Source organism: Drosophila kikkawai, chromosome 2L, assembly GCF_030179895.1.
Source record: "Drosophila kikkawai strain 14028-0561.14 chromosome 2L, DkikHiC1v2, whole genome shotgun sequence".
NCBI classification, from domain to species: Eukaryota; Metazoa; Arthropoda; class Insecta; order Diptera; family Drosophilidae; genus Drosophila; species Drosophila kikkawai.
This window is the reverse complement of record NC_091728.1, coordinates 31649319-31721407: the sequence shown is the minus strand read 5'-3', so window position 1 is coordinate 31721407 and position 72089 is coordinate 31649319. Positions and strand designations below refer to the sequence as shown.

Here is a 72089-nt window from a genome sequence, read left to right as displayed (position 1 = left end):
GTTGTTGTTGTTTATGTTGCGACGTGGGTCGTCGCAATGCCCAAAATCATCATGACACATCTTAGCAATGCGCCACCTCACGGACTTTGGTACAACGAAGGCTATTCCTTTTTCGATATAGATGGTGATTTTTGATGACGTAATCAGCTTGAAGTTGTTTTAGCTGATTTCCGGTACGATGTTCCTTCAATACAGCAAATATTTGGACAAGGGCCTCATCCTGAAGCTGCATAGTTAGCAACCAGTCATCGACGTCCGTAATTATGGTGCGCACTACTTCCTGTAAGAATTTTTCAGGAGGTGAAACGGGAGCGCGGCTCATGGCATCCACATGGGCCATTTTACTACCATCACGATGAATGAATTCGCAGTCGTAGTCCAGTATTTTAATCCACCAACGTGCGACTTGAGGGATCAATTCTTTATTGCGTTTTACCTTGGCGATGGCGGAACAATCAGTGACGAGTCGGAAAGGTTTTCCTAGAATATACACCCTGAACCTTTGTAGTGTTTCTACGACGGCCAACGTTCCGAGCTCGTAGCTATGGTATCTACTTTCAGCGTCAGTACAGTGCCTACTGAAGTAACACACCGGTCGCCAATTCGTGTTGTCTTGAGATAGCAATAAGACTCCTACTAGTCCGATCGCACAAGCATCTGTGTGTACCTCATGATGTGCAGCAAAGTCGTACAGAACCAAAACTGGAACGCAGCATAATTTATCGATTAGCTCGTAAAAAGCCCGTTGCTTGTCATTTTCCCAATCAAAGCTGTTTTGCTCTACCTCACGCAACAGTCGTGTAAGGGGTTTTGTAATTAATTTTTTTTTTGGCATAACATTAAACAAAATTTTATTAACGTTGATCAACCAACCTAATGGCTATAAAACGTTGGTTATAAATATGAACAAAACAATAACATGGCACTTAACAGAAACGGAAACAAATTAACAAATTTTTAATGACAAGTGGAAAATGCTAGTTACTGCTTTAATACTCGCGAGATATGTCTTCCTCTTGTCCAGAGATCGGCGGGATGTCTACGTTTGAGCCTTCTTCTGACTGACGTGTTGGCCAATGAAGCCGCTAGGCGATTGGTGTGAGCCGTGAGACGTTCGTTATACCGACTTGAATGCCGGTTGATCTGCTCCCTGATAGAGGGAATGTGGAGGTCACTTGCCAAGGCTTTATTTCTAACGTACCAGGGGGCATTAGCAATCAAGCGCAGCGCCCGGTTTTGGACTCTTTGCACCTTCATGACGTTCGAGTCAGAAGCCATGCCCCACAATTGGATGCAGTAAGTCATCGAAGGCACAACAATTGACTTAAATAGCAACATTTTGTTGCCAAGGCTGAGCTTGCTTGTTGGTCTAAGCATCCAGTTGAGCTTTTTAAGTTTAGCACGACAGGAAGCTGCTACCTTCGTTGTGTGTTGCTTCCAGGTGAGCCGCTTGTCCAGGATCAGACCCAAGTACTGCGCCTGAGGTGCTTGTGGGATGGCGATGTGATGGAGATCAACCCTAGGGAGGATCTTTCCATTAAGGGTGAAGTTGCAGTGCTGCGACTTTCTATTATTTATAGAAATATTCCACCTGTTGGTCCACTTGCCGTATGAGTCCAGAAATTCCTGGGTGATCCTTGAAGCTTCGTTTCGACAAGGGGAGTTAACAAGGAACGCGGTGTCGTCAGCATAGGTGGCCAGAAGTGTGCCCGGTCCATTAGGGCTTGGTAGGTCTGAAGTGAACAGAGTGTACAGTACTGGGCCCAGGACACTTCCCTGCGGAACGCCAGCACGAACCATACGAATGCTTGTTCTTTCCCCTCTCACCTCAACCATAAAACTACGATCGTGCAGGTATGACTTTAAAAGCAGGAATTGGCCAGTCGGTAGTAGAGACTTCAACTTATAAAGTAAGCCATCATGCCACACGCGATCAAAAGCTTCCTTGACATCAAGAAAAATAGCAGAGCTGTATTGCTTGTTTTCAAAAGCATTTAAAATATGCTGGACGACTCGATGTGCTTGCTCTGGGGTCCCATGATGCTGCCTAAAACCAAACTGGTGGTCGGGAATGGCTTCCTGAACGCTTCTTACTCCCATTATTCTAGTAAGGAATATTCTCTCGAAAATCTTAGAGAAGGTGGGTAGTAAGCTTATCGGTCGGTATGACTCAACAAGGTTCTCCGGTTTACCAGGCTTTGGTATCATCGTTATCACAGCACACTTCCATTGAGAGGGGAAGTGGTGGATACGAAGCATGGAGTTAAAAAGGAGAACAAGGAACAAGATTCCCTTTTTAGGCAAAGCCTTGGCAATTCTGCTGTCAATGCCATCGAATCCCGGCGCTTTACTGGGATGTAACTTTCGAATATGAAGACAAACTTCTTCTGGGCTTACATGTTGGATCGGAACCGCTTCAGGGGAGGGGGCATTTATGAAGGCTAATGTTTCTTCAACATCCTCGGGGTTCGCGAGGTCGAAAGGCTGGAAGCGCTTCTCTAGTTCATCCGCAAAAGCTAGTGAAATCTCTGTATCAGACCTGCACCATGTATCGTCAGATTTCTTAATGGGGATCTTTCGGATGGGCTGTCGCTTAATATTTCGGGTACATTTCCAGAGGTTAAAGCCGTTCGATTTGGTTGGGTCAGCGTTGAGGAGCATCTCATCAAAATATTCACGCTTTGTCTCATACAGAAGCTTTTTGAGATCGTTTTCGGCGCGTCGATATGCAGCTTTGTCGAATGGGTCTTGGGATCTCATATATCTGCGCCGAAGGGATCTCTTCAACCTTACTAGATCCATAACCTCAGGTTTTAAAAGAGCCTGAGGTGGGTTAGATGAGTTCGGTACTTGTCCACAGGTTGAGGCCTCGGCAGCGGTATGAATATTTCGTATAAATATCTCGACAGCGTCGTCTATATCGTCCGGAGAGTTTAACACCATGTTGAGGTTAACAAGCCGGTTAACTGTAGCTTGGAAGCGTGGAAGGTTCGCATTTCGCGGCAGGATGCGAGGCCTATGGCAAATTTTCTGCGCAGCAACTCTTAATTTAATTATTAATGGGATGTGATCAGAGCTAAGCTCAAAATTTTCTGAGATGGTGAGGCACTCAGGTCGTATCCCACTGTAGACAGCAAAGTCAATAGCTGTTGGAGTTCTTTGGCTATGAGGATAGTGCGTAGGCCCTCCAGTTGCAAGGACCTGGACATTAGACCTTTGAACTATGCCGGCGAGTGCTCTTCCGCGGGTAGTTGAGTTTCGAGACCCCCAAAGGCGATGATGAGCATTCCAGTCACCTGCGACGATGAAGTTCCTTCCAAGATCGTCAAAAAGTTTTTCGAAGTCGTCAGCAGAACATTGAAAATTTGGTGGACAATAGATGGACGCAATAGCAGTTTCGCCATGATCAGTTTTAACTTTAACTGCTACACATTGTAAATTTGGACTTTGCATACTGTAGAACTGGTAATATTGAAGACAGGATTTTATAATAATTGCTGAGCCACTGCGTTTTCGATCGGCAGGATGAGTAGCTTGATGGATATCGTACCCGTGCAATTTGTAGAACGACCTTGAGCAAAAGTGTGTTTCACTGACCAGCATAATATCAATATTATGACCTTGCACAAATAGCTCCAGCTCAAGGGCTTTGTTGGCAAGTCCGTCGGCGTTCCACACACCAATGTTAAGGCCAATTTGACTCATTGTTGGACTATATTAGCAGGGAAAAATCCAGAAACTGCTTGTGCAGTTCCTGGAAAAGTTTGTGGTAGGAGTCTAGAGACAAGACCCATCATCGACACCATCATTTGGAATAATTTGTCAAACTGGGCGACAAGGACCGAAATTCTTTCGTTCGATTGCAAGAACATTTGCTCTTGGCGTTGCCACTGATGGTCGTTGAAAGATTGCTGCGAGCTGCGTCGCTCTTGTTGAGGGAAAGACTGCTGCTGTTGTTGTTGTTGTGAATGCTGCAGCTGGTGCTGTTGCTGCTGTTGGTGCTGTTGCTGCTGTTGGTGCTGCTGCTGTTGCTGCTGCTGCTGTTGGTGCTGCTGCTGCTGCTGCTGGTGCTGCTGCTGCTGGTGCTGCTGCTGCTGGTGCTGCTGCTGCTGGTGCTGCTGCTGCTGGTGGTGCTGCTGCTGGTGCTGCTGCTGGTGGTGCTGCTGCTGCTGACGAGGGGGTTCCTTTTGGTGGCGTAGCTGACTTTTCTTACTATTGTAGCTGCCCAATGGGGGAAATTGTTGACTCTGCAGGACATTCATAGAAGCATGGTGCTGGGGGCGACTAACTTGCCCACGAACTGCGTTAGCGTAGGAGCTTGAAGTTACAAGGTTAGACCGAACTAATGGATGAGCTGGCTGTTGGGGAACGGTGCTGCGATGAGTTGCGACACTTTTCCGTCGATTAGCAACTTGCTGATAAACGAGGCAGCCTTTATAGCTAGCTGTATGGTCTCCGCCACAGTTTACACACTTCACTGGGTGAAGATCCTTTAAGCAGGCCTCCACACCGTGTTGCAGACCGCATCTGACACAGTTGAAAAGCTTTTGGCAATGATTTTTTGTGTGTCCAAAAGCTTGACACCGGTGGCATTGAACAACATCATCCTTTTTGTAGGGGAGTTCAACTTGAACCCGTTGCCGACAAAGCGTTTTAATATCATGGATTTCTTTGTTATTTGTCGCTGGTTCCAGTTCAACAAAAACTAAGTTAACGAACTTGGTTTTGTCGAAGCGGCTTCTGGGCCTGTTAACAAATCGAACCGTGTGACCAGCCGATGTAAGGCTTTCCTTTATGTTTTCATCCGGGACAGAATGATGGACACCACGGATGACAACTCGATAAGACCTTTCTTCTTTCAACTGCCAAGAATGGAAAGGCACTTTTTTAAGAGTCAGGGATTTTGTTATAGCTCTGTATGTATCAGAATCAGCAGCTAAGATGGAAACAGAGTTGTTGGAATGACATTTTAGGGAGTATTTGGTCGGGTCAACGATTTTGTCTGTGGATCTGATAAGTCCGTTCAGATTCTCACAGTTATCAACCACAATCGGAGGTGGTTTGTGGGTGGATAAATGTTCCTGACTCCCAGGCCGGCTGAGATTGTTGTTGTTGCTTTCGGCATTGTTGGTAGAGCTGCTGGTAAGACTACTGCCGTTGTTAATAGTATTGCTACTGTTGGTGTTAACCTGCCTTAAGCCGGTTGAAGTACTAGCTATTGCTGGGTCTTCGGGGCTGACTGCTTGAGGACCTTCGATGTCTGTGTCCATTTCTGACAGTTTATCGAATTGGTTGGTAGAAGTATTAGGGCTATTGGAATTTTTCAGAATTTTGGTGGCTGAGCTCGGTGATCCGGAGACGAGACGGCGTTTGTTGTTCGCCGATCTAGGGGTCCACCAGTCTTCATCGTCGCCATTTATTATGCTAGCTCTGGTTCTACATCAATGTTTGATATTGGTGCGGTGTTGACGGAGGAGGAGGCTGCAAGTCGCCGGCTGAATTCGGCTAATGAGCAATTAAGTGCCTCACTCATTTGTCGTTGCTGCCGAGCCACGATCTCGCTGATGTTTAGATCTTCTTCGGTGTCCGAAAGATTAGACATTATGGACTGCTTTACTGACTTGTTGGATAAATTGGTCCTTTATCCGACCTCCAAAAAGAAGAGCGTAGCCAAGTGGATAAGACGCAAGCCCCGCAGTCGGGCGGCACCCAGAACAAATGCGACTGTCTTTTGGTTTCACTTGGATTTCGCGATTGGAACAAACAACGGAAAGTAAGGGCACTGACACCACGACCTTAGAGGTCGGATTTGGAAAAGCAATAGCTTTTGCCACAGAGGTGGACTTGTCCATAGATTCTTCACAATGAAGTTCGCAGCGAAGCAAAAATGCGTTTGCACTTCACGAAAACATGAGAAATTTATTTATTTTTTTTGTAATTTTCCCTTTTTCTTTTTTAATAGCCGAAAACACGCCCGATGCCTTTGACAGCTAACGCAAAGCCTTTTTGTAATTAAGGAGTAGTTTTCAACAAATTTTCGAAAGAATCCCGTTAGACCCAAAAATCGTCTGACGTCCTTTACGTTAGTGGGGATTTTGAAGTTCTTAATAGCGCTCACCTAGTTTTCGCCAGGAGTGATTCCCTCTTTGTTGACAATATGGCCCAAGAAAGTTATTTCGGATTGAAGAAATTTACATTTGTTGTAGCGAAGTGTTAAACCGCTCTCTTTAAGGATTCGGAAGAATTTTCCGAGTCGTTGGATACCCTTTTCAAATAATTTTCTGGGAATAATGGCGTCATCTAGATATGCGAGTACCTCACCTGGCTACATGCGTTTGACTATTTTGTTCATGACCGCTTAAAATACTGCTGGAGACCGAACGGCATCCTGTTATATTCGTAGTGGCCGTCTAAAGTTAGAAATGCGGTAAATTGTTTGGATTATTCGCAAACATCGACTTGATGTTATCCCATACGTAAGTCCAGTTGAGAAAAATAGGTATTTCCGGCTAATTGGGCAAATGGCTCCTCCAGATTTGGCATTGGAAATGGTATATAATAATATCACTATCGAGTAACTCATAGATAATATTACCGACGACAGGTCTAAGTGCAAAAGGAATACGGTAAGGCTTAGTGAAGCAGGGAACGTTTGATGTTAAAGTTATTTCCATTTTGGTTAGAAAACATTTACCGAGCTCGTTAGCTTTCTCCGCAAAGCAAGACGCGTTTTCCAATACCAATTTGTTTATGAGTTCGTTCTCAACTGAGGAATGCTCTTGGCTTGTTTGAATATTCTCTACATAACACTCATTACCGAGGATGATCAATTTGTTTCCATCGCGGCAAAGGATATCCTTACCCGAAAGTACATTTTCGGTTATTAGTATATCTTCTACGACCAAATTTTGAACTTCGTAATCCGAATCGTCAATTACAATTTTCGCGAAAAGTTTCTGTGTTCAAAGGAATTTCCCACCACCAAATCCATTCAGGGTAACATCACATCGTTGTAGAGCACCTACGCTTTCGGCGAATGACTTTCGAATTAGGGTTCGCGTAGTGCCTGGATCTACGAATGCGATGGTTTCATTGCCGTTTACCGAAATCGATTTGGAGATTTCTGAATCAGAATCAGGGTCAATTTTATTAATTTAACGCGGGGTTTATTCTTGTAGTGTTTTTCATGGTAAAAAAGTAAATTCGAAACTCCAAACTACGTACTGATAGTTAGGCCAAGCGCTACAGTGCGTATGACATACGGACACAAGTGCGTGAAACGTGTTTTTGAGCTGCACAGTTCATTTATATGGTGCCACGCGTAACAAGCTCAAAATAATGAGCAGCGATCAAAAGAATGAGCGTAGAAGCTCTGTAAACCAAAGAAACGGTTGTTTCTTTTATTTTTCAACTCGCGATATCGAAGCAGAAAAAACGTCTACCAAGCCCAACCCGGCTCTACTAACCGCCGATGGCAAGAGAGCGCACTCTTGCTCACCCGCCCTACTCATTCAAACACCTACATCTTGGAGCTACGAATGCCAAACCCCACCACCACCGGCTTCGATGGAAGACGCACCAACAACAAGCAGTGCTGCAATTCTTGCAAACGCAGCAAAAGCAACAAAAACAGCTTAATCAACGACCAATATTGCAAAATCGGTGCCAACGGCCGCAGCGCCAAATTCAATGGTAACAAAAATCATGAGCTCCGATAAGCAACAAGCGGTTGCGGATAGAGCCTGAACAGACTGGCATGGATCGCTACATCCAAATTAAGCGTAAGCTCAGCCCACATAACACGGTTGGTAACAAACCTAAGATCAACCGTGTCACCAAAAGCTACGAGCCAACCAACTCCAACAGATTTTCCCCGCTAGCAGCTGATGAGAATATCCTAGCAGAGCCGGAGCAGGAGACTCAAAAACAGTCAAGGCCCCCACCTATTTATATAAGGGAGAAGAGTTCAAACGCCCTGGTCAACAAAATTGTTGCGGTGGTCGGGGACGGAAATTTTCATGTTGTTCCGATTATTAAAGGGAACATTTGCGAAACCAAATTTCAAACCAAAACAGAAGAACACTTTCGAGCTGTGTCTAATTACTTGCAGGAATCAAAAAAGAGCTTTTACACCTACCAACTAAATAGCAGCAAGGGACTGCAAGTAGTGCTGAAAGGAATTAAACCAGAAGTCGCCCCCTCTGAGATACTAGAAGCCCTGAAAGGCAAGTGTTTCTTTGCCAAGAATTATTAATATACAACATTATCAACACAAACAAAAAGCCGCAACCTCTTTTCAAAGTCGAACTTGAAACAGACAGTAAAGCCCTAAAGAAGTATGAAGTTCACCCGACCTACAAGTTACAGTTCCCACTGCATCGAAGAATCACCGTGGAAGAACCGCACAAACGCAACGGTCCTGTGCAATGCACAAATTGCCAGGAGTATGGTCATACAAGGGAATACTGCACCCTTCGGTCAGTCTGCGTAGTCTGTGTAGTCTTCCACAAGTCCGCACACTGCCCTGTGAACAAAGAAGACCCCAACACAATAAAAAGTGGAAACTGTGGAGGAAACCATACAGCTAACTAAAGAGGCTGTGTGGTCTACAAGGAGCTGAAGAGTCGCATGCGAAGAGCGACAGCTACACACCAACTAAATACACAAAATGTGTATTATAATTCAAAAACTACTCCAGATGTATTTTTTGCCAAAGCAGCCAGATCTTCTTTTGGTCCGCTAAATGCCCCCACGGGCATCTCCTACGCCGAAGCTCTACGGACAGGTATGCAAAACCCACTCCCCTCAAACTCAGTAAATGCTCAGCAGGCCCCAGGGCAGCCACAAAACAACCTGGAATCCATGATGGTGACCATGCAACAAAGTATGATGGAACTCATGTCATTTATGAAAACGACCATGCAAACGCTTGTTCAGAATCAGAATATGGTGATACAGCTGCTTGTAGCACAATAGTCAAAATAATCAATGTCCAATCTACGTATATCCACGTGGAATGCCAACGGCGTCTCACGGCATACTCTTGAACTAACACAATTTCTAAACGAAAACCACATCGACGCCATGAAACGCACCTCACAAGCAGATACAACTTTCATATAAGAGGTTATACCTTCCACCGTACAGATCATCTAGATGGTAAAGCCCACGGCGGGACCGGCATCCTTATCAGAGAACGCATCAAACACCACTTTCACCAAAGGTTTCCAACAAATCCCGCCTCGTGACCCCCAAGGGAAGGCAACTGTATAACGCTCTCATCAATGTGAGAAATAAACTGGACTACGTTTCCCCTGGTAGCCCCACATATTGGCCATCAGACCCCAGAAAGATACCTGATCTAATTGACTTCGCGGTGACAAAAAACATCCCACGCAATTTAATAAACGCCGAGGCCCTTTCGGACCTTTCTTCAGATCACTCGCCGCTGTTGATAACCCTCCTTCAAAGCCCAGAAACTACGGATCGCCCCTATAGGCTGACGTCGCACAGAACAAATTGGATGAAATACAAAAAGTATGTGAGTTCCCACATTGAGCTAGCCCCCCAGCTCAATACTGAAGCCGACATCGACTCCTCCACCTCCGCTCTGGAAGAGGTACTTGTGACTGCAGCCAGGATCTCAACACCACAACAGAAGGATGTGCAAAAAATCAAATTCAAAACGAACCAGCAGATTGAACAGCTTATCCAAGAAAAAAAGGCCTCTGGGACGGGCGTGGCAAACCAATAGATCGCCATGCTCAAAGCGAAACGAAGCCACAAGCAAACTAAGCCGTGACCTGAAGCAAGATGCCGAAAATGCACAATTAAGATATATTGAGAAACTCTCGCCAACCAGCACAAAGCATTCCTTATGGAGGGCTCACCCAAATCTAAGCTCTCCGACTGAAACCGTTACCCCGATAAGAAAGTCATCTGTTTGCTGGGCACGCAGCGACAAAGACAGAGGCGAAAGTTTTGCCTTACATCTCCAGGGCGTCTTCCAGCCGAACCCTGCTGCAAATCCATTTGAACTACCGCTAATACAAATTGAAACGTAATCTACTCCAGCATCATTTCGCCCGAACGAGATCACGAAGGTCATCAGGGAACTGAAGCCGAAAAAAGCTCCCGGCGATGACCTAATAACTCAAAAAATGATATTTGAACTTCCGATTTGTGCTATTGAGGTCATCTGTAAAATCTTCAATGGGATCATAAGTCTAGGCCATTACCCAACAAAATGGAAAAAATCTATAATTATAATGAAACCGAATCCCGGAAAAGACCACACGATTCCATCATCTTACCGAGCAATAAGTTTACTATCATGCTTGTCAAAGTTATTCGAAAAATGCCTACTAAAGCGCATAATTCCTTATCTGGGAGCTCACAACATCATCCCAGCTTATCAATTTGGCTTCATAGAAAAGCATCGAACTATAGAGCAAGTTAACAGAATAACATCAGAAATTCGCACAGCCTTCGAGCATCGAGAATATTGCCCTATATACAGCGGATATCCCTACAAGCGACCAGCTAACACTATCCACTTTCGCTGACGACACTGAGATCCTCAGCCGTTCCAGATGCCCAGTCCGGGCAACAACCCAGCTCGACAACCACCTCAAGGTAGTCGAGATGTGGCTATCTGATTGGCGTATTAAAATAAATGAACAAAAGTGTAAGCACATAACGTTCACTCTAAACAGACAAACATGCCCTCCGCTCTACATGAACAGCACGCAGATCCCCGAAGTCAACGTGGTAACGTACCTGGGCGTCCACCTGGACAGACGCCTAACATGGCGAAGACACATTGAATGCAAGAAAATTCATCTAAAACTAAAAGCCAGCAGCCTCCACTGGCTCATAAACTCCCGATCGCCCCTGTGTCTGGACTACAAGGTCCTGCTCTACAACTCCACACTGAAGCCAATATGGACGTATGGCTCCCAGCTCTGGGGGAACGCGTGCAGCACCAATCTAGACATCATACAGCGCGCCCAATCAAAAATCCTGAGAACTATCACTGCGGCACCATGGTATATTCGCAATGAACACATCCACAGGGATCTCGGCATTCCTACAGTTAAGAACGAAATTGAAAAACAAAAAGCGTCGTACAAGGAAAAACTCTCCGCCCATCCAAATCCTCTAGCAAGGGACTTGATACGAGTTTCCAGAAGATGCCGTCTACTACGTAACGACCATCCACCCCAGCCATAATTAGGCAGGGCCATTTACTCTGTACCAGTCTCATGACTGCTAGTTAGGTAGTATTGTAAGATTTGATACACTTATTGTTAGTCTCATAAATGAGAAGATTCAAAAAAAAAATTGTATTAATTTTTAGACCTGTCTTTTGGTTATCGGGGCAGCTGGCAGAATCGTGTGTTGTGCGGTTGCAGTGCGTGCAACGAGGCTTGCGCTGGGGCTCAGTACATTTCGAAGAATGTCCAACTTTCTGACAATTGTAGCATTTAACCGATACTTCGACTTTATCGTTGAAAGGATGTTTTGTATTCAATGAAGAATTCGGCTTCTGAAGGCTGACGTTAAGATCCCGTTTGTTTGACATTTGAATGGCGTTATGCTTTATAATATTGTGAGCGGAGTATGCAAGAATATCGCGTAGAAGTTCGTTACAAGAAACATAACTGTTGGATATCTTTCTTATTAAATCGTAGTCGTTAATTCCATTGATAATGTGTGTGCAAATTGCTGAATCTGGTAACTCCCCCTTTTTACCCAAGGCGAGCATCTTGTAAAAATAATCTGACGGTGACTCGGTGGAATCTCTATTCGTTTTTGACAATTTAAGGTGAACGTCTGCCGGGTTACTGAGACATGGGAAGCCATTCAAAAATCGTTCAGTAAACTGGGGCCATGTTTGAAATATTTGATCCATAGAGTCTACCCAATAACAAGCAGCACCCAGCATCTTTTGTTGAACTGCAAATATTAGTTGACGATCATCCCAACGATAAGCGTTACGAAAGGAGTTGACATACGGAGTGAGCATACGGATACTCGTTATACGTCAATTGATGTCGTGGAAATGTATTGTATTGATTAAAATCGTTTCCCGAAGTTACAAAATTTTCAAAGTTTGAGTAAGTCACAGGGCTGTTTACGTTTGGCTGTGAGGTAGCACAGTCTGCGAATTTCTGTGACATAGAAAAGTGCACGTTGTGTAGTTGAGGTGGGTAGATTTCGTTCTGCTGTGACGTAGCAAGGTGCATGTTGTGTAGCTGAGGTGGGTAGATTTCGTTCTGCTGTGACGTAGCAAGGTGCATGTTGCGTAGTTGAGTTGGGTAGGTATCGTTTTGCTGTGACGTAGCAAGGTGCATGTTTTGTAGTTGAGGAGGGTAGATTTCGTTTAGCTGTGACTGAGACGTTGCCACATCTACATTTGGCAAATTCGCTACTTTCTGCACATGCATCTCGTTGGATCGTAGCACAGTAGCGCCTTTTCTCATTTAGCGTTGCAAAAATCATATCTTTTGAACCAAATAAGGTAATCGAATAATTTAAACGGCATTGGACAGGTAATTGTTGTAAAATATATATATGTACTGCATAAAGTACCACGCCCACAAATACGCCTTTTTAAAGGGTATCAAAGTGAAAAAATAATTTTTTTTCAATGAATACAATTTTTAAACAAAAATTTGTATTTAATTTTTTATGTTTATTTGTATGTATTTGCTCAAATAAAAATAATTTGAAAACTTAAAAAAAATTTTTTTTTTTTAATTCGAAGTGTTACCGCCACGCGCTACAGTTAGTATATTTCTTGATATGTATGAAATTGTGTCGGTATTTTGGTATATTTTACCCTGAGTTGTTTTGGTTTTTTGCGTTGCATTTCCGCAGACGCAGCTCGACACAGCCGATGAAAGTTAATTCTGGTCCAGGAAAGATCCACGTAACCTGTAGACATAGTGTAGTCAGTGGCTTTCATTGGCGTCAGAAGATATAGACTACTTTAGGCAGAAAAAGGTGAAAAAAATGGACACCTGACAGGTAGCGATTTACCTGTAGAAGCCCAAACCAAAGTGTCGTTTTTTTTAGGTTCTTTAATAGTTTATGAATGTATCTATCATTTAAAGTAAAAACCATGACCATTGGTTTTATGGTTTTTTTGTAATATTACCTGAAAGTCGACCAATTTACACATTTTTTTTTTTGTATGATGCAAAAAACGAAACAAAGTTCAACTTTAAATGCTCATAACTTCTACAAAAAAATCTTAAAATTGATTTTATTGCAGATTCTGAATCCTTGTTAAATTTCCTGTCGAATAAGTATGGTTAAAATCGTTTTTGCGAACATGACTTTTTTGATTTTTGCAACGCTAATTGTTCGAGAGGCGCTACTGTGCGTAGGTCGATTGGTTGTGGTTGCCGTTTTTCGTGAAGTTTATGACTCATTGTCTCCCTACCGTTGGCTGGCTGAACTTCGTTTACTGTTGCAGCTTTTTCGATTGATGATGAAATTACTGAAGGGTGAAAAGATCGCTCCTGAAGTTCTCGTACCGTTTTCTCCAGCTCGACAGCCTTCTTTTGAAGTGACTGGTTTTCTGCACTTATGTACTCATCGTCGCTGTTTTGAGAGTTCAATCTTTTAAGCATGTCCTCACGATGTCCCGATGTCGAGAGTCCCGCTTCTCTGCACTTATGTTGTAGGGCTTTCTTAGTTAAATAGTTCTTCCCCGGCATTGTGAATAACTTTCGTTTTACGTTGTGTCCATTTATTTTGGCTTGTTTATTGCGCACTATCCCACTTCTGAGAATGTCACACACATTCCAATACCTTGTCGTTGTGTAGGGAAATGTGTGAGTCGCTGTTGATATGTCAGGAATAAGGCGAATAGATAGCACGGCTTACGGTGAATAAAGACACTAACTCGTGGTATTAATTGTATTTTAATGATGAACAACTCGATTATAGAATATGAATCGATACAGACATATGTACGTTATTTTATTTTTACGTTGCGATATGTCGTTTTCGCGGAGCGCACGTTGCTCGTGTCGTTCTCGTTCTCCAATTATTCGCAAACTTCATTCGTAGTTGCCAGACCGTTGCTGTCTCCTGGTTCCCCATCGGAACTGGATCATGATATAACAATATCCGATTTATTCGATGTTTCAACCTTCTCAAATATATACTTTAGAGGACTGATCATTATATTAATAAAATACGCAATCATCGCCCAAAAACTGTAACCTATACCGTTCAAGAGCAAAAAACCAAGGTAATGGTAAACTCTTTATTAACAAAAATGTAGCAAAATGCAATAATGTCAAATACGAAATATATAATATAGAAAATAACAAGTAAATTGAATTCATAACCGATGGAGCCATTCTTGTCTCAGGGACCAATTATATTGACGAAGTATGGATCACAGCAACATACCTTGTAACTTTTAAAAATAATGTAATAATAAATAACAAAACATTTACCAACCAACATGAAAAAATAATTTCATATATAAGAAGAAAGGAAGCTAACTTCGCCTTGCCGAAGTTTCTATACCCTTGCAGATTGGTTTTGATATTTATATTATAAATTTAAATGCTAAAAACACACATAAAACAGAGTTTCATTACATTTTACCTATACTTACAGTTTGACAGTTACAGTTTTACATTCACCATTTTCTCTACATCCACCGATCGCTCCTATGGCAGCTATATGATATAGTTGTCCGATTTTTATGAAATTTATACCAAAATTCTAAAATAATAAAAAAGCTCATATCTCAGAGTAGATGCAAATACGTTGAAAAGCACCGAAGTTACAATTTTTTTCCCATTAATTTCCTGATCGTTCCTATGGCAGCTATAAGATAAAATTTTTACCGAAATTCTGGAATAATATAAAATGGCCATATCCCAAAAATGATGCCAAAATTTTGAAAAACAGTCAAGTTATATTTTTTTCTAAAAATGTATCGAACATTTGTATGGCAGCTATATGATATAGTCGTCCGATCCGGCCCGTTCCGACATATATAGCAATGATTCAGATTGCTTTAAAACTGAGGGACTAGTTTGCGTAGAAACGGACGGACGGACAGACGGACATGGCTAGGTCGACTCGGCTGTTGATGCTGATCAAGAATATATATACTTTATAGGGTCGGAAAGGCCTCCTTCACTGCGTTGCAAACTTCTGACTAAAATTATAATACCCTGCAAGGGTATAAAAATCCATACCATGTCTAACTATTTTGTCACAGAATATAAAAACTCCAATAGCTCTGAACTCCAAATAAAAAACACAGATATTCTAAGCACTATACAACTTAATCTAGAAGAACACCATGTAATCATAACATATATTTTAGCTATTGTCCTCGTATTTGTAATGCTCAAGCTTCTAAAATGCAACCCGTTTTTTTAAATTTATTCTGTCTTTAAATTTTGTCTGTTTCCCAGTAAATCGAATTCTCTACGTGTTGAAATCGAACTAAAAAGTCCAAATAAAACCTTACAATAGAGAAATTAAATTTTAGGAGATTTAAATAACCGCATTCAAACTCTGACAAAAACTCATCAAGAATCGGGACGATTCTCTTAAGAAAGATAGGGAGTTATCACCCTAGTTTCCCAATCAGAATCACACCATATCCAAAGCCCCAATTCCAATTGGGTTCCCAGTACGATTGAATTACTATAAACAATTGACCCTTTGATCGCAGCTTAGCGACACTAGACATATACAATTGTCCCTAACCACCCGAGCCACTTCCGTCGCTCGTATAAACAATTAGCCCCTTAGGAAAGTGTTGACAGTGCAATCCTTACGATCCCACGCTTGGATCGATCAAAGTCAGTTCGCTCAAAAGCTCAATCTCTCATAAGTTCAAAGTCCACTGTCTCAAGTCCTCTCTGTCACAAGCTCCCTCTCAGACAATAGAAAGCTTTTGCATTAACCGAGGTATTCTAAAAGACCCTATTGATAAGATAAGTCAGTTCTTAACTCACCCGAATCAAGACAATGGCTTCGGCCACAATTATAACTTTTTAACTAAAAGTTTAATCTTTTTCTTAATTTGCATGCATTAAAAATTGAGAGGGGAGGATCTATAATCTAATAATGAATTGTTTTTTATGCTAATTAGGATACTTCGTCAGAACCCAGTAGCCGTTTCCACAAGTATCTTCACGGCTTTTTGAGAATATAACAACTTCCGATGCTAATATTAAGCAAAGCCTGTCAGACCTTGCAAACCGAGGCATCTTGGTAAAGCCAGCAAAAGGCGCGCAGGAACGCAAAAGTAAATCGTCGAATTTAGAAATATCTTTAAATGAAAATTCACTACCACAATGGAGGGCAGTCGCTCCTGAGGGACCCTTTCAAAACCGCCAGTTAAGCTGGCAAACTGTCCCGACAAAGCCAAACACTCCCAGGTATGGGAAATACGCAAAAAAAGGGGAAGGCCTCTGAGAGTATCTCTCCCAATAAATATGCCTCCCTTGCCCCCGACCATGCCATGGACCTCGAAGAAGAAGATGACCTCAACAGCCTGGAGGACGACCTAGCCCCCAGCAAGCTACGCCCAAAAAAACACCAATACCACGCCCAATAACGGTACGGAGGCGACGCTTCTGAGAGAGCTACCCCCTGACGGATTTGAGTTCCGCACAGCCATTTCTGGAGACCTCAGAATTTATGCTAAGGACTCCGACACTCACCAGGCAATCCCCAGGCTGCTAAACAATCACCACATAGCATATACCCATTTCTGCCTGAAAGAAGTCAGAAGTTTTCGACTTGTCCTGAGAAATCTGGCTTCTTCAACCCCCCAAAACCAAATCATCTCTGAGTTTGAAAAACTGGGTCACACAGTGGTGAATCTATACAACCCACGTGTCCGTGGAAGCAGTAACACTGCCTAGCCAGACGTCGCAACGAAGCAGAACACTTGGTTTGTTGACCTCAAGCAATCTGCAAATAACGACGAAGATCTGAACATAAAAAGTATTGCTATGCAGAGGGTAACTGCTGAAAGGAAACGCGACTTAAACAGAGTTCGGCAATGTTTTAGTTGCTTCGAATTTAACCATACGAAAAACTACTGTATGAAGCAACCGACTTGTGGCAGATGTGCAGAAGCCCATTAGACTGGATCTTCAGCATACTCAGCTCAAACAGTTGCAGATCTATGCTGCTCTAACTGTGGCGAAAATCATGCAGGGTACGACAAGAAATTCCGTATATTTGCAAGCAAAATAAAAGGAGTTGCACCCAAAATACCTTTGAACTCCAATGGGAAAGGTCAAAAACGAACTACATCATCAATCCCGTCTGCCTTACTACGCCAAGGATTATCATACGCCCAAGCGTCTCGTGGCAATGAAAACCCGTCAGATTCCCTCGTACACAGAGACGACTTCCCGTTCCTAGGCTCGAATCGTCGCAATAATAATGTACAGAAAGAGAGAGGACAAAATTTGGTACCAAAATGTTTGTGGGGAAGACAACGAATATGCCACCCTTCAGTTTATAATAAAACGCACTATAGTATTTTAGTATAAGCCGTGTTTAATGTTTGTGTTTACACTTTGACAGTTACAGTTTTGCATTCCCAGCTTTACATTTTCTCTACATCTACCGATCGCTTCTATGGGAGATAGTTGTCCGATCTTTATGAAATTTATACCATAATTCTAAAATAATAAAAAATGCTCATATCTCAGAGTAGATGCAAATACGTTGAACAGCACCGAAGTTAAAATTTGTTTTCCTATTAATTTCCCGATCGTTCCTATGGCAGATATAAGATATAGTGGTCCGATTTTCATAAAATTTTTACCAAAATTCTGGAATAATAAAAAAAGGCTATATCACCAAAAATGGTGGAATAATATTGAAAAACAGCCAAGTTATAATTTTTTTTCTAAAAATTTATCCAACATTTGTATGGCAGCTATATGATATAGTTGTCCGATCCGGCCCGTTCCGACATATATAGCAGTGAGAGTATATAGAAGACTATATGCAAAGTTTCATTCAGATAGCTTTGAAACTGAGGGACTAGTTTGCGTAGAAACGGACAGACGGACGGAGATCGACTCGGACGGACGAGATCGACTCGGCTGTTGATCAAGAATATATATGTAGGTAGGTAGGTAAAGTGGTGAGGCAGCCCTGGCCGCCTCCAATTGGAGCAGAGCTCCGTTTTGATCCACACCCTCGATTTGCTGTTGTCTGCGCCCTTCTTAGTACCAACCCGTGTCATTCAGGTAAGCTAGGATGGCCGCTACTGGCTGCCTCCCAACTTCTCCTAGTGACTCGAGTTGGTGTGCTCCGAAGTGTCGGGCTCTTTGTCTGTTGAGTGCCGGGCAGTGGCACAACAGGTGCTCTGGTGTCTCCTGCTCGCTTGGTTCCTTGCAGCTTCTGCATTGTGGGTTGTAGGGTAGACCCATCTTGCAGGCTTGCGTGCCTATTGGCCAGTGGCCGGTGATGGTTGCCGCTATCCTCCTGATGTCCTTTTTGCTCTTGGAGATCAGTTCTGCGGTTCTCTTCCTATTGAATTCTGGCCAGCATAGTTTCGATCTTCTGTGCTCTGCCTTCGTCGACCATTCCTTGCTGGCTAGTTTTTTGAAATAGTCATGAATTTCCGTCTGGACTGAGTTCAGGGAGATCTGTATGTCTGTTGTTGATGAGTGTTCTTCTGACCCTTTTCTGGCCAGCTCGTCTGCTTTCTCGTTTCCGTCTATGTCATTGTGTCCGGGTACCCAGGCTATTTGTACCCTGTTGTCTTCTGCTAGTCTGTTTAGTGCCCCTTTACATTTGGCCACTAGTTTTGAATTCGTCCGTGCTTGTGCGAGGGATTTGATCGCCGCCTGGCTGTCTGAGTATATCCTCACCTTGGTATTCCGGAGGCCTCGGTCTAGCGAAAGTTCGGCAGCTTTCAGTATCGCGAGAACCTCCGCCTGGAAAACCGTCGTTGACTCTGGGAGGTGGAAGTATTCCTCCACCTTCCAGCTCTCGGCGTAGATTCCGGCCCCTACTCCGTCGCTCATCTTTGAGCCGTCGGTGTAGAGTGATACTTCGTCCGGTTCGGTTACTCTCCCTCTCTTCCAGTCTTCCCTTGTAGGGTATATAGTGGTGTATGTGTTACCGAATCGCAGTTCGGTTGTCATGTAGTCTGTGTCTACTGTCGTCCGATAGTTTATCTCGTTCAGAATCCTGCAGTGCCCGGTGTGGTAGTCTTTCCAGCTTTGGCTAGCCTTAAGTCGTACCGCACCTTGTGCTGCAGTGTTCCTGATGAAATGCTCTATCGGTATCATGTTCAGGATGGCGTTCAGCGCCGCCGCGGGGCATGATCTCAGTGCTCCTGTGGCTCCTGCGCATGCCGATCTCTGTATCCTTGTTAGTTTCTGTACGTTGTATGCCCTAGTTAATGCTGGCCACCATACTAGTGCTCCGTATGTGAGTATGGGTCTTACCACCGCTGTGTAAAGCCATATTATTATCCTGGGGTGGATGCCCCAGTTCTTTCCGAACATCTTCCTGCAGGAATAGAATGCTATGCTTGCTTTCTTGACTCTCTCGTTGATGTTTTGTTTCCATGACAGTTTCGCATCCAGTATCACTCCCAGATACTTTGCCTGCTGTGATATCTCTAGTTCTATGCCATCTATCTTTGGCTTTGTGAAGCTAGGGATCTTAGTTCTTCTAGTGAAGAGCATTAGTTCCGTTTTACTTGGATTTATGCCCAATCCGCAGGCTTTTGCCCATGCATTGAGTTTCGTGAGTGCCCTTGTCATTAGTTCGCTGATGACGTCGGGGAATGGTCCTGAAGTGAGTAGGACTACGTCGTCTGCGTATGCTACCACTTTTACTCCTTCGCTATTTAGTGTTCTTAGTACGTCGTCCATGTTTATCAGCCAGAGCAGTGGGGACAGGACTCCCCCCTGAGGTGTGCCCCTCTTCACAAATCTTGTGTGATGAGTGCCACTCAGTTCGGCTGTTATCCTCCTGCTCGTCAGCATTGCGCCAATCCATGCCCTGATGCCTCCCTCTACTCCTATACCGTTGAGGGAACTCAGGATGGAATCCGCATTGACGTTATTAAAGGCTCCTTCTATGTCCAGAAAGGTGGCCATGGCGTAGTTTTTGAAAAGTAGAGCCTTTTCTATGTATCGCACTACCTCGTGTAATGCTGTTTCCGTGGATCTGCCTTTCCTGTACGCATGTTGCGCATTGAAAAGGTTTTTCTCCGTTCTTTCTCTGATGTGGATATCAATGATCCGTTCCAGTGTTTTCATTAGGAAGGAGGTAAGGCTTATCGGCCTATAATCCTTGGCTTGGATGTGTCCCCTTCTTCCTGGTTTTGGTATGAAGACTACCCTCGCTTCCTTACATGGAAGTGGTATGTGTGCTGTTTTAATGCATGCCTGGAGGATTGCTTGCAGCCATTTTCCCGTGCTTGCTTTCGTTGTTTGTAGCATTGCCGGTATTACTCCGTCTGGACCCGGGCTTTTGTATTTGTCGAAGGAATCTATCGCCCAATGGATTCTTTCCATGGTGATGATCTCTTCTACTTGTAGCTGCTGGTCTGCCCCCTGGCTTTCCAGTATTCTAGGTTCTTCTTTTTGGTTTCCTGGGAAATGCGTATTCAGCAGTATTTCCAGTGACTCTTCAGCCGACGTACTTCCTGTCCCGTCGGGTTTATTTATGAGCGTGGGGCTTGTCTGTCCTCTCGATAGGATTTTACTTAGCCTCGCCGTATCTTTGACTCCTTCAAGCGATTCGCAGTAGCTGCTCCAAGATTCCTTCTTGGCTACGTAGATTGCCTTTTTGTATTCTTTGTGTATTGCTTTGTACGGCTGCCAGTCTTTGGTTCCGTAACTTGTGTTGAAGGCTTTTCGAACTTTCTTTCTGAGCTCGCTTAGCTCTTTGTTCCACCATGGTGGGTATGTCTTCTTTGAGTATGTTAGTCTGCATGACTCTTTGTAGGCTTTGTTCAGGATATTTGTGAAGTCCTCTACTTCCTTGTCTATTCTCTCCGGGGTGGATCTAGTCTTGATCCTTCTGTCTTTGACCTTTGACTGTACAATCTTTCCGTATTTGGCCCAGTCAGTGTTACGAGGGTTTCGCTTCGGCACCGTTTCGCATATCGGCATCACGAGTTCGAAGAATATGTATCTGTGGTCTGAAAACGAGTCTTGTGTAGAGACTCTCCAGTTTCTTACCTTATAATCGCTATGCTCCATTTGGAGGGTTATGTCTAGGACTTCTTCCCAGCCTTGAAATCCTTCCGTACTTGGAAAGATGAAGGTGGGCGTGTTTCCCTTGTTACAAATAGTGACGTCACGACATATAATACTATCGAAGAGAGACTCACCCCTTTCGTTTGTCTCCTTACTTCCCCACAGTGTGTGCCTTGCGTTGGCATCGCACCCGAGGATGAGCGTCGTCTTAGTCTCCTCGGCCCACTGCATCACCCTATTGAACGCTTCAGGTGGTGCAGGTTCGTCGTGGGCCATGTATCCGGAGGCTATTAGTATGGCTGTCCCATCCGCCGCCTTGAATCTTGCCACTGCTAGATCTAAGTTGCTGAGGTTGGGGTAAAGAAGAGCATTGGGATTGTTTTTAACGATTATACCCGCCCTCGGCCTACCTGTCGAGTTTGTGTATAGTGTTGTGTATCCCTTTATGGCCATGCCAGAGATTCGTCCGTCTCTAGTCCATGGCTCTTGTATAAGGCCGATGTCGATGTCCTTCTCCCGGAGAAGGACCCCCAGATTAGCTGAAGCGTGGGAGCTGCGCTTCAGGTTTATCTGAACGACCGTCGGCATTAGATTGGGGTGGTGTTGGGGGTGCTGTCGTCGATCGCCAAGTCGTCCAGCAGCTTGTTGGCGTCCTCGACTTCGTCTTCTAGTATATCGTCCGGTTCGTCCAGGAAGACCTTCACCTTGGCTTTTCTGATGCCGTACCGGACCTTGTTGTCGGCTGCCTTCAGCTGTTCTAGGCAGCGCTGATTGATGAGGAACAGATATGGCTGGCTGGTCTTCATCTCTCGTTCGGCTTTGAGAATGGCCCAGTCCTCCATGTCGACTCCCTTGTTCATTGCTCGCAGAGTCTTGATCACCCTTTCATGGCTAGACAGCCCCTTGGGTAACCAGATGCGAGCTCTGGGTCTCCTTGGGATGTCCCTGGCGGGGACCAGCTTAATGCTAATCCCCTTCCATGCCTTGCCTAGTCTGGCAACGCAATCCGCCAGGAAGTCCCTTGAGAACTCGTCGTCGCATCTGATCACCCGGTGCCCCCTAACCATGTCCGAGGAGTCAAAGGAGGGTGACTGGCCCGTTGGCTCGGACAGTAGTTTGTCAGTTACCATCTCTGCCAGCTGGGTCTCGACCTCCTCCCATTTCTCCATCAGAAGGCGTCCGTCGTCGTTGAGCTCATCAACAAGTGCCATCGCGAGGCTATCTCGGGCCACCTCGCTGAATTTCTTCGCCGTCTTGACAAAAGTTGTCGGTCTTGGGGCGCCCTTCGCGTCTTTGGCTCTCTTCGGAGCGCTCTCACTCACTTCTTGTGAGCGGTTGCGCTTCGTTTGGGGAGGCAAAAGCGTTTCTGGGTGCTCCTTTTCGAATCGCTCATATTCCTCGATCACTGCGAGGTACCTGGCTTTGTCTGCCAGGTCGCGCGGATCGGCTTTGCCCTCCTTTTCGTTCCTTGCTATTTTAGCGAGGATGAAATGGGCCTTGCTAGCTTGCGCCTTTCTTTGTTGGTGGGTCCACGGTTTTGACTTCCCGTGTTCGCCTGTCGCTTTGGCTTGGCTTGCCGCTGCTTTGCTTGTTGTTGGTTGTGCCGCTTGAGGTGTGCTTGTCTTAGCACTTCCCTCTGAAATGGACGGAGCCAGAGTCTCGTCATCCGAGCGCAGTAGCTCCTCCTCGTCCAATTCACTATCTGTTGCTGGTTTTTGGGGTTTTACCTCTCCCACGAGGTCCGAAGCGGATTTTTTTGTTGTGTCCATGTTCATAAACGCCCGCGTTGCTCGACAGGGCGAGCGCGGCGGGCCCGAGGGGTTTGGGGCATTGAAGTTAGGTCGACCGTGGCTTCGCCCCTAAGCCACGGCAAGGCTCGTTCCGACCTAGGGTTGCCCGGCCCTAGGAAGGCTCCGTTCTAACACAGCTGGTTTATCCCCTCAGCTGCGAACCTTATAGTCAGTGGGCACGGGTCGCTTTACACGCCTGACTTGAGGGGAGGCAGTTTCAAGACTTGCCCATGTCTTGGTAGGGATTGGGAGTCAGAGGATTATTGGGTGCGGGATTCACAGGAGGTGCCGCTCGCATTGGCCGTACCGTAGTACGTTTTCAGGAGGTACCACGCGGAGGACCTTCTCCGAAGAGAAGGTGGTGTCTATCAGACTGATATTCACCTGCGAGTCGACTTGGTGTTACATTTGAGCCAAGGAATATTCATCAACAGTTGCCCTGTTGACTTTGCCTTGGATTGTCGCACCCTTACCACCCAAGAATATATATACTTTATAGGGTCGAAAACGTCTCCTTCACCGCGTTGAAAACTTCTGACTGAAATTATAATACCCTGCAAGAATATAAAAATAAGTTATTTGTTAAATAAAAAATATAATAAAATTAAAAAAAGTTCAACGAAGTTCAAAGAAGTTATGTTCAAAATTTGAAACCGATTGGTTTAGTAGATTTTAAGTTATCGTGTACACCGATTTTCAAAATGGCATTTTTTAGGAGAGCGCTTTAAACTTTGTGATTCTCATGCATTGAACACTAACCGAACAAAAAATTAAATACCTTACCCCCCAGCCAAAAGAACGAGATTGGTCATGTCTGTGATAAGACTCAGCAGACCTACATTCGGGCAGCTGCAGTCCCGTAGCTTTCACTAAACACTAAAAAGACAGTTAAGATGAATTAGGAGAAAATAATACCCTATAACCCTAATGTACAAATTGTTAAATAATAATAGACATAAGTCAAATTGATTTCAGACAATTCAACCCAATAATAAAAAAAAGGACACCTGCACCCACCGTGCGCAGTCATGCATGACTAATAACACGCCCATCCCGAGTGCAGTCATGCGTAGCTATGCTAGGACCCGCATTAGCTATCTACTTTCGGTTCGACAAATAAGTATAAATTCACTTGATCAACGTGACCGGGAAACCCAAAAGACAAAGTTTTTCCAACTGTAACTGTTGATTCACCGAATCAAAGGCTTTGCTGAAATCTGTAAAGATAACATCGTATTGGGTGTTATTTTTATACGCGTTTCTAATGACAGCAACAAACTCAAGGAGATTTGTAGACGTTGATCTGCATTTCATAAAGCCGTGCTGTGAGGGGGACATTATTGAGCTACATTGGTGCTGAAGCTGAGTAGTAATTAAAAATTTGAATAATTTGGGAAACGCACTAAGTTTTGCTATACCTCTATAATGTTTAATATTAGATTAACTACCCTTTTTATGAAGAGGAATGATAAATAATTCTTTCTAAACTTCGGGGAAAAACAAATGCTGAATTGATAACTGAAAAAGTCTAGACAGTGGTCTACATAATGCGCTAGCACAATTTCTCAGAACACAGCTAGGTACAAGACCAGGAGCAGAGGAGAATGAAAGCTTGATTGTTCTGAGATTATAGAGAACATCATCTTCGCTGATTACAGGAATAAAAAGGCAATTGGAGTACGGAAGTGGAAAAGAATACTCTTATTATCAAAATTAATTTGTGACTATGTAGTCTGGAAGAATTTTGTGAAGAGGTTCGCGATATCAGGCTAATCAGAAGCGGAGGCATTATTAAAGTAAGGACATAATGAAAATAATGTAGATTTGCGTTTTTAATTTACGTACGCGTAAAATTTTTCAATTTTGCGCCGACCTTAATTATTTCTGGAGAATTCAGAATTGTGTGCTAAGAAATTTGAACGAGCAGTTATATATTTCGAATGGGCGACTTGGAGACCAGTTTTACTATACTTCTAAAAAAAGCTGGATTTCAAATTTTTTAGATAAGAAAGCCGACGAGAAAGCAAAGGGGGCTTATGCGAAACATCTGCTGATGCAAATGAAGGGATAGATTCGGGACTTAGGGTACCATAGAGCTATGTCGGCACTAAAGACTTGCTTTATATACATTGTTATTTATATTACTATAGGCCTGGCAAAAATCCTCCATCTGAAGGGTGCCGGCTGGGCAATGGGCACTATATTAGCCCGGACAGGGGTAATGCATTACTGCTTGCCCCGTCCGCGATAATACAGTGTCTACCAAAGGCCACGGCTCAACTCCTTCTGCCCTAAAAAGCCTAAGTAAGTGAGCCGTTAGCCATGGGTGGAGGTGCCTGGCGGAAGGCATAAAACGCAAGTGGGTGATACCCCTGAAAAACAAACCATTCTGGAGGGTTTAAAGGAAGAAACCAGGGCTGGGATGTCAGCCCAAACGTCGGTGGAAGGCGTGACCGCTACCACCGGCGGGCACGGGGGGGAGCAATCCTCTCTGCGTGTCGCCAGCGGTTACACCTCTGATGTGACGGGAGCAGGTCTTGTCAGTTGCAACGCTACTGCCGAAAAAACTACGCAGGGGAAGTTGAGCCGCTCACGTGCCATAGTCGATACAGACTCGGACCTTGAGAGCGTGCAGCTTCTCCACTCACCGAAACCAGGCACCAGCTCCCAGCGCAGGGACGGGCCAAAGCGGTCAAGCGAGGGAATGAAGGCCAAGGCGATGCACAAGGCTGCCCTCCGCATCCAGGATCGGCTCCAGAAAAAAGCCGCCCTATCCCCAGAGGAGAAGGCAAAGCTTACCTGGGCTGAGGAGAAAATCGCTGAGGGGAGGCTTCACTTCGCCAAACTCCCCCATATGAGTTAGACTGGCGGATTCGCCAACAAGGTGGAGGAGACGCTTGCCAACAAAAGGCAACGCTCAACCGAAAGCGCCTCTATGGACGCACCGGGGAGCAAGCGGCAACGCGGGCCTATGGAGGCAGGCCCTCCTCAAATGGCGAAAAAGCTCAAAAAAACCGCAAAAGTCAGTGAGGTGACCAAACGACACTTGATCGTGGCCCTCATTGACAGAAGCGATGAAGCCGGCAAAATGACCGGGGCGCAGTGGAAGATGGTGCATGCGCGGCTCGTTGAGTCATTGTACGCACGGATGGAGGATGATCCCGAAGCTCCCATGCCCACCTTCGATGGCGCTGGGTGGCTAAATGGGGTCAAAATCCTAAAGTGCATGGATGACCCGACGAGAAAGTGGCTGACGCAAGCGGTCTGCCAGTTGGAGGAGCTGTTGGAGAGAGCCAAGCTAGAGGTGGTGGACTGGGAGCTAATCCCATCCACTCCAAAAACGAAGGTACTCTTCGCCATCGCAATCCAAGCGGACCGGGCGCTGAAGCTGCTGCAGATCCCGGATATCCCCACCGCGGACTGGAAGGTTCTGCACGTTGCGGCCCCATCACCCAAAGAGGGGGGGGCAAAGTGCAGTCCTCCAGATAAACAAGGAGGCAGAGGACATCCTTTATCCCAGATACGGGAAGATGGCGTGGGGCATGGGTAGCGTATACCTGCGCCTCAAAAAGCGCCACCCCGGGGATAAGGCTGCTCACACCCTGAAGGCAGATGTGGTGGAGAAGGTCTGGAAACCATCGTGGATGCCGACCGGGAAATGACGCTGGATGAGTCCGACGAAGGAGAGGACGGTGACCTGACCGTAGTAGTCAACCCGTCGTATGGAGGTGAGGCCAGTACCCATGACACTCAGGGTGCTGTAGCTCAACCTCCATAACAGCAAGGTCGCTTCGGCGGAACTCCTCATAGCCATGGAGCAAGGATCCGCCGACATAGCTTTGGTCCAGGAGCCATGGATCGCCTCAGGCAATGCCATCGCCGGACTGAAGTCCGCAAATTACAATTTGCTCCATCCACCAACGGTAAGCAGGAATAGTACCGCCGTACTTGTACGGAAGGGTCTACACGCTAACCTTATGTCTCACTACAGCTCTGATGACCTGACCGTGGTGATGCTAGAGAGCGGGAAAATGCGCCTTTTGGTTGCTTCCTGCTACATGGCACACGACAGAACGGCCCCAGCAGAAGTACTCATGAGCTTGGTAGAAGCCAGCCCCAAGGACCAGCAACTGCTTGTTGGTGCAGACGCCAACGCGCACCACTGCGTATGTGGGAGCCCCGACATAAACGACATAGGTGAGTCCCTCTTAGACTTTATACTCTCAACCAACCTGAGTATAGCAAACGTGGGGGAGGAACACACCTATGTAGGTCCCACCTCCTCAAACGTGCTAGATCTTACTCTGGTAATGGGACAAGGTACTTTGGTATCAGAATGGAGAGTCCTTGAGAGACCATCCTTCTCAGATCATAAGTACATACGGTTCCAATACGCATTCGAACACTCTCCAAAACAATCAGTCTTCAGGAACCCCCGGAATACTAACTGGGGAAAGTTTAAAGAGACTATCGCGACACGGCTCGCGATCTCTCCGGGCATAGTAGAATCCGCGGAAGACATAGAAAAGTCCCTAGAGACCCTCTCCAAAGAACTGCTGGATGCGTACCACGCATTATGCCCTATATCGGACACGAGAAAGAGGACCAGGCCACCCTGGTGGAATGACCTTTCACTCCGACGCAACAAACTCAAAGAATTCTTCAAAATCGCCAAGCAGGCGAAAGATGATATCATCAATGAGGAATACAAAGTCCTACTTAGGGACTACAAGAAGGAGATACGCAAGGCGCAGAGAAACTCATGGAGAAACTTCTGCTCCAATATAGAGACTGCCCCGGAAACGGCTTGACTCCGGAAGTCCGGGGTCAGCTCAAAAGCGACGACGGACAGTGGACTGAGGGCAGCGAAGAGGCCCTAACAGCACTAATGCATGCGCATTTCCCAGGATGCACTGAGGTTCCCGATGCAAATAAGCACCAGGACCTAGCAACTGGAAAAAAGCATCTCCCAAAAGATTTAATATCCTCTGGTAGAATCAACTAGGCTATAGACTCCTTTGCGAGGGTAAAACACCAGGATTAGATGGAATATTCCCAGCCATGCTGCAGGCGACCAAGGAAGTGATCACCCCATGGCGCTACGCAATATACACAGCTTGTCTAAGTACGGGCTATATCCCTATCCAATGGAGGACCTCCCGGATTGTCTTCCTGCCCAAAGAAGGAAAGTGCAGCCACATGAGCCCCAAGGATTACAGACCGATAAGCCTCACCTCTTTCCTACTTAAAACTCTGGAAAAGCTGCTGGACCTATACATCAGGAACGATGTAGGAAGACAACTGTCGACCAACCAGCACGCCTACACGAAGGGGAAATCAGTGGAGACGGCACTGCATTCGTTGGTAGCCACCATTGAGAGAGCCCTAAACAATAAGGAGTATGCACTTGGAGTGTTCGTGGACATATCCGGGGCATTCAACAACGTTAGCACGGACACAATAATGGATCGCCTAGAAGCGACCAACTCGTCCCCCGCTATCAACTTGTGGTTAAAACATCTTCTAAGTTGCCGGCGAGTACAATCAGTTTGGGGCACCGCTTCCATGGTGAGAGGAGCGCACAGAGGCACATCGCAAGGTGGGGTTCTGTCGCCCCTCCTATGGAATCTGGTGGTAGACGACCTAATCAAGAGATTCGAGAGGAAAGCACTAAAGATAACAGCTTATGCGGATGACATAAGCATAATTATCACGAGAGTCTGTCCATCGACCCTCAGCTCGATCATGGAAACAACACTCAGGGAGATATGTGAGTGGGCGGAGAAGGTAGGACTCAATATCAATGCGGATAAGACGGACCTTATTCTCTTCACCAAGAGATACAAGGTACCGCAATGGATCCCCCCGAAAATTATCAAAACCAGGCTGGCCCCGAAAACACAAGTCAAATACCTCGGCATTGTACTTGACAGCAAGCTGACGTGGAAGGCCAATGTAGTAGAGAGGGTAATAAAGGCCACCATAGCGCTATATGCATCCAAGAAGATGCTTAGCAGCACATGGGGCCTCTCACCCGCTCTAATGCATTGGGTCAACATATCGGTGGTGCGTCCGACTCTGCTGTATGGAGTGTGGTGGCAAGCCACGGAGAAGAAAGGGTATAATAAGCTTATGGAGAGAACCCAGCGGCAAGCACTGCTCTGCATATCAGGAGGTCAACCCCCACCAAAGCACTCGAAACTATAATCGGTATATATCCCCTAGATATCCAAGCGCAACTGACAGCAGGAAAGGCGGCACAAAGTCTGGTTGCATCAGGAAACTGGTCGCTACAAGGTTTCGGGCACAGTTCAATTGGTCGAGACATGAGCAGTACATCTGACTACATGATACCCAGAACGTGCCCGGATGTAAGCACAACAGTATTCGTGGGACCAAATGACTGGAAGTCAGGCCAGGACCATGCTCAATACCTCAATGTATACAACGACGGCTCCAAGATGGAAGGAGGAGTTGGAGCGGGCATATACTGTGCAGACCCTGACATGAGGCTGACGTATAAGCTACCAAGCCACTGCAGTATATTCCAGGCGGAAGTATACGCCATCAGAAAAGCAGCTGAGCTTGCGCAGAGCATAAACCGTCCACATGAGGCGGTCAATTTGTTCGTAGACAGTCAAGCGGCGATAAGATCCATGCAATCATCAGCGGTCAGTTCCAAAAATGTACTGGCAAGCAGGGAGTCACTAGATAGCCTAAGCACGACTAAGTCAGTGAGTATCTACTGGGTTCCCAGCCACCAAGGCATAGACGGTAACGAAACCGCGGACGAACTTGCAAAGGAAGGCGTTGGACTGGCGAGTGAAAGAACAGAAAACGTCCCTATCTCCCTAAGAACGCTCCAAAGCGAGCTAGAGAGACGGGCTGACGCAAGCGCAAAAATCAGGTGGAGGAGTAATTCCGCAACCTGCAGAATATCAAAAATCATGTGCAAAGAGCACAACGAGAAAATCACCCACTACGTGCTGCATCTTCCGCGGAAGGACGGCAGAATGTTAGTGGGTATTCTTACAGGTCACTGCCTGTCTGCTGCACATGCAGTCAAGCTGGGTATTACCGACAACGCCAAATGCCGGAAATGTGATGAATCCGAGGCAATCGAAACCTTGGAGCATCTCATTTGCAAATGTCCGGCCCTAACGAGGGCAAGAATGAGATACCTAGGCTCTCCAGTTCTGGCATCGCTAGAAGATGCCTCCAGGAGATAGCCAGGCGAACTCCTTGCCTTTGCGAAAAACACCTTGATATTCAAGGATCTCGAAACCCGCATAAATAGTCTATAGGTCCATCTAGGAGTTGCCCCGGATAGCTAGGGGCCATATTGGCCTATGTGTGGCCCCTCGAGGGCCGTCGGGTTTAACCTAACCTAACCTAATTATTATACTGACTGAGTCACTAGGCCAGCGGTATCGAAGGAGAGTCATCCTTCCACCGTAATCTCCCTATCTCAACATAGGAGCAGTACGACCACCCCTTGGGATCTACAGCGACGAGGGCCACCAGCGGCAGCAACCTTCCGCCGACCCCCCGCCACGGATATCCAACCAGCAGTAACCTACTGCCGGCCCAGACAATCAATTAAGGAAGGAGGTCGAAGCGACCACCCGACTCTCCAGTGGCTGCCAACCTTGGTGGTCACCACTACCCAACCAGCCGGCTCTACCCCTGCCACGGAGGCATAGCCAGCCGGCCCTGACATATAAACACAATTTACACAAATTGGAATATTACTTATTTTAATTGTCGCCCAACTAGCGGAAGTTGAAAAGTGACAGCGGCGCGGGAAAAGCGCAACCGTTCAGAGATATAAACACACAATTACAGACCAAACTTTTTATGTCTTCGACAAAAAATGCTATAGTTCGGACCAGGGCACAAATAAACAAGTCTAAAGTGATTAAAAAAAAAAGAATCTCGATATTAAATGTTACGACTTTAATAGTGTTGTGAGGAGTCGTTTGACTCCCCACAAATACTGGCAGCCAACAACAACGTCAACAACGCCAGCAGCCGCGTCATCAGCAACAACAACATTGACGACAGCCACAACAACGGCCGCCCGCGCCGTCAACAACGCCAGTAGCCGCGTCATCAGCAACAACAACAGTGACGACGGCCACAACACCGGCAAACAGCTCGGCAGCCCGCCGCCGGCAGCAACAACAAGCGCAGCCAGCGGCAATAACGACAGCGGCCAGTAGCCGGCAGCAACAACAACAACAGCCAGCGGCAATAACAACAGCCGCCCACGCTCATGGAGAGCTACAACAAAGGCAACAACAACAGCCGCCAACGCTCATGGAGAGCCGCAACAGCAGCTAGCAGCGAAAACAAAACCAAAACAAACCGGCGTCGGAGCAAAACAAAACGCCCGCGAATCATTTCTAAATTTGTAAAATAAACTTTGTATATTTCTAGTTTACGATTTGTATTATATCTAATTAATAATTGTATAAATTTAGGCTTAAACGATAATCTGTTGTTACCCTGCAGTACCACATTTCATCAATAGGCCTTTTCATCAACAATTCATCAACGCGCCGACTGCGACGTCGACAGAATCGACGCTCTGCCGACTGCTACTTGAACCCGAACTCCCTTCGGATACCCGAACTCCCTTCGAGTCCGCATTGTTGGTGCATGTCCAAAAAAAATAAAAACAATTTGCATGGGCTTCGTTTATTGAAGTCCGAAACAAACTAAGAAACGAAACTGTCCCGAAAACTATCGAAAATTACAAAAAAATAAATAAATTTCTCATGTTTTCGTGAAGTGCAAACGCATTTTTTCTTCGCTGCGAACTTCATTGTGAAGAATCTATGGACAAGTCCACCTCTGTGGCAAAAGCTATTGCTTTTCCAAATCCGACCTCTAAGGTCGTGGTGTCAGTGCCCTTACTTTCCGTTGTTTGTTCCAATCGCGAAAACCAAGTGAAACCAAAAGACAGTCGCATTTGTTCTGGGTGCCGCCCGACTGCGGGGCTTGCGTCTTATCCACTTGGCTACGCTCTTCTTTTTGGAGGTCGGATAAAGGACCAATTTATACAACAAGTCAGTAAAGCAGTGCATAATGTCTAATCTTTCGGACACTGAAGAAGATCTAAACATCTGCGAGATCGTGGCTCGGCAGCAACGACAAATGAGTGAGGCACTTAATTGCTCATTAGCCGAATTCAGCCGGCGACTTGCCGCCTCCTCCTCCGTCAACACCGCACCAATATCAAACATTGATGTAGAACCAGACCTAGCAGTCATAAATGGCGACGATGAAGACTGGTGGACTGGATCGGCGAACAACAAACGCCGTCTCGTCTCCGGATCACCGAGCTCAGCCACCAAAATTCTGAAAAATTCCAATAGCCCTAATACTTCTACCAACCAATTCGATGAACTGTCAGACATGGACACAGACATCGAAGGTCCTCAAGCAGTCAGCCCCGAAGACCCAGCAATAGCTAGTACTTCAACCGTTTTTTTTTTTTTTTTTTTTTTTTTTTTTTTTTTTAGGTTTTGCTTTTATTTATTGAATCTTCTCATTTATGAGACTAACAATAAGTGTATCAAATCTTACAATACTACCTAACTAGCAGTCATGAGACTGGTACAGAGTAAATGGCCCTGAATAATTATGGCTGGGTTGGATGGTCGTTACGTAGTAGGCGGCTTCTTCTGGAAACTTTTATCAAGTCCCTTGCTAAAGGATTTGGATGGGTGGAGAGTTTTTCCTTGTAGGACGCTTTTTGTTTTTCTATTTCGTTCTTAACTGCAGGAATGCCGAGATCCCTGTGGATGTTTTCGTTGCGAATATACCATGGTGCCCCAGTGATAGTTCTCAGGATTTTTGATTGGGCGCGCTGTATGATGTCTAGATTGGTACTGCACGCGTTCCCCCAGAGCTGGGAGCCATACGTCCATATTGGCTTTAGTGTGGAGTTGTAGAGCAGGACCTTGTAGTCCAGACACAGGGGCGATCGGGAGTTTATGAGCCAGTGGAGGCTGCTGGCTTTTAGTTTTAGATGAAGTTTCTTGCATTCAATATGTCTTCGCCATGTTAGGCGTCTGTCCAGGTGGACGCCCAGGTACGTTACCACGTTGACTTCGGGGATCAGTGTGCTGTTCAGGTAGAGCGGGGGGCATGTTTGTCTGTTGAGGGTGAACGTTATGTGCTTACGCTTTTGTTCATTTATTTTAATACGCCAATCAGATAGCCACTTCTCGACTACCTTGAGGTGGTTGGCGAGCTGGGCTGTTGCACGGACTGGGCATCTGGAACGGCTGAGGATCGCAGTGTCATCAGCGAAAGTGGATAATGTTAGCTGGTCGCTTGTGGGGATATCCGCTGTGTATAGAACAAATAGGGTAGGCCCAAGTGCACTTCCTTGTGGGACTCCAGCTTCGATTGAATAGGTGCCGGATGTTGTTGCGTTGCACCTCACTGCGAAGACTCTGTTGTAGAGATACGACTCAAGTAATTTGTGTGTGTATACCGGCAAGAGTGTTTTTATTTTGTGCATGAGGCCGTTGAGCCAGACGCGGTCGAATGCTTGAGAAACGTCGAGAAATATCGCGCTGCAATATTCTCGATGCTCGAAGGCTGTGCGAATTTCTGATGTTATTCTGTTAACTTGCTCGATAGTTCCATGTTTTTCTCTGAAGCCAAATTGATGAGCTGGGATAATGTTGTGAGCTCCCAGATAAGGGATTATGCGCTTTAGTAGGCATTTTTCAAATAATTTGGACAAGCATGATAGTAGACTTATTGGTCGGTAAGATGACGGAATCGTGTGGTCTTTTCCGGGCTTCGGTATCATTATAATTATAGATTTTTTCCATTTTGTTGGGTAATGGCCGAGACTTATGATCCCATTGAAGATTTTACAGATGACCTCAATAGCACAATTCGGAAGTTCAATTATCATTTTTTGAGTTATTAGGTCAACGCCGGGAGCCTTTTTCGGCTTCAGTTCCCTGATGACCTTCGTTATCTCGTTCGGACGAAATGATGCTGGAGTAGATTCCGTTTCAGTGTGGATTTGCGGTAGATCAAATGGATTTGCAGCAGGGTTCGGCTGGAAAACGCCCTGGAGATGTGAGGCAAAAGTTTCGGCTCTGTCTTTGTCGCTGCGGGCCCAGCAACCAGATGACATTCTTATCGGGGTGATGGTTTCAGCCGGTGAGCTTAAATTTGGGTGAGCTCTCCATAAGGGATGCTTTGTGCTGGTTGGCGAGAGTTTTTCAATATATCTTAATTGTGCTTTTTCGGCATCTTGCTTCAGGGCCCGGCTTAGTTTGCGTGTGGCTTCATTTAGACGTTGCTTTGTGCATGGCGATCTATTGGTTTGCCACGCCCGTCGCAGACGCCTCTTTTCTTGGATAAGCTGTTCAATTTGCTGGTTCGTTTTGAATTTGATCTTTTGCACATCCGTCTGTTGTGGTGTTGAGATTCTGGCTGCAGTCACAAGTACCTCTTCCAGTGCGGAGGTGGAGGAGTCGATGTCGGTTTCAGTATTGAGCTGGGGGGCTAGCCCAATGTGGGAACTCACATACTTTTTGTATTTCATCCAATTGGTTCTGTGCGACGTCAGCCTATAGGGGCGATCCGTAGTTTCTGGGCTTTGAAGGAGGGTTATCAACAGCGGCGAGTGATCTGAAGAAAGGTCTGGAAGGGCCTTGGCGTTTATTAAATTTCGTGGGATGTTTTTTGTCACCGCGAAGTCAATTAGGTCGGGTATCTTTCTGGGGTCTGCTGGCCAATATGTGGGGCTACCAGGGGAAACGTAGTCCAGCTTATTTCTCACATTGATGAGAGCGTTGTACAGTTGTCTTCCCTTGGGGGTCACGAGGCGGGATCCCCAATGCGTATGCTTGGCGTTGTAATCTCCTGCAGCTATAAATCGATCTCCAAGTGAGTTGTAAAAATCCATGAATTGACCTTCAGAGATTGCAAAGCGAGGTGGGCAGTAGACGGCAGCAATGCAAAGGTTGCCGTTACCTGACTGCACTTTTATGGACGTAGCTTGCAGGTAATTTGTTGCAAACCTTTGGTGGAAGTGGTGTTTGATGCGTTCTCTGATAAGGATGCCGGTCCCGCCGTGGGCTTTACCATCTGGATGATCTGTGCGGTAGAAGGTATAACCTCTTATATGAAAGTTGTATCTGCTTGTGAGGTGCGTTTCAACCAGTAGCATGGCGTCGATGTGGTTTTCGTTTAGAAATTGTGTTAGTTCAAGAGTATGCCGTAAGACGCCATTGGCATTCCACGTGGATATACGTAGATTGGACATTGATTATTTTGACTGTTGTGCTACGAGCAGCTGTATCACCATATTCTGATTCTGGACGAGCGTTTGCATGGTCGTTTTCATAAATGACATGAGTTCCATCATGCTTTGTTGCATGGTCACCATCATGGATTCCATGTTGTTTCGTGGCTGCCCTGGGGCCTGCTGAGCATTTACTGAGTTTGAGGGGAGTGGGTTTTGCATACCTGTCCGTAGAGCTTCGGCGTAGGAGATGCCCGTGGGGGCATTTAGCGGACCAAAAGAAGATCTGGCTGCTTTGGCAAAAAATACATCTGGAGTAGTTTTTGAATTAAAATACACATTTTGTGTATTTTGTTGGCGTGTAGCTGTCGCCCTTCGCATGCGACTCTTCAGCTCCTTGTAGACCTCACAGCCTCTGTAGTTAGCTGTATGGTTTCCTCCGCAGTTTCCACATTTTTTCGTGTTGGGGTCTTCTTTGTTCGCAGGGCATTGTGCGGAGTTGTGGAAGTCTCCACAGACTACGCAGACTGACCGAAGGGTGCAGTATGTCCTTGTATGACCATACTCCTGGCAATTTGTGCATTGCACAGGACCGTTGCGTTTGTGAGGTTCTTCCACGGTGATTCTTCGATGCAGTAGGAACTGCAACTTGTAGATCGGGTGAACTTCATTCTTCTTTAGGGCTTTACTGTCTGGCTCAAGTTCGACTTTGAAAAGAGGTTGCGGCTTTTTGTTTTTGTTGATAATGTTGCTAACATTCTTGGCAAAGAAACCCTTGCCTTTCAGGGCTTCTAGTATCTCGGTGGGGGCGACATCTGGTTCAATTCCTTTCAGCACTACTTGCAGTCCCTTGCTGCTTTTTAGTTGGTAGGTGTAAAAGCTCTTTTTTGCTTCCTGCAGGTAATTAGACACAGCTCGAAAGTGTTCTTCTGTTTTGGTTTGAACTTTGGTTTCGCAGATGTTCCCTTTAATAATTGGAACAACATGAAAGTTTCCGTCCCCGACCACCGCAACAATTTTGTTGACCAGGGCGTTTGAACTTTTCTCCCTTATATATATAGGTGGGGGCTTTGGCTGTTTTTGAGTCTCCTGCTCCAGCTCTGCTTCATTATTCTCACCAGCTGCTAGCGGAGAAAATTTGTTGGTGTTGTTTGGGTCGTAGCTTTTGGTGACACGGTTGATCTTAGGCTTGTTACCAACCGTGTTATGGGGGCTAAGCTTACGCTTAATTTGGATGTAGCGATCCATGCCAGTCTGTATGGCCGGAACCGCTTGTTGCTTATCGGAGCTCACGGTTTTTGTTACCATTGTATTTTGTGCTGCGGCCGTTGGCACCGATTTCGCAATATTAGTATTTGGTTTAGTTGTTGCTGTTGCTTTTGATGCGTTTGCAGAAATTGCAGCTCTGCTTGTTGTTGGTGCGTCTTCCATCGAAGCCGCTGGTGGTGGGGTTTGGCATTGGGAGCTCCAAGATGTAGGCTTAAGGCAGGTTAACACCAACAGTAGCAATACTATTAACAACGGCAGTAGTCTTACCAGCAGCTCTACCAACAATGCCGGAAGCAACAACAACAATCTCAGCCGGCCTGGGAGTCAGGAACATTTATCCACCCACAAACCATCTCCGATTGTGGTTGATAACTGTGAGAATCTGAACGGACTTATCAGATCCACAGACAAAATCGTTGACCCGACCAAATACTCCCTAAAATGTCATTCCAACAACTCTATTTCCATCTTAGCTGCTGATTCTGATACATACAGAGCTATAACAAAATCCCTGACTTTTAAAAAAGTTCCTTTCCATTCTTGGCAGTTGAAAGAAGAAAGGTCTTATCGAGTTGTCATCCGTGGTGTCCATCATTCTGTCCCGGATGAAAACATAAAGGAAAGCCTTACATCGGCTGGTCACTCGGTTCGATTTGTTAACAGGTCCAGAAGCCGCTTCGACAAAACCAAGTTCGTTAACTTAGTTTTTGTTGAACTGGAACCAGCGACAAATAACAAAGAAATCCATGATATTAAAACGCTTTGTAGGCAACGGGTTCAAGTTGAACTCCCTTACAAAAAGGATGATGTTGTTCAATGCCACCGGTGTCAAGCTTTTGGACATACAAAAAATCATTGCCAAAAGTTTTTCAACTGCGTCAGATGCTGCCTGCAACACGGTGTGGAGGCCTGCTTAAAGGATCTTCACCCAGTGAAGTGTGTTAGCTGTGGCGGTCTTGTCTCTAGACTCCTACCACAAACTTCTCCAGGAACTGCACAAGCAGTTTCTGGATTTTTCCCAGCTAATATAGTCCAACAATGAGTCAAATTGGCCTTAACATTGGTGTGTGGAACGCCGACGGACTTGCTAACAAAGCCCTTGAGCTGGAGCTATTTGTGCAAGGTCATAATATTGATGTTATGCTGGTCAGTGAAACACACTTTTGCTCAAGGTCGTTCTACAAATTGCACGGGTACGATATCCATCAAGCTACTCATCCTGCCGATCGAAAACGCAGTGGCTCAGCAATAATTATAAAATCCTGTCTTCAATATTACCAGTTCTACAGTATGCAAAGTCCAAATTTACAATGTGTAGCAGTTAAAGTTAAAACTGATCATGGCGAAACTGCTATTGCGTCCATCTATTGTCCACCAAATTTTCAATGTTCTGCTGACGACTTCGAAAAACTTTTTGACGATCTTGGAAGGAGCTTCACCGTTGCAGGTGACTGGAATGCTCATCATCGCCTTTGGGGGTCTCGAAACTCAACTACCCGCGGAAGAGCACTCGCCGGCATAGTTCAAAGGTCTAATGTCCAGGTCCTTGCAACTGGAGGGCCTACCCACTATCCTCATAGCCAAAGAACTCCAACAGCTATTGACTTTGCTGTCTACAGTGGGATACGACCTGAGTGCCTCACCATCTCAGAAAGTTTTGAGCTTAGCTCTGATCACATCCCATTGATAATTAAATTAAGAGTTGCTGCACAGAAAATTTGCCATAGGCCTCGCATCCTGCCTCGAAATGCGAACCTTCCACGCTTCCAAGCTACAGTTAACCGGCTTGTTAACCTCAACATGGTGTTAAACTCTCCGGACGATAAAGACGACGCTGTCGAGATATTTATACGAAATATTCATACCGCTGCTGAGGCCTCAACCTGTGTACAAGTACCGAACTCATCTAGCCCACCTCAGGCTCTTTTAAAACCTGAGGTTATGGATCTAGTAAGGTTGAAGAGATCCCTTCGGCGCAGATATATGAGATCCCAAGACCCATTCGACAAAGCTGCATATCGACGCGCCGAAAACGATCTCAAAAAGCTTCTGTATGAGACAAAGCGTGAATATTTTGATGAGATGCTCCTCAACGCTGACCCCACCAAATCGAACGGCTTTAACCTCTGGAAATCGCCTACTAGATCTGTGTTTCGTCTCTGATCCTGTAGGTGTAAACTTAACAAGAGTCGATCCATTGACGCTTCCCGAAGACCCTTACCATCCTAATTTCGAAGTGATTTGGGGACTGTCGTAAAGACCAAATCTGATTCGAGTTGCTCAGCGACTAAAGTTCGCTGCTTTCGTAAAGCAAATTTTCAAAGGCTATATATCTTGATTTCTCAATTTAATTGGTCTGAACTTTACAGATGTACTGACATGGCGTCCGCCCTGGATATTTTTTACAGTGCCATGAATTCGTTCTTTGGATTATGTGTTCCTTTAGCCTATCCGTCGGTTTCTAGTAAACCACCTTGGTTCACCAAAGAGCTGACACGCCTAAAAAACGTTAAGTCTAGGCTTTATAATCGCTATAAACGCATCGGATCTCTTACTGTTCATTCAAGATATCTTAGTGCTCGGTCGAATTTCACCGTGCTTAACGCGCAATGTTTTTTTTTTTTTTTTTTTTTTTCGCGCGGGGTCCCGCTTCCACCTCCCGCCCAACCGACCGAGGGGCGCAGCCGTGTGACGTACGGCACGAATCGCGAACAAGATAGACGCGGTGAATGAAGGAAGAAAAGAACGAGGAAACGTTACAAGAGAACAAAATTTAATAAGGGGAACACAAATATAATATAATAAAAAAATAATATAATAAAAATAGTAATAATTAAGTAAAAACGCATGCAAAATAAATATAAAAAATATAAAATAATGTAACTAAATAATAACTACGATAAATAAATAAAAACACATGCAAAGTAAATATAAAAAAAATAATGTAATGTAACTAAATAATAACTACGATAAATATATAAGAACGCATGCAACATTAGACTACGGTGATACACTACGAGCTAACTCAACAAGTATTAAAGTTTTTAGTACAGAAGGGCTATCGCTACGAATTATAATGTCAGAGAGGCGGTTGTAATCCGTACATAAAACCCTAAAGGGTTCATGCACTTCAAACTCCCGCCTACAGTGATTTACTACTAAAGGGATAAGGGTTCTAGATGTTAGTCGGGGAACGTGGAAATTGAGCTGCCCTAAGAGAAAGGGGCTCTCAACATCACCGTTTATTAGGTTATTTAGGAATACGACACCAAGCATCGTTCTACGGTTAGCTAGGGAGGGTAAGTTAATTAATAGGAGTCTACTTGAATACGACGGTAGCCTCTCATCAGCATCCCAAGGTAGGCCACGGAGGGCGAAAAGTAAAAAGTTCTTTTGTACAGATTCAATACGGTTAATATGGATTCCGAATTGAGGACTCCAGACGCATGAACCATACTCCAATATAGGGCGAACTAACGAAGTAAAAAGGGTCTTCGTTATATAAGGGGAATCGAATTCCTTCGACCACCTCTTAATAAAACCGAGCATGCCTTTGGCTTTATTAACCATGCACGAAATATGTTCAGAGAACGAAAGTTTAGGGTCTAAGCGAACGCCTAAATCATCACCAAGAGATATTCTTTCAAGAGCGCAATCATTTAGCGTATAAGTGGCAAACTGGGGAGTGACACGTGAAAATGTCATCAGCTTGCATTTAGAGCTATTGAGATGTAATAAATTAGCACGACACCATGCTTGAAAGTTATTAAGATCCGATTGCAGGTCTGACTGGCAAGAGCTGTCCTTATACTGCAAGCATAGCTTAACGTCATCAGCGTACATAAGTACTCTAGAATTCGTTAGAACCAGCGGGAGGTCATTGATAAACAATGTAAATAGCAGCGGGCCGAGGTGGCCACCCTGTGGGACGCCAGAAGTGACGCTGAGGAATTTGGATAGAGCATTTTTAAACAGAACCTTTTGAGTTCTGTTACTCAAATAGCTCAAAATCCATTTAAGAAGATCGACAGGAAACCCGATTAAGTCAAGCTTCCTTACAAGAAGAGAGTGATTAACCGAGTCAAAAGCTTTACTGAAGTCTGTGTAAATCACGTCGGTTTGAAAGTTACGTTGGAAACCTCTAATAACGAAGGAGGTGAGTTCCAGGAGATTTATACAATTTCAGAAGGGGATTGCATAGAGCTCCGGCACAATACCTGAGCACACAGCCTGGTATTCCATCGGGACCCGGTGAGTAAACTGGTTTTACACGATGAAGATCCGAACTAAGGGAGCTTTCGGTTAAAATAGGACTGAAAATTAGGTTCGACTTGGGCAAATCAAAAGAGTAAGTCTGATCTAAGCTATTTGAGGAACAATACGTAGTTTTGAAAAACTCGCTAAAGAGATCGGCGATGGCCTGATCAGAGTTTGCTGTAGCGTTCTTGAATGAAAGCGATGAAGGATGTAAATTGGGTTTTCGCTTAGTGTTAACAAAGTTATAAAACTGTTTCGGGTCCTGCGTGAACTGAACCCTACAACGAGTTAAATAACTTTTATAACATTGCGCGTTAAGCACGGTGAAATTCGACCGAGCACTAAGATATCTTGAATGAACAGTAGGAGATCCGGTGCGTTTATAGCGATTATAAAGCCTAGACTTAACGTTTTTTAGGCGTGTCAGCTCTTTGGTGAACCAAGGTGGTTTACTAGAAACCGACGGATAGGCTAAAGGAACACATAATGCAAAGAACGAATTCATGGCACTGTAAAAAATATCCAGGGCGGACGCCATGTTAGTACATCTGTAAAGTTCAGACCAATTAAATTGGGAAATCAAGATATCTAGCCTTTGAAAATTTGCTTTACGAAAGCAGCGAACTTTAGTCGCTGAGCAACTCAAATCAGGTTTGGTCTTTACGACAGTCCCCAAATCGATGGTCACTTCGAAAGTAGGATGGTAAGGGTCTTCGGGAAGCGTCAATGGATCGACTCTTGTTAAGCTTACACCTACAGGATCAGAGACGAAACACAGATCTAGTAGGCGATTTAAAGAATTTACGACATGGTTAACTTGGGACAACGAAATGTCAAGCAAACCATCTATGAGGTCATGCTGTACCGCAGTTTGGAGGACATTGGACGTACCATCTGATGACCAACGAGCTCCAGGTATATTGAAGTCTCCTAGAGTTATTAGTTGGTCTCTATCTGAAAGCCTGTTGGAAACAGCCTGAATTGCCGAAAGGTGTTTCCAATAAATGGGCTCTTCAGCAGATGGAGGAACGTAAGAACAGGTTATATAGATAAAACTACCTGGAAATGATAGTTTTACACAGATAAATTCAATACCTGTGAGATCGTCAATTTGAACCAGTTCGGAACTAAGGGTAGAGTCAACGGCGATTAAAACTCCACCTCCTCGCTGGGAAAGACGGTCTAATCTATAAGTTGTGTACTTACCTGGGAAAATTTCGGAGCTGAAAATCTCTGGCTTTAACCAGGTTTCGGTAAACACAATCACCTGGGATGCATACGAAAAACTATCAGAATACAATTTAGAGAGCTTGCTGCGTAAGCCTCTAGTATTCTGATAGGAAAGTAGGAGGGATGTATTTAGTTTTTTGGCACTGCCGTGACGCCCGCGGTCGCTGTGGTTTGTGCCGGCCGTGAAGGCCGTTTTTTCTTTATTTTTACCTCGTACTCCTTGACTACAGCGTGCTCAGGCCAGAAGTCACCCGAACAAATTGTGTCAAAAAGATCGAGGGAGACACTTATCTTGAAAGATGAGATATCTCGGGGGTATGAAAAGTTGAATTTTTCTATTTTCACATTATTGGCTTGTATTTTGCTCTGTATATGAGCTTGTACATCTTCAGATGCGAGGTCAGGGGCAAGCCGAGAAACAAATATTGTTTTTAATGGTGGAATAGCGGTGAGGGTTTTTGGTAAAGCAACATTACCGACTTCAGCCATTGGAACGGCCCTTTTTTTTTTTTTAAATCGAAAAAATTTTTTTTTGCTTAAAAAATACTTTAGGGTCTTAAAAATAACATATCAAAAGATAGAGTCCGGCAAAAGTTTCTAAGTGTCGAAATTTTCCATTCTGCGGCGATGCCTCACATGTAATCATATACGATTTTAAAACTTTAAACGCGTTTTTCTCAAAACCACTTTTTTTGAGTTGGCCGAAAACATAACTCGAACAAATCTTAACCGATCGATCTGAAATACTTATGGCTATCGACGTACGTAGGATTTTTTTTTTTTTTGCTTACTTTTTTTTTATCAACAATTTTGTGACTTTTTTTTTTCATGAAAATTGAACATTTTATTTAATCACTCACCATTTTGCAAAAAATCAAAATATCAAAAAAAATCCTACGTACGTCGATAGCGGTTGAGATATAGAAACTAACAAAATTTGATTTTTTGTTCTAGATCAAAAACTAAGGACGTTAGGTTTTCGGCCATGGACCCCTTTCAAAAAAATAGGGCCTACGAAGACATGCTGCACAGCCGCCATTTTGTTTTCGAATTATTAAAAAAAAAATTTATTTTGTAGTTCACATCTAACATTATCAAACCTACTTTAAAATTTTTCGATTGGCTTTTTCATTTGGCCAAAAAAAATTCTAGAAAATGGGCTTTTTTTTGCCAGTTACTCAGATGTCCCCCCTTAAGTCGAGACACTTAGCGTGTACGACCGCATCGCAAAGCCAGCAATAAAGGCTGGGCTGTTCTGCCAAAACTTCTTTTTGGCAGCCTTTAATAGCGCAAACAGTATTCGACACCATTTTACACAACCTACAACCACGGTGCACCGATAAGCAGAGCCGAAACGAAAAAAAAAACAAGAGAGCGGGAGCGTAAGCGTGGGTGAGCAGAGACAACAACGAAAGCTTGGAGCCGCCTAAGTGCAGCTAAAGGCAAATAAACGGGACAACACAAAGAGGAGACAGGAAAACGCAAAAACTAAAAGTGATTAAATTAGATATATGTATATATTAAATAAACACTTAAAGACACATGCACATGCACTCGCGTAGCAAAACGGCAAAGTTATATATTGTATTTTAACAAGTTAAAATCTGGACCCCGGTGGTTTTAAATGCAAAACAACACAAAAGTTCGGAGCGCAAAACAAAAACACGACCGTTCGCTATGAAAGTTCAAGTTATCAGTATTGATAATATAAAAGTTATTTAACTCGTTGTAGGGTTCAGGTCACGCAGGACCCGAAACAGTTTTATAACTTTGTTAACACTAAGCGAAAACCCAATTTACATCCTTCATCGCTTTCGTCCAAGAACGCTACAGCAAACTCTGATCAGGCCATCGCCGATCTCTTTGCCGAGTTTTTCAAAACTACGTATTGTTCCTCAAATAGCTTAGATCAGACTTACTCTTTTTATTTGCCCAAGTCGAACCTAATTTTCAGTCCTATTTTAACCGAAAGCTCCCTTAGTTCCGATCTTCATCGTGTAAAACCAGTTTACTCACCGGGTCCCGATGGAATACCAGGCTGTGTGCTCAGGTATTGTGCCGGAGCTCTGTGCAATCCCCTTCTGAAATTGTTTACCTTATCTTTAGAAACCTCAGAATTTCCCCTTATTTGGAAGGAATCATTTATCATTCCTCTCCACAAAAAAGGTAGAAAATCGGACGCCAGCAACTATAGAGGAATCTCTAAGTTGTCGGCAATTCCAAAACTTTTCGAGAATGTAATTACTCCCCACTTTCAGCATTTATGCAGATCCGTAATTTCACCATGTCTGCATGGTTTTATGAGGCGAAGATCGACCACTACAAATCTCCTGGAACTCACCTCCTTCGTTATTAGAGGTTTCCAACGTAACTTTCAAACCGACGTGATTTACACAGACTTCAGTAAAGCTTTTGACTCGGTTAATCACTCTCTTCTTGTAAGGAAGCTTGACTTAATCGGGTTTCCTGTCGATCTTCTTAAATGGATTTTGAGCTATTTGAGTAACAGAACTCAAAAGGTTCTGTTTAAAAATGCTCTATCCAAATTCCTCAGCGTCACTTCTGGCGTCCCACAGGGTGGCCACCTCGGCCCGCTGCTATTTACATTGTTTATCAATGACCTCCCGCTGGTTCTAACGAATTCTAGAGTACTTATGTACGCTGATGACGTTAAGCTATGCTTGCAGTATAAGGACAGCTCTTGCGAGTCAGACCTGCAATCGGATCTTAATAACTTTCAAGCATGGTGTCGTGCTAATTTATTACATCTCAATAGTTCTAAATGCAAGCTGATGACATTTTCACGTGTCACTCCCCAGTCTGCCACTTATACGCTAAATGATTGCGCTCTTGAAAGAATATCTCTTGGTGATGATTTAGGCGTTCGCTTAGACCCTAAACTTTCGTTCTCTGAACATATTTCGTGCATGGTTAATAAAGCCAAAGGCATGCTCGGTTTTATTAAGAGGTGGTCGAAGGAATTCGATTCCCCTTATATAACGAAGACCCTTTTTACTTCGTTAGTTCGCCCTATATTGGAGTATGGTTCATGCGTCTGGAGTCCTCAATTCGGAATCCATATTAACCGTATTGAATCTGTACAAAAGAACTTTTTACTTTTCGCCCTCCGTGGCCTACCTTGGGATGCTGATGAGAGGTTACCGTCGTATTCAAGTAGACTCCTATTAATTAACTTACCCTCCCTAGCTAACCGTAGAACGATGCTTGGTGTCGTATTCCTTCATAACCTCATAAACGGTGATGTTGAGAGCCCCTTTCTTTTAGGGCAGCTTAACTTCCACGTTCCCCGACTAACATCTAGAACCCTTATCCCTTTAGTAGTAAATCACTGTAGGCGGGAGTTTGAAGTACATGAACCCTTTAGGGTTTTATGTACGGATTACAACCGCCTCTCTGATATTATAATTCGTAGCGATAGCCCGTCTGTACTAAAAACTTTAATACTTGTTGAGTTAGCTCGTAGTGTATCACCGTAGGCTAATTTTGCATGCGTTCTTATTTATTTATCGTAGTTATTATTTAGTTACATTATATTATTTTTTTATATTTATTTTGCATGCGTTTTTATTTATTTATCGTAGTTATTATTTAGTTACATTATATTATATTTTTTTTTTATATTTATTTTGCATGCGTTTTTACTTATTTATTATTATTTTTATTATATTATATTTTTTTTCTCCTCATTAAATTTTATTTTTGTTCTCTTGTAACGTTTCCTCGTTCTTTTCTTTCTTCATTCACCGCGTCTATCTAGTTCGCGATTCGTGCCGTACGTCACACGGCTGCGCCCCTCGGTCGGTTGGGCGGGTGGTGAAAGCGGGACCCCGCGCAAAAAAAAAAAAAAAAAAAAAAAAAATGTACCCGGAATATTAAGCGACAGCCCATCCGAAAGATTCCCATTAAGAAATCTGACGATACATGGTGCAGGTCTGATACAGAGATTTCACTAGCTTTTGCGGATGAACTAGAGAAGCGCTTCCAGCCTTTCGACCTCGCGAACCCCGAGGATGTTGAAGAAACATTAGCCTTCATAAATGCCCCCTCCCCTGAAGCGGTTCCGATCCAACATGTAAGCCCAGAAGAAGTTTGTCTTCATATTCGAACTCTACTTCCCAGTAAAGCGCCGGGATTCGATGGCATTGACAGCAGAATTGCCAAGGCTTTGCCTAAAAAGGGAATCTTGTTCCTTGTTCTCCTTTTTAACTCCATGCTTCGTATCCACCACTTCCCCTCTCAATGGAAGTGTGCTGTGATAACGATGATACCAAAGCCTGGTAAACCGGAGAACCTTGTTGAATCATACCGACAGATAAGCTTACTACCCACCTTCTCTAAGATTTTCGAGAGAATAAAGTAAGAAGCGTTCAGGAAGCCATTCCCGACCACCAGTTTGGTTTTAGGCAGCATCATGGGACCCCAGAGCAAGCACATCGAGTCGTCCAGCACATTTTAAATGCTTTTGAAAACAAGCAATACAGCTCTGCTATTTTTCTTGATGTCAAGGAAGCTTTTGATCGCGTGTGGCATGATGGCTTACTTTATAAGTTGAAGTCTCTACTACCGACTGGCCAATTCCAGCTTTTAAAGTCATACCTGCACGATCGTAGTTTTATGGTTGAGGTGAGAGTGGAAAGAGCAAGCATTCGTATGGTTCGTGCTGGCGTTCCGCAGGGAAGTGTCCTGGGCCCAGTACTGTACACTCTGTTCACTTCAGACCTACCAAGCCCTAATGGACCGGGCACACTTCTGGCCACCTATGCTGACGACACCGCGTTCCTTGTTAACTCCCCTTGTCGAAACGAAGCTTCAAGGATCACCCAGGAATTTCTGGACTCATACGGCAAGTGGACCAACAGGTGGAATATTTCTATAAATAATAGAAAGTCGCAGCACTGCAACTTCACTCTTAATGGAAAGATCCTCCCTAGGGTTGATCTCCATCACATCGCCATCCCACAAGCACCTCAGGCGCAGTACTTGGGTCTGATCCTGGACAAGCGGCTCACCTGGAAGCAACACACAACGAAGGTAGCAGCTTCCTGTCGTGCTAAACTTAAAAAGCTCAACTGGATGCTTAGACCAACAAGCAAGCTCAGCCTTGGCAACAAAATGTTGCTATTTAAGTCAATTGTTGTGCCTTCGATGACTTACTGCATCCAATTGTGGGGCATGGCTTCTGACTCGAACGTCATGAAGGTGCAAAGAGTCCAAAACCGAGCGCTGCGCTTGATTGCCAATGCCCCCTGGTACGTAAGAAGCAAAGCCTTGGCAAGTGACCTCCACATTCCCTCTATCAGGGAGCAGATCAACCGGCATTCAAGTCGGTATAACGAACGTCTCACGGCTCACACCAATCGCCTAGCGGCTTCATTGGCCAACACGTCAGTCAGAAGCAGGCTCAAACGTAGACATCCCGCCGATCTCTGGACAAGAGGAAGACATATCTCGCGAGTCTTAAAGCAGTAACTAGCATTTTCCACTCGTCATTAAAAATTTGTTAATTTGTTTCCGTTTCTGTTAAGTGCCATGTTATTTTTGTTCATATTTATAACCAACGTTTTATAGCCATTAGGTTGGTTGATCAACGTTAATAAAATTTTTCTTAATGTTATGCCAAAAAAAAAAAACCCGAAAATTAGAGAGAGATGGTGATAGAGCGAAAGAAGGGGGAAAGAAATGTTCGGTCTTCGGTTTTCGGTTTCGTCTTGCTTCTTCTTTTTCCCTTTGCATTACAAGTTGAAGTGTTCTCCACTGCAGAAGTGTCGTGTGTTAAAAATATTAAGAAATCAAATAATTCAATTATTACGTTCCGGGCCATATTGGAATATAAAAAAAGGTGAGTAAAAAGATTGTTCTTAATTAAATAGAAGCCTAATATATTATATTTATATATGTATGTATGTATTTTCATTTCAGACTGCAGTAATGGCCAATATATTGAAACGAGGCTCTTTTGGGTAATTTTTATTTAATTAAATTATATTTTCCCTTGATTAATTATAATTTTTTCTGTAGATGCAATTTCCCAAGTGACTAAAACTGAGCCTCCAGAGAAGATACTGCGCAATAAATTTGGTCTTCATGAATAAAAAGCGGAACACCAAGAATCAAAACGACCTTAAGGCCTTTTAATATATGGATGTTTAATCTTAATTTTTTATATTTGTGTTTTAGTTTGGGTATAGAATTAGTAAGAATAAATAATATTTGTTGGGTCAAAACCCAAATAGTACATTTGATTATAGTCAAATTCCGCGCCTTCTGACTGTTAGGTAACATTACATCTGTTATACGGATGCTGCCAACTCATATGAACGAATGGGTGGCAGAGAGAAGAAGAAATAGAGAAGAAAGAACTAGAAGTTGTACGCCATTAGCATTGTTGGAAAAAAGTTGAAGTTGAAGAGAACTGAATTAAAAATTATCAATAGAATTATACAATTAAACTAGCACCTCCGACTAATTATTTTACACTCAAGAATAAAGCTCTTGTTTTAACATTTTGGCGACCGTGACAGGACTAGTGCTAGTTTATTTTGTCTAATTTTGTGGTGATTTGTGGTTGAGTTTTCCGCCATCTTCTACTTGACCAAGTTTCGCACGCGCTATTACGAATTTGCCCTGCCAAAGTTTCGTACATTCGCGCATCGCGTTCGCTGCCGGTTTACCCAGCGTCCGCCTCACCTTGTCGCTCGCACGTCTGCACACCCACTTGGTGCAGCCTTTGTGCATCCACCGGAGCCTCTGCCGGCCACATAACTCCCGCTGCAGCAGTCCCTGCCACTGTTCACGGTCGTTGTGGATCAACATATAGTCTGGACATCGTTGGAGTGGACACGCCATCCTCCAAGCCTCACAGTCAAAGTTGAAGTCGACGTCTCGGTCCTTCATCTATACATCTCCCCAGCGGAGCACCCTCAGTACATAACCTCAATCGTCCCCAGCACATTTTTGCACTGTCCTCTTTGGCCATCGTTTTGCACCGCTGCTCGGTGAGCAAAACTTTCCACTACATCTCGTCGTCTCGCTCGCTCTCACATACCTTGTCAAGCAAGGCATTGCCAACCCGAAATTTAATAAAGTAAACAACCACAATGTCTTCGCTGGAGCAACTTAAGTCTCAGCGAACGAGTGCTCGAAAGAACCTTACGCGCATGAGCAAATCAGTGGAACCTGACTTGAATCTATCTCCGTTGGAACTCGCTTGCCGTTTGTCGATTTTGGAATCGTATTTTAAACTCGCTTTATCCACACAGGAGGCCATAGAGCAGTTGGATCCAGCTGAGCTACACCGCAGCACTCGTTTCGAGTTAGAGGAGTTATTCATCCAAGCCAAGGTTTGCGTTCAAGAACAGCTTGGACCAGAAGCAAACAGCACAGGCATAAACGAATCTACGGTTAATTTTGGGCATACGACTGCAGTCAAGCTTCCTCGCTTAGCGTTGCCAACATTCGACGGCAAGTACTGCGAGTACCAAAACTTCATCACGTCGTTCAATCAGGTCGTAGGCCACCAGCCATCAATGTCTAAGATCGAGAAGTTCAACCAGTTGCTAAACTGTCTTCGAGGACCCGCCCTAGAAACGGTACGAGCATTCCAGGTGACCGTAGACAACTACACGAAGGCTCTGGATCGCTTAAAGCAGCGCTACGACAACCCAACTCTCGTCTTCTTGGACAACATATCGTCGCTCTTCGCTTTGCCAACCGCTGCCAAAGCAAATGGTCAGCAGTTGCGCAGTCTAATCGACAATGCGTCCGCATTGTACAACTCGTTGCGTTCGTTGGGCAACGAGACACAGATCTGTCAGGCCATGCTCATCTCTATAGTCATGGGAAAGGTGGACCAGGAGACCAAGAGGAAATGGAATGAGTCATTGGATTATACCGTCTTGCCTTCTTGGGATAACTGTGTTCAAGTCGTCGAACGTCATTGCCAATATTTGGAATCGGATAAGAAGCCTGCTGCTGAAGCCTCTATGGTCCAACCAGGCGGCCATAGATCGCGCTCGCAAAGGAACCAGGCAAGTCTGTCCTTCAATTGTACAACGCAAACTTGTAACATCTGTTCAAATACAGATCACAAGACCTTTAGATGCCCAGAACTAATTAATCTCGCCCTAGAAAATCGTCTCAATGCAGTAAAACGCTACAAGCTATGCATTAATTGTCTCGGCAAGAATCATCTTGTCGCCAACTGCCCGTCTACACAGAGATGCCGCACCTGTGCGTTAGCGCATCATACTCTGCTTCATCGGCCCTCACCTGGGTCGACCGCAACTCCCTTGCCACAACCTCAAGCGGAGTCTGCACAAGTTTCGGACGCAGTCACACATACTCACACGGAACCGCGTTCCGATTGCGTCATCCTGGCCACAGCGCTGGTCCTGGTCAAGGATGCGTCCGGATGCTACAAAATAGGAAGAGCGCTTTTGGATTCATGCTCTCAGGTGAATTTCATATCCGAGGAGTTCGCCCAAAGTCTCCGACTGCCGCGGAGCAAACGCAACCTAGAGATTCGTAGCATTGGAGAGACACAAACGCAAATCAAACACCATACAACCACCAATATCAAGTCGAGGCACAACCATTTCGAGCTACTCCTTGATTTTTGCGTGACATCACACATCGCCTATCACCCAGATTCGGAAATTGACATTTCCTCATGGAATCTTCCGCAGCATTCATCGCTAGCCGACGAACACTTCAACAAGTCTCGTCGCATCGATTTGCTTTTAGGCACGGAAACCTTCTTCGATATCTTGGCAGTCGGCCAAGTTAAATTAGGAAAGGATCTGCCCGTACTCCAGAAAACGCTACTTGGATGGATAGTGTCTGGTCGATGCAGAGCTCATCCCAGAACCCTCCATCAGTACTCAGCTATCGTACTAGATAAAATTGACGAAAATCTGGAACGTCTATGGCGCATCGATCATGTAGTGACTCCCGAGAATACACTTACGCCGGAGCAGCGAAATTGTGAGGAGTTCTACACAACCACGGTACGACGCAACTCTGATGGTCGAGTGGAAGTACGACTCCCATTTAAGGATGCACCTACCGCTCTCGGAGCCTCTTTCGACATCGCGAGGAGGAGATTTTTATCGCTCGAACGCAACCTAGGCAAACGGCCTGAGGTATGGGCCAAATATGTACAATTCATGCAGGAGTTCCAAGACCTGGGACACATGAGTCTCGTGAGTCACCCGCAGTTAAACGCTCCGCATTATTATATTCCGCACCACTGCGTGCTCAAGCCAAATAGCACATCAACGAAGCTCAGAGTGGTTTTCGACGCATCTTGCAAGACAACGTCCCAGAAATCGCTCAACGATCTTTTAATGGTCGGGCCGACCATTCAGCCAGACCTTTATACATTGCTTCTTCGTTTTCATATACACCGCTATGCAATCACTGCGGATGTAGTAAAGATGTTCCGTCAAGTCAACGTGTCTGCCCAAGATCGCAGATTTCAATACATCCTTTGGAGAGCTTCGCCATCGCAACCCTTAAGCACCTTCGAATTGAATACCGTAACGTATGGTACGGCGGCTGCACCGTATCTGGCCATACGCAGCATGTCCTATCTAGCCGACCACTTCATGAACAAATTGAGAATTGGGGCTGAAGCCATCAAATCGTCGTTCTATGTGGATGACTTCCTGGGTGGATCGGACACGGTAGAGGAGCTACATCAAATCAAGAGGGAAGTTACAACGATTCTACAGGATGGCCAATTGGAACTCGCAAAATGGCATTCAAACCACTGTAAGTTCGTCGATGACAATACAATAAAACACTTGCAGCTGGACGACGAGATGCTAACTAGCACGCTTGGCCTAAAATGGGACCAAGTACGGGACACCTTCATGTTTTCGTTTTCGCCAAGAGTAGAGTCAGACCACGTTACCAAACGCACTATCTTGTCAGTTGCATCGTCACTATTCGATCCGTTGGGATTAGTTACTCCCATCATCATCGTGGCAAAAATCATCCTGCAGGAGCTGTGGCTACTAAAGCTACACTGGGATGAGTCAGTACCCCAAGGAATCCATACAGCTTGGATGTCCCTTCTTTCGTCACTTACGTCGTTGGAGTCTATAGCAATACCACGATATTGCCTCCAACCGGCTATACAATCTCTTCAGATACATGGCTTCTGTGACGCCTCCATTAGAGCGTACGGATGCTGCATCTACGCTCGCACACTCGGATCAGATGGGATAATCAAGGTACAGCTAATCACATCCAAGTCCAGAGTTGCTCCCACCAAGAAGCTATCTCTACCCAAATTAGAACTGTGCGGAGCACATCTGCTAGCACAACTCCATCAGAAAATCATTCGAATCTTCGCAGACAGAGAGCCAACCTCGTACTTATGGTGCGACTCTCAAATCGTTCTACATTGGAATCGCCAGCACTCAGCCACATTATCGACCTTTGTCGGCAATCGAATTGCTGAAGTTCAAGAAATGACATCAGATTGTCACTGGAGACATGTTCCAACACACTGCAACCCGGCAGACATCCTGTCCAGAGGCTGCACCATCGCCGAGTTGGAACAATCGATATGGTTTGAGGGACCTGAGTTTCTACGTCAAGAACCGCAATATTGGCCTAGGGACAATAAAGACATCAATGACATTGATCTGGAAGCTGTGCAACTGGAGAAAAGAAAATCAGCGTTTGCCGTACAGACTACCAGTAATCAACTGCTTGAAGGGGTCTACAAATCCAGTTCATATCAGCGCTGCCTATTAGTCGTCGCCTGGATGTTTAGGTTCATTCATCGCTGTCGTAAGCTCACGCCATCCCAGTCTCCATCGCCAACGCCAACGGAATTGCAGCGGGCGCTGCATTGCATCGTCTGGAATATCCAAACCAATCACTTCGCTCAAGAGATATCATCGGTCCTGAAGGGCCAGCCGATTCGCACTAACCTTAAAAACCTTAGTCTCTTTCTTCAGGTGACAGATGGTTTCCAACTTCTAAAGGTCGGAGGACGCCTGGAGTTAGCAGACTACCCAGAGACCCAAAGGCATCCTGTCCTGCTCCCAGCCAAGGACCCCTTTGTCTCTCAGTTCGTTCGCCGTCTCCATCTCCAAAACTATCACGCGGGACCAAGGACTCTTGTCGGCTTAATTCGACGACAGTTTTGGATAGTCAACGCAAGGGACTTAGCGCGACAAGTCGTTCGCTCATGCATACATTGTCGCCGCTACCGACCAACTCTAGAAAAGCAGCTTATGGGGCAACTGCCCAAGGAACGCATCACACCGTCTCGGCCATTCTCAAGATGCGGAATAGACTTTTGCGGGCCAATCAACGTCTATTTGCGCATCCGGGGTAAGCCGCCCACCAAGGCATACCTCGCCGTCTTCGTTTGCTTTGCCACAAAAGCCATACATGTCGAAGTGGTCTCAGATCTCACGACGGATAGCTTCATTGCATCACTCAAGCGCTTCATTGCCAGACGCGGGCTGCCTTCGGACATTTTTTGTGACAACGCTACTAACTTCGCAGGAGCCAACAACAAACTAGAAGCGTTGAAGCAGTTTCTCTTCAAGAAAGAAACGGCTGAATCGTTCCATCATTTTTGTCGCAATGAATTCATTAACTTTCATTTCATTCCGCCCAGGGCTCCACATTTCGGGGGCATATGGGAGGCTGCCGTCAAAAGCGTTAAAGGACTACTCAATCGCACTCTTCGAGACACCAGACTAACCTTCGAGGAGCTAGCCACAGCAGCTGCTGACGTCGAGGCGATTTTGAACTCTCGCCCATTAACGCCGCTATCAACCGACCCAAACGACCTGGCCGCTCTCACGCCTGGTCACTTCTTAGTGGGCGACGCACTCCGAGCTCTTCCAGAAGCTCCACCAATCGACGACAATCTGGACAAGCTGGATCGATGGAAGAAGGTCAGCGCAATTAAGCACCACATCTGGAGCCGTTGGAGCCACGAATACGTGAACGAGCTCCAAGTTCGCACAACCTGGACGAAGACTGCACCAAATCTAGCGGTCAACGACATGGTTATTGTTCACGAGGATAATCTTCCCCCACAACGGTGGCTTCTTGGCCGCGTAGTCAGCACCATCGCCGGATCGGACAACATCGTGCGTGTAGCCAACGTACGCACCGCCAAGGGAATCATCCGCCGTCCCATACGGAAACTCGCCTTATTACCTGTCTCTTGAAAGTCAATCGCATACTTTCAAGGGGGCCGGTATGTTGGGTCAAAACCCAAATAGTACATTTGATTATAGTCAAATTCCGCGCCTTCTGACTGTTAGGTAACATTACATCTGTTATACGGATGCTGCCAACTCATATGAACGAATGGGTGGCAGAGAGAAGAAGAAATAGAGAAGAAAGAACTAGAAGTTGTACGCCATTAGCATTGTTGGAAAAAAGTTGAAGTTGAAGAGAACTGAATTAAAAATTATCAATAGAATTATACAATTAAACTAGCACCTCCGACTAATTATTTTACACTCAAGAATAAAGCTCTTGTTTTAACAATATTAATACAAATTTAAGAGTTTTATTTTTATATATGAAAAAAAAAAAATCATTAACAATTCATCGATGAATTGATGATGAAATGTTGATTAAAGGCTGATGAAATGTTGATGCATTGTTGATTATTCATCGATGAATTGTTGATGATTCATCATCAATTCATCAACAATTCATCGATGAATCATCAACAATTCATCAACATATCATCAGCCTTTCATCAACAATTCATCGATGAAATGATGATGAATTGTTGTTGATGAATGCCTATGACATGCCCATGTTAAATTCAGCAACAGTTTGTATGGCCATTCATCGATGAATCATCAACAACACCCCTTCGGCTATTGATGAAACGTAGATGAATTATTGATGAATGGTACTGCAGGGTATCTTTTGTTCCCCGTTCTCGCATCACTAGCGCACACACACACACACACACACACCCGGGTTCGAGTGGGTGCGCAGCAGATGTGCGACATCAAGGCGGCTGACGGCTTCGTCAGAGAAAATGTTGGCGGCACGTGGCTATACAGCTGCTACCTGGCGCCCAGCCTTTCGATGGAGTCCTTCGGTCGTATCCTGGACGAACTGAGCATCGACCTCCGGGGACATAGCAACGTGGTGGTCGGTGGCGACTTTAACGCCTGGGCTATCGAATGGGGATCTTCCCGGACAAACGCAAGAGGCCGCGCGGTGCTGGAAACCTTTGCCTCGCTGGACGTCGTCCTCTTGAACGAAGGCTCCCGGCAGGCGCGGGATCGGTCATCGATCTCACCCTCGTTAGCAGTGCACTGGCCTGCCGCGCCCGTTGGACGATCGGGGAAGTCTACACTGCCAGCGACCATGAGGCCATCGAGTGCTCGCTAGGGATGGCCGGCCGACCCAGTGGCCCCCCACCTCTACCAAGAAGGGCGTTCCGGCAGGACACCTTTAGACCTCGGGCCTTTGCAAGCGCCCTTGAGGGATTCGCAGTGGACGAAGCTGATGGAGCCAACGTGATGGCAAACAAGCTGGCCGACGCCGTGGAAGACGCCTGCGATCGGAGCATGCTCCAGAGGAGGCCGTTCCGAGGAAACCACCGCCCGGTTTTCTGGTGGAGCGAGGAGATCGCTGAGTTACGCCGCATCTGCCACCGCTCCAGAAGGTTGCTTCAGAGAGCAAGAGGAAGGCCGCTCCTTGTGGAATGTAGCGAGCGATACAAAGCGGCGAGAAAGGCGCTAAAGATCGCCATCAGGGACAGCAAGCGGGAAAGCTTCCTTAAGCTGTGCGATGCCGCCGAGGAGGATCCATGGGGGGGCGCGTACAAGATGACGGTGAAAAAGCTTAACGCGGGGGGAAACGCCCCATCCGACCCGGAGGCACTAGAGGAGATCGTCAGAGCCCTATTCCCAGATGGTCAGCCGGTCGGGAACTTCCCAAGAGTTGAGCCAGGAAGGTACGTTCCCCGTGAGGTGGAAACGGCAACGGCTTTTATTGCTGGCCAAGCCAGGCAAGCCGCCAGGAGAGGCTTCCTCCTACAGGCCCATCTGCCTGCTGGACATAATAGGCAAAGTCTTCGAGAGGGTGATCGCAACCAGGATGACACAAGCCGTCGAAGCAGCGCACATTGGGCGATTTTCCCAAAAAAGTGGCATAAAGTCAAAAAATGTATGATAGAATATTAAAAAAACCTTGTTATTTATTAATAGTAAACACTTCAGGAAGCTTAAAAAAATTTTTGTTTTTTGCTGGGTGGCAACTCTCTTTATGTGGCAGCCTCTTAAAGTCAGCTGATGGCAAGCAGCTTTCGATTGTAAAAGTTACCGCGAAAATTTTACTTCTGCAATTGATCAGTGTGCGTATGTTTTTATGCAGTTTAATATATATATTTAGTATGAAAAACAAAGATCAAGGTATATATAATCTGTATGTTATTGCAAAAGTACATAAATATTTGTGTTGTTGTTTTTGTTCAGTGTTGTTGTTATACAACCAACAACTAACACTCAACAACTTGAACTAAAATCTTAACAATTGTAATCGTGTTCCGTGAAGTATTTCTATATCAAGAGCAAGGCAGAGCAGGCAACTAATAATGGCAAGTTACTAACTTAAATGTCTATTTTCATTTGGTAAAAATCTCATTTCCCCGCTTTCCCCCGTTTATACAAAAAATGCACTTGATGCGATTACCAACAGCGAGCTTGCCGATATTTGGAACGGCAACAATCGTAACGCAAGCGCTGTAAATTATTGTGGCGGAACGGCTAAAGTTAGCTTAATGAATTAAATACCATATAATAACACAACATTTGAATAATTTTTGATAAATTTGGTATTGAAAAATATTTAGAGGTACAGAAGTTATAGGGAATCTCCCGAGTCGCCTCCAAAAAAAGTTGTTTTGCGGTGTACATCCTAACAGTCCACAGGATCATTCGATCTAAAAAGATTATACCTCATTCGTTAAAGGATTAGTGTCCCGAGGTATTCAGGAAGCGTTTTTTTTAGTTTTTTTGTGATTTCTTAGGAAATTTGAAAGTCAAAAACCCGATTTTTGACAAAAAAAAGCGTTATTTTTAATTTAAAAATATATAAAAATTAAAAATTAAAAAAATACCGAGGAATTAGTTAAAGAATGTGTGTGCCAAATTTCAAATCGATCGGTATAGTAGTTTTTTTGTAATCGTGTACACCGATTTGAAAAATTGAATTTTTCAGGAGAGCGCTTTAAACTTTGTGATTCTCATGCATTTATAACCAACCGACCTTCGTTCAACTCTGCATAACTTCGTCAATTTTTCCATGATCGATGTAAAACTTGGACACAATATTCTTAGGATATTAGGCCTTAAAAATAAAAAATAAAAAAAAAAATTACGAAAAAAAAATTAAATAAATAAGGGGGGTACCCTTACATAAATGCACTTATTATTGGCCGCCTACACATATGCGGAAAAAAGGAGTGACCCAATTGTCGAAAAAAAAAATCCGAAATTAGAGTTAAATATAACAAACATTTAAAAAAAAAATTATGTCTCTAGCTTTATTTTTAGACTTTATGCCGCCAAAATCGACAAATCGCCCATAGTGCAGCGGGCGGCCTATCCACTGAGCAATACGGCTTCAGGAAGGGAAGGTCGACCATGGATGCCATCACGAAGGTGGTCAAGACAGCTAGGGAAGCCATCGCTGGTTCCAGGTGGAAAGGAGGAACGAAATCCTACTGTTTAGTGGTAACCCTGGACATTAGGAACGCGTTCAACACGGCTGACTGGGGGCGGACACTGGAGTCCCTGAGGATGTTCAACATCCCTAGCTACCTGCTGAATGTAGCGCTAAGCTACTTTAGCAACAGAGTGCTCACGACGGACACATGCCTGGGTTCCAGAGCATACAAAGTCTCAGCCGGAGTCCCGCAGGGCTCCGTTTTGGGACCCCTGCTCTGGAACGCCATGTACGATGGAGTTCTAAGACTCCCAATGCCAGAGGGCACCAGCCTGGTTGGTTTTGCCGATGACGTCGCCATAGTGGTGGTAGCCAAGGAGCTAGCTACGGTGGAGGCTCTGTTCACTCAAATGACTATCGCACACACATAACAGGCACGAATTCTCCTCCTGATGGACCTGAGGTCACCTGCTCATCCCTTTCCCTTCCATGCAGTCTGCTCGCATGTAATTATCTATATGGAGCTGCCCCTAGAGCACACACACTCACATGATCACCCACTCATTTCCCCGGTTCCCTTCCTTCTTCCAATTAAAAGATATATTATTCCATATTCATTTCAATTCACTTATATTTATGACATTTGTTTCCTTTCATATCAGGTATTCCTGGCTCGGATTATTAGTTTAAGTAAATTCTTTTGCGGATCTTTAGTAATAATACTGTAATACCTAAGAGCTGTCAAAGGGGGTCGAGGGGACGAAAATATGTGCGAATAAATAAATAAAAATTACACAAAAAAATTCGCCTAAACCTTAGACGCACGCCATATAAACAAATACAAAAATATGGAAGTAAGCAAATAGCAATGTACCAATAAGTAAATATTTTAAAAAAATTGTGTAGGATATGGGTAATAAATAAATTAAAAATATATAAATAAATAAAAAGGATTTTTTTTTTTTTTAGAAAGAAGCCTGGAGAACCCCAAAGGGGTGGACCCAACATATTTAATTTATTGGTAAATAAATTCCTAACGCTACAAGTTAAAAACTTATAAATTAGTGCGATAGTCACAACGGGTCAATTTTAAAATTTTCATATCTATCTTAAAACTACACAAGATTGAAATACATGCATATCTTATTCTAACAATTTGAATGTCCTTATGTTATAATTGAACATTTATTTTATTATGTCTAGTTTATGTTTTCATTTCTATAAAACTTTCTTAAATTATTCGTAAATTGCGGTGTGCTTCTTATTGTTTTTTTTTTTTTTTTTGAGGAAGTTCATTCCACATGCGAATAGTATGAATAAAAAAGTGGCGTTCAGAAGACGAAAGATTATGACGAAAATTAATTAGATTATTGGTTCTTGCTGATGTTCCAAATTTTAGTTTTTCAAAAAGATAACTGGGCTCTCTGGTATGTATTACCTTATGCAAAAGAATTAGATTTCTGGTATTGCTCCAAATTTTAAAGTTAAATCCGTATATGCTATTGGCCATTACCGTAATGTTATCACCTCGTTTAATATTGAATATGTATGTATCTTGCAATGTTGTTAAATGCAACGTTTAATTTGTGTTGGGAGGCAGCATCACAGTTCCCGAAAATTTCTATCCCATAACTTAGAGAAGGTATGAGATACGCCTTTGCAATCATAAGCCGCATATCAGCCGATAGGTACTTTTGTGTCATGTAGAGTTGCCTAAGTAGGCCGTATATTTTCCCGGATACCCTTATGACATGTGCACTCCATGAAAGGTTATTAGTCATGGTAATACCTAGATTAACAACTTGCTCAACATACTCAATACAGCCATTATTAATACGAAGACTAGGAAGATTTGGAATATTTGACGATCTTTTACTAACAATTAAACATTTACATTTTGACGGATTAAGGGAGAGTCCATTCATGTTTGCCCACTTACTAATATTTGACAATTCAAGGTTACATACATCTACACAGTCACATCTACCGATCGGTTTATATGGCAGCTATATGATATAGTTGTCCAATTTTTATGAAATTTATACCATAATTCTAGAATAATAAAAAAAAGCTTATATCTCAGAGAAAATAAACATACGTTGAAAAACAACGAAACTATAATTTTTTTTCCTATTTATTTCTCGACCTTTCCTATGGCAGCTATATAATATAGTCGTCCGATTTTCATAATTCATTTCATTTCATTTTTACCAAAATTCTGAAATAATATAAAATGGCCATATCTAAAAAATGGTGCAAAAATGTTGAAAAACAGCAAAGTTATAATTTTTTTTCTACAAATATATCGAACATTTGTATGGCAGCTATATGATATAGTCGTCCGATCCGGCCCGTTCCGACATATATAGCAGTGAGAGCATATAGAAGACTATATGCAAAGTTTCATTCAGATAGCTTTAAAACTGAGGGACTAGTTTGCGTAGAAACAGACAGACGGACGGACGGACAGACGGACGGACGGACGGACAGACGGACAGATGGACAGACGGACGGACAGACGGACATGGCTAGATCGACTCGGCTGTTGATGCTGATCAAGAATATATATACTTTATAGGGTCGGAAACGTCTCCTTCACTGCGTTTCAAACTTCTGACTGAAATATATAAATAAATTAAATAAATATAAAAAATAATTAAATAAACACTTAACCAGAAAATTACAACGAAATACAAAAAAAAATTTTCGCTTAAGCCTACTGGCTCCCGGTGTCGCCACTCGGGAGGCGTGTCGGTCCTCCTGGTCGACGTGGATATTGTTTTTGGCCGGGATGAGTTGTTTTCTTCAGTGGCAGAGTGGATTTAAAGGGGCATCAAAATGTGCCAGCAACAAAACCTGAGGTCGGCGTTGGGGTTATGGCGAAGGTGCTGCCTCCCAATAAGCAGGAAATTCGGGACAAACAGAACCCTCCACCGGCGTTTAAAAATTTTAGTCAGGATTCCCCAAAAAAAATTTGGGCCCGGCCAATTTGGTGACCTGGCCAATTTTGTCCTGCGAGGACTGGGTCTGGTCGAGCCTGGAAATGATAGCCATTGGATTAGGGCTTCACCTCCAAATTATGACCACTCACCTTCGGCTTATCCCGATCCGGCTTCCTGTCCTCGCGGTCCGTCTGTTCGGATGATTTTTCCGTCCTTGGATTCCTTGGTCTTCCCAGAGTACATTTTTGGATTTTTCCTTCTGCCACTGTCACCCGCGAAACTGTTCCAACGCTAACCGCGATCTAATTTTTCTGTTCCGCCAGCCGTTACTATTTCCGCGCCTTTAGGTTTCCTCCTTTATATACCCCTCTCTCTCCTTCTCTTTTTTCCTACACACCCCGTTGTTCCAGCTTCCAAACCATTCCGGGTCAAGAACCTATTCCCCGGAAGGTGGAGCTCCACTCTTCGGAACCGGGTAGCATCCCTGATCCGATAGATCGCATAGACCGTCATGCGATCTATTGATTGGTACCACCTGGTTTATCCGGATTTTTTTAGAGAGGCCATAACACCACAAACGCCGACAATAAGGTAGTGATCGCAGACTCTCGATATACATCATTACTTATTATCAATATACAAACATTACTTACAATTCATATAATACATTGCTTACACTTATTTTACATCATGTTTCTACTATGTTCCCACAACTCGGCTGTCCTGACTTTTAGGATCTCCAGATCCTAGCCGAAGTAGCTCTTGTTATTCTTCCACATACAATCTTTTTTCCTTTATCCTCATTATCATTTTTACAATTGTCTTTACATATCTTTACATATCCCATAATTATTATTTACATTTAATTCATTATTCATTACATCTAATTCATTATCTTCTACATTTAATTCATTATCCATTACATCTAATTCATTATCTTCTACATTTAATTCATTATCATAAGGGTGCGCCAATCCAAGGCAAAGTCAGCAGGGCAACTGTTGATGAATATTCCTTGGCTCTAACGGAGCACCAAGTCGACTCGCAGGTGAATATCGGTTTGATAGACACTACCTTCTCCTCGGAGAAGGTCCTCCGCGTGGTACCTCTTGGAAACGTACTACGGTACGGCCAATGCGAGCGGCACCTCCAGTGAAGCCCTCCATAATCCTTTGACTCCTAATCCCTACCGAGACATGGGCAAGTCTTGAAACTGCCTCCCCTCAAGTCAGGCGTGTAAAGCGACCCGTGCCCACTGACTATAAGGTTCGCAGCTGAGGGGTTAACCCACTGTGTTCGAACGGAGCCTTCCCAGGGCCGGGAAACCCTGGGTCGGAACGAGCCTTGCCGTGGCTTAGGGGCAAAGCCACGGTCGACCTTCCTTCAACACGAGGAGGAACTACTACTCTCAGACGATGAGACTCTGGCTCCGTCCAAATCAGAGGGAAGTGCAAAGACTAGCACACCTCAAGCGACACAACTAATGTCGAGTAAAGCTGCGGCAAGCCAAGCCAAAGCGACGCACAGTAGCGCCTCTCGAACAATTAGCGCTGCAAAAATCGAAAAAGTCATGTTCGCAAAAACGATTTTAACCATACAGAAAATTTCCCAAGGATTCAGAATCTGCAATAAAATCTATTTTAAGATTTTTGTAGAAGATATGAGCATTCAAAGTTGAACTTTCTTTCGTTTTTTGCATCATACTAAAATAAATTAGTAAATTGGTCGACTTTCAGGTAATATTACACAAAAACCATAAAACCAATGGTCATGGTTTTTACTTTAAATTATAGGTACATTCATAAACTGTGAATTAACCAGAAAAAACGGCACTTTGGTTTGGGCTTGTACAGGTAAATCGCTACCTGCCAGGTGTCCATTTTTTCACATTTTTCTGCCTAAAGTAGTCTATAACTTCTGAAACCGATGAAAGCCATCGACTACACTATGTCTACAAGTTACGTGGATCTTTCCTGGACCAGAATTAACTTTCATCGGCTGCGTCGAGTTGCGTCTGCGACAATGCAACGACATAAACCAAAACTACTCAGGGTTAAATATACCAAAATACCGACACAATTTCATACATTCCAAGAAATATACTATCTGTAGCGCGTGGCGGTTACACTTTGAATTAAAAAAAATTTTTTTTTTCAGTTTTCAAATTATTTTTATTGGAGCAAATACATATTAAATAAAAATATTTTTTAAAATTGTTTTCATTGAAAAAAAATATTTATCCACTTTGATACCCTTTAAAAAGGCGTATTTGTGGGCGTGGTAGATTATGCAGTATATATATATATAATTAAATACTTGCGATATTCATAAGTTAAAAAAATATAAACTTTATTTAACTGAATATTGGTTTTACAAGTTATTTTATTTTGAAGAACACCAACCTAAATCTTTTAGGTCTTAAACTGAACTCAATTAATTGATCTGGATAGATTGACGTTCAAGCCTCGGTCTCGAGCTTTCAGATATGGATTTAAACTTTAAAGTTCTGGAGAGGATTTAGGAGAGAGCTTGGAGTTGATAATTAATCTTCTCTTAGATTCAAGTGCATTCGCTCTTGGATATAAGTGCTCTTTGATTTTCGATTGTTTATTGAAATCTAATATTTTTGTTTTCGACTTTGGCGAGTCCGAACTTTGAACGTGGGAACGTGTGATGACTTAAGTCATAATTGTTTAGTCTACAGAAGGGACTGTCTGGAGTTTGTTTAGAGTTTCAGATTGCATCCTTTGTGTAAAGCCTGGGTTTATTCCGCTAGCTTTGGCTTTGGAATTCTTATAAACATCCGGCGGTTGCTATCTGATGTGTATGGATATAAGCTAGGGTAGCAAAGGGTGTATTGGGCAAGTGTGTTTGTGTTACAGGGTATTACAATATTGTGTATTGTGTGGTGTGTAAAGTAGGCGTAGACAGAGTCTATGGGACTGTGGATATGTCACTCCCCCAATCGTTGAATTTTGCCTGTCCTCAGGAATTTAAATTTGGGTACATTAAAATATTTTCTGAAGCTAATGGTTCGGTACTGATTTGGTTTGGTGTTTCCTCAGGTTTGGTGTATTTTACAATTAACTTCTTAGGAATATTCTTAAATTTATAAATTAAATACAGGATAAGACTGGTTACTGTAATTACAAATGTGGTTATGCATATTATTTGGAATGTTGGGTAGTATTTTACATGGTTGTCAATTAGTTCTTTGGTCTCCAAATAAACTAATGGTTCTATTTTGGTGATATTGTTGTTTATATAAATTGTTTGTGTAAAATCAGCAAAACTGTTGGAAATTATAAATTCATCAATCTGTATAGTACAATTTTTAATTTTGATCAAGTTATTTCCTATTATTGTGACTTTACTGTTGGTGCAATCTTGGTTTACAATAGTTTGTGGAAGATTCCATGTAATTAAAATATTGGGTTCAACGTAGTTGAGTTGGAAATTCTTCTGTGTTTTAGTGTATTTGCACTCTGTGGTCTCTTGTTTAACAATTCCAATAATGCATTTGTCAAATATTATTTGCCCTGTATTCTTATTATAAACCTTATCATCATAGATATAAAACTTATCGAATAGAGGTTCCGTCAGGATATAATTATGTTCGTCTGGGTATGGAATGATTTCGAAAACTGGCACTTTCGCAATATCGTTGGGAATATGTGAGATAATCAAGATTTCGTTAGTATCTGTTTTAAGCCAGGTAGAAGTTTTAATTTTTAGTATCTTTTCGGAATTAACTTGTTTTAGGTAATCGTGTTTTAGTAGTTTTGGGTTAAAGATTCCTAATCTGGTTAGTTGCATGCCAAGTTCTATGTCTTCGATATATTCCGTGAACTGTTGTATATTAAACATCAAAATAGCTAAATGCTGATCCCTTTCTTTATCTTCTTTGAGCTTATTAATAATGTCTATCCCACTATTGATAACATCAATAATCATATTCAAGTCATGATTTTGGACTGAACTTTCTGACAAATTATTAATTCTTTCCTCTAGCTCTTCTCTGTCATTTTGGTCTAAAGTACCGAATAGATATTTATACGCCGTACCTACTACATTAAGGAGACCTCTTTTGTTACGCTTGATAATTTTTATACCGGTTATTTCCCTCTTTAATTTTTCAACTAAATATTGTATTTGTAAAATACTCGGGAACTCTTTTGCTTCATTTAACAGGTTGTCGAATATTAGCATGGTCTTCGTCAAATTTATACTCAAGTAGTGATATTCGTAATTTATTGGGATGTCCGTGGTTCCTGTTTGGAATACCAGATATCCATTCCTTGCACTTATCGGGTTTATTTCGATGTTACTCCCTTGGACCATATGAATCATGGGAATCATACATATCAGCAAGATTGGAAGTATTAGCCGTTTACATTTCCTCGTCGGGTCTGGAAGTATCGTATTTGCTTTTGTTAAAATTCTTTTGTCTTTTGAATTTAGATTTATAATGAACGATTTTCCTGCCGCGATTAGTTTCTTCGAAATGTTTATCATCCACTTGTTTTATCTGTCCTCTCTTTTTGAACGGATTAGTGACTTTACTTTTTACAAGTGGGGCTTGCCTATACTTTGTATTAACCTCAAACTCTTTTCTTTTCTCGTTGAGCTTGTTAATCCGGTCAATTTTATTTTGTTGGGTATTAAAGTCAGGGGTTCCTGCATAGAGAAAGATATCTGCTGGGGTTCTCTTGGTAGTATTATGTTTTGTTTTGTGATTATAAACATATAAGATGGACTCGAATTTCGTGCACTTGTCCTCTATATTCGTTTCACTACCAATGATCCTAAGTTTTTCATTAACAGTTTTGTGGAATCTTTCTATGTCAGACACTCCGTTTTTGCTTGTGGTTACAGAAATATTTACACCTTCAGATTTTAGCCAGTTCTGTAGTGCAATGCACATGAATGCTGAATCTTTGTCTGCTTTGATTTCTTGGGGTTTTCCCATATCATTGAATACCTTCATAATGGCCCTTTTCGCTTCAAGCCAATCTCTACTTTTTACTTCGACGAGCGTTGCAAATTTCGAGTAGATATCTATGCAAGACAAGAAAATCTGATTTCCTGTGAGATAAAAATCGATCACGTATTTCTCTCGAGCGTTGAATATCTCTGGTGTTATTTCAAACAGCAAGTTAGTATTTCTGTGTTCAGTCTTTGCGACATTACAGATTTCGCACTCATTGATTATGTTTTGAATGAGCTTCTGACTGTCCGGATAATAGTATTCTTCTTTAAACCAATTGATGGTTTTTTCTATTCCTGGATGTAGAAACTCTTTATGCTTCTTGAGGATCAAGTCCTTGAATTCAGCATAAGTTGAAACATCAACCAACTTTCTGGTACATCTCAACAATTTGGTTAAACTGTTGGGGCTTATGATTTCAGTATATGCCCTTTGGAATACCAAAAAGTCCTCGTCATTAGGGAAATAAATAGCACTTTTCTTTGTGCATACATATTCCTTGATGAGGGATTTAGCGAGTTCGTTAGTCATTTCTTTATATGTTATTTTGATTTTTATTTTCTGAAAGAAATGATTAACTTCTGCGTTGTCATTATCGCCCTTTTCTATCTCGATCTGTCGAGAATAGAAATTCAATGGTCTCTCAGAGATGGATATGTAATTTAAATTATCTTCGCCTGCACTATGGATAGTGGCATCATTGCTATTTGCAATTTCACCGAGCATTACTTCTTCAATTTTTGTTCTAGAGAGGGCATCTGCTACATAGTTTTCTTTTCCAGGGAGATATTTTATCTTGTAGTCAAATTCATTTAATTTGATTTTCCATCTTTGGAGTTTCATGTTTGGTTCTTTAATATTATTGAGCCATACCAGGGGTTTATGATCACTTTGTATTTCAAAAGGCCTGCCAAACAGGTATGACCTGAAATACTTTGTTGCCCAAACTATTGCTAACAATTCTTTTTCGATGGTAGCGTAGTTTATTTCATGCTCATTCAGCGTTCTGCTGGCATAGCATATGGGTTTGTGATTTTGGGATAATACCGCCCCTATCGCTAAGTTACTTGCGTCTGTTGTAAGGGAAAAGGGTTTTGAAAAATCAGGGTAGATCAAGATCGGCTCTGAGGTTATCAATACTTTTAACCTTTCAAATGACCCAATGTAATCTTTGCACTTGGTATCGATTACAGCTCCTTTCTTCAACTTCATCGTCATTGGTTTGACGACCTTTGCGAAGTTGGGAATGAATTTCCTATAGAAGCCACAAAGTCCCAAGAATGATTTAATCTGTTTTGGGGTCTTTGGCAATGGAAAATTTACAATAGCATTGGTTTTGTTTGGATTAGGTTTGATACCGTCTGTCGTGACAACATGTCCCAGAAACTCAGTTTCTTTTTTCATGAATTCGCACTTGTCTAGCTGCAGCTTCAAATTAGCATCCCTTAATTTTCCGAAGACTTTCCTAAGTGATAAGATGTGCTCCTCCAATGAAGTGGAGTAGATAATTATATCATCTAGGTACACTAAGCAATCTCTGTAGATCAAATCTTCAAGAAGATTGTTCATGCATCTCTGGAATGTTGCAGGTGCATTTTTCAAACCAAAAGGCATACGCGTGTATTCGTAATGCCCATGTTTGGTCGAAAAGGCTGTCTTTGCAATGGAATTGTCATCCATTTGGATTTGATGGAATCCTTTAGCTAGGTCAATCGTGGTGAAATACTGGCAACGACCAAGTTTGTCCAGTATCTCATCCATTCGTGGAATGGGAAATTTGTCATTTACAGTGATCTCATTTAGATTCCTGTAGTCGACGACTAACCGAAATTTCGGTTTCCCTGAGGCATCAGCCTTCTTGGGGACTACCCAAATGGGAGAGCAGTAAGGAGATTTCGATTTACGAATTATTCCCTGCTCAATCATTTCTTTTATTTGTTTATTTACCTCCTGATCCACGCTTTGGGGATACTTATAGGGTTTTCGGTAAACTGGGTCCTCATGTTGAGTTTGGATAACGTGTTTGATAGTACTTGTGAAAGTCTAATTTTCACCTTCTTTGTACTGAATGTCCCTATATTCATAGAGAACCTTCTTCAAACACTCAACCTCTTCAACATTTAGGTGTTCGAGTCTATATTTATTGCATTCGCGTAACTCGTTTTCAACCGCGAAGCTGACTATATCGTTGTCAACGGACTTAGGGTCAATTTTGTTTTCTTTCTGGCCCTTTAAGTCTTTAACTGGAGTAAGGCACTTTGATGGTGCGGTCTTCTCCTTCTTTGATTTGGATTTTGCTCCTTTTGTAGGTGCAATTTTATCCATGAGCTGTTCTGCAGATGCAAGCTCATTTTTAAGTTTTGGGTCGAGGCATTTTGTAGATGCGGTCTCGCCCTTTTCTTCCTCGAAACAGAACTTATAGGTTTTGGACCCCAAAGTTACTGTCTCCTTCTCGTAATCAATTTTTGCTTTGGTGTTTTCTAGATAAGGGCGACCTAACAGGAAATCATAATTTTCGGAAAAATTGTGCACATAAAATTTTTGTTCGGACGGACACACAGCACTGGGTTTTAATTTGATGCTTTTTACCAATTTTATTGGCCCCATTATAGTGTATACCGATAATTTTTCTGTACTTTCTTTTACTTTTGCAAAGTTTTCCTTTATGATATTGATGGAAGACCCTGTGTCAACCATGCCCTTATAAAGCTTATTTTCATATGTAATTTTTAAAAATGGACCGACCCTTCCTCTTCTAATTCCTGTGTCTCCGAGGCAGCTTGATGAAAATTTACGTCCATGCGGCTTTGTCCGCTTGAACTTTCCCTCTGCCTCTTGACACCTCCGCTATTATTAGCGTTGTTAGATGTTGAAGGTTGGAAATTAAGGGGGTTGTTCTGCCTAGCCTGAGTTAAACCATCTCTGCATGTATTATAATTTCCCCTTTGATTTGGTGGAATAGTTTGGTTACTCGGGTTAGTATTACGAGAATTGTTTTGATTTTGATTATTCTGGTTAGTGTTTTGTGTAGAATAATTTTGGTTAGTAGAATTGTGATAATTACTGGGGTGATTATATTTATTATTATAATATCTTTGATTATTCTTCTGATTCTTATTCCCCCCACTTTTGCGACCTTGCCAGCTCGATTTCGAAAAACTATCCATTGGATTTGAGTCGTAAAGACCCAACTCCATTGTGGCTTGTTTTAATTTAGGAATGGTATCTATGTCTTTTCTTGCTAGTGACATGTACATCCTGTCCGGAAGTTTTCTATCGATTGTCGTTTTTATTGTGGTTTTTAGCATTTCTGAATAATTGGACTTTGCCACAGGGTCACTCTCCAATTCTAGCTTATCAAATATATTTCTAACCTGACTTTCTAAACGTTCAATAAACCTACTAATACTGCCTGGATAGGTAGTCTCCTCCAGTTGTTTCATCAAGGTTACGTATGGACGATGATCCTTGAATGATGTCGCCAGGGCTGTCCTCATATCGGTCCACGCTGTTGCTCCTGCTTGAGTTATTGCCTCTAGTGCGTCATCAACGATGACTCTCCTGATTGCTCCGTAGATTACGTGTGCTTGGCGTGCATCTTGAGTAGGGTAAAGCGACAATAACTGGTCCACCTGGCTAATAAAGCCAGACAGCTTTCCTGGAGTTCCATCGTAGTAATGCAACTCCTTTATTTGCGCCAGCAATTGATTTAGGTGTACTTCAGATAATTGTGGAACTGCCATGTTTTATATTTTGTTGGTTGGTAAGTTTATTGATTGGTTATATTGTTTATTTGCAGAATTTATTTTCTGACCTCACGGGATTTTCAGTTTTTCTCACGGAATTAAATAATCTCTTGTTGATTTTATTTTTCCGACCGCACGGGATTTTTTTGACACTTGAATCACGTAGATTCTTCTGCGGATCACTAATTTTTAGAATCACTATTTAAAATTCGCTAGTGTTAGGACTGCTAGTCATATAGCATATCCTTTTTAGTTACACCAGTACCGTACTTTAAGGACTCTTTTATTTTAGGATCCTACCGACTGCGCCAATTAAATACTTGCGATATTCATAAGTTAAAAAAATATAAACTTTATTTAACTGAATATTGGTTTTACAAGTTATTTTATTTTGAAGAACACCAACCTAAATCTTTTAGGTCTTAAACTGAACTCAATTAATTGATCTGGATAGATTGACGTTCAAGCCTCGGTCTCGAGCTTTCAGATATGGATTTAAACTTTAAAGTTCTGGAGAGGATTTAGGAGAGAGCTTGGAGTTGATAATTAATCTTCTCTTAGATTCAAGTGCATTCGCTCTTGGATATAAGTGCTCTTTGATTTTCGATTGTTTATTGAAATCTAATATTTTTGTTTTCGACTTTGGCGAGTCCGAACTTTGAACGTGGGAACGTGTGATGACTTAAGTCATAATTGTTTAGTCTACAGAAGGGACTGTCTGGAGTTTGTTTAGAGTTTCAGATTGCATCCTTTGTGTAAAGCCTGGGTTTATTCCGCTAGCTTTGGCTTTGGAATTCTTATAAACATCCGGCGGTTGCTATCTGATGTGTATGGATATAAGCTAGGGTAGCAAAGGGTGTATTGGGCAAGTGTGTTTGTGTTACAGGGTATTACAATATTGTGTATTGTGTGGTGTGTAAAGTAGGCGTAGACAGAGTCTATGGGACTGTGGATATGTCACTATATATATATTTTACAATAATTACCTCTCCAATGCCGTTAAAATTATTCGATTACCTTATTTGGTTCAAAAGATATGATTTTTGCAACGCTAAATGAGAAAAGGCGCTACTGTGCGACGGGCGAAGCGCAGGTAAGCAAGGCCCATTTCATCCTCGCCAAAATAGCGAGGAATGAAAAGGAGGGCAAAGCCGACCAGCGCGATATAGCATACAAGGCCAGGTACCTCGCAGTGATCGAGGAATACGAGCGCTACAAAAAGGAGCACCCAGAGACGTCTTTGCCTCCCGAAGCAAAGCGCAACCGCTCACAAGAGGTGAGCGAGAGCGCTCCGAAGAGAGCCAAGGACGCTAAGGGAGCACCGAGACCGACCACTTTCGTTAAACCGGCAAAAAAGTTCAGCGAGGTGGCCCGAGACAGCCTCGCAATGGCACTTGTCGACGAGCTCAACAACGATGGGCGCCATGAAAGGGTGCTCAAGACTCTGCGAGCGGTGAACAAGGTAGTTGATATGGAGGACTGGGCCATCCTCAGAGTGAAACGGGAAATGAAGTCCAGCCAGCCACACCTGTGCCTGATAAACCAGCGCTGCCTAGAACAGCTGAAGGCAGCAGATAACAAAGTCCGGTGCGGAATTAGGAAAGCCAAGGTAAAGGTCTTCCTATACGAACCGGAGGATATTCTGGAAGACGAAGTCGAGGACGCCAATAAGCTGCTGGACGATTTGGCGATCGACGACAGCACCCCCAACACCACCCCGATCTAATGCCGACGGTCGTTCAGATAAACCTGATGCTCAGCTCCCACGCTTCTCTGGGGGTCCTTATCCGGGAGAAGGACATCGACATCGGCCTTATACAAGAGCCATGGACAAGGGACGGACGAATCTCTGGCATGGCCATAAAAGGATACACAACATTATACACAAACTCGACAGGTAGGCCGAGGGTGGGTATAATCATTAAAAACAACATTAATTCTCTTCTCTACCCCAATCTCAGCAACTTAGATCTAGCACCACCTGAAGCGTTTAATTGGGTAATGCAGTGGGTCGAGGAGACTAAGACCACGCTCACCCTCGGGTGCGATGCCAACACTGTGGGGAAGTAGGGAGACAAACGAAAGAGGTGAGTCTCTCTTCGATAGTATTATATGTCGTGACGTCACAATCTGTAACAATTTCTCATACATCTCATATTTCAAGATAAGTGTATCCCTTGAGCTTTTTGACACAATTTGTTCTGGTGACTTCTGGCCCGAGCACGCTGTAGTGTAGGTAAAAATAAAGAAAAAACGGCCTTCACGGCCGGCACAAACCATAGCGACAGCGGGCGTCACGGCAGTGCCAAAAAACTAAATACCTCCCTCCTACTTTCCTATCAGAATACTAGAGGCTTACGCAGCAAGCTCTCTAAATTGTATTCTGATAGTTTTTCGTTTGCATCCCAGGTGATTGTGTTTACCGAAACCTGGTTAAAGCCGGAGATTCTCAGCTCCGAAATTTTTCCGTATAAGTACACAACTTATAGATTAGACCGTCCTTCCCAGCGAGGTGGTGGGGTTTTAATTGCTGTTGACTCCACCCTTAGTTCTGAACTGGTTCAAATTGACGATCTCACAGGTATTGAATTTATCTGTGTAAAACTATCATTTCCAGGTAGTTTTATCTATATAACCGTTCTTACGT

General features: G+C 43.6%; 3 protein-coding genes across 3 annotated transcripts; 2 read left to right on the top strand and 1 right to left on the bottom strand.

Moving 5' to 3' along the window:
* Positions 1-21829: 21829 nt before the first annotated feature.
* On the bottom strand, positions 21830-23011 carry LOC121503232 (uncharacterized). The gene has a single exon (XM_041777462.1). The coding sequence runs from the start codon at positions 23009-23011 to the stop codon at positions 21830-21832; it is 1182 nt and encodes a 393-aa protein (XP_041633396.1).
* Positions 23012-46742: 23731 nt separating this feature from the next.
* LOC138928672 (uncharacterized) lies at positions 46743-54295 on the top strand. Its single transcript, XM_070286130.1, has 5 exons — positions 46743-46951; positions 47024-47123; positions 49352-50123; positions 50175-51863; positions 52620-54295. Exons 1-5 carry the CDS (start codon positions 46743-46745, stop codon positions 54293-54295), a joined length of 4446 nt encoding a protein of 1481 aa, XP_070142231.1.
* A 1194-nt stretch (positions 54296-55489) lies between these two features.
* Positions 55490-58198, top strand: LOC138928671 (uncharacterized). Its single transcript, XM_070286128.1, has 2 exons — positions 55490-56055; positions 57691-58198. The coding sequence occupies exons 1-2, from the start codon at positions 55490-55492 to the stop codon at positions 58196-58198; spliced, it is 1074 nt and encodes a 357-aa protein (XP_070142229.1).
* The last annotated feature ends 13891 nt before the right edge of the window (positions 58199-72089 follow it).

Coding starts and splice junctions, on each gene's coding strand:
- LOC138928671 (XM_070286128.1), top strand. CDS start 55,490: ATGGCCGGCCGACCCAGTGGCCCCCCACCTCTACCAAGAAGGGCGTTC. Junction 56,056..57,690: donor CCAAGAGTTGAGCCAGGAAG/GTACGTTCCCCG, acceptor AATCGCCCATAG/TGCAGCGGGCGGCCTATCCA.
- LOC138928672 (XM_070286130.1), top strand. CDS start 46,743: ATGGTTCGTGCTGGCGTTCCGCAGGGAAGTGTCCTGGGCCCAGTACTG. Junction 46,952..47,023: donor TACGGCAAGTGGACCAACAG/GTGGAATATTTC, acceptor GATCCTCCCTAG/GGTTGATCTCCATCACATCG. Junction 50,124..50,174: donor CTCGCAAAGGAACCAGGCAA/GTCTGTCCTTCA, acceptor GTTCAAATACAG/ATCACAAGACCTTTAGATGC.
- LOC121503232 (XM_041777462.1), bottom strand. CDS start 23,011: ATGGACACAACAAAAAAATCCGCTTCGGACCTCGTGGGAGAGGTAAAA.